The following is a 63977-nucleotide window of genomic DNA, read 5'->3' as shown; positions in this document are numbered from 1 at the left end:
TGGTATGTTTTGAACCACGTAATTGATTCGGTCTGTAGCTAAGAAGAGCTAGAACCCACTAGCTTACGTGAATCCTCCAGGCCCCCTAGGCTGTTGAAATATTTTTGGCTGAGACAGATGGAGGTGAAGATTTGGAGAATTCTGTTCACGTGCCAGGTGTGCGCTCCAACGTGGGGGGCAGCAAAGATTGGATTGTGGTGGTGAGTGAGAGATGAGATTGTACCCTTGCCTGTCCCTCGTCCAAACAAGCAGGAGAAGAGAATCAACAAGAAAGCAGGGGTCTGCAATGCAGCCTGTCATATCCGTCAACATATACAATACTTCTGCTAGCTGGGAGAATCACCTTGATGGAATCCAAAGGCTTTTTTCCCTCTCCGTTTTTCAGGTTGCCCTCTGTGAAGCTTTTCTATCTCCTCTTTGTAATGAAAAGATACGGGAACTCAGCAAAGCTGCTTTTAAAGTGGCAGTCCAGCCCACAAGAGGGGTTTGGAGTTAATCCTTGGATGAGACACCATCAGGAAATCCAACGCCTGGGAGTTGGAAAAGCACCTCAGAAGAAAACAGTGGCAAACGGCTTCCGTATGGTTGCCAAGAAAAGTAGATGGGTGCCTCCAAAAAGCCCCAGGGGTTGAGCTCAGCTTAAGAGACAGAACAGCAGCTGGCCCAGAATTATTGGAAAAGAGACCACTAGGGTATTACAGTGCAGTAGGCAAGACTGGGAGGCTGAAAAAAATACCCCAGAATCCCTGTTGGCTGGTTTTGCAATCCCCCCTTGGCCAATACCCATCAACCCAGTGGATTATGGGGTTGGGGTCTGAGAACATCTGAGGGGTCCATAGCTTGGCTACTTTTCCTGTTGCAGAGAAGTTGAAATAAGGAGATGGGGGGCCTCTGGGATCACCCGTGTTAATGTCTCCCCAGGTATTTCTAATTTCATCTATTTCCATTCATTACCCAACCATTGGCAGTGCCAGAAGCATGCTGTGTTACGGTTTAAATCCTCTTAGCTCCCCAGTGACTCCAATTACATTTTCAAATATTGATTCATCATTCTGCTTAGCAGGGGATCTAGGCAGGGGCAAGGAGGAGCAAGAAGATGCTTAGAGGAGGCGAAGAAAACCCACATGGAACATGAGTCTTCTTCTATCTCCCAGCCAGTAACCTGTGTTCCTTTGTGGAGCTCCGAAGCAGAGGAAGCTCAACCGAACACGTCTATGTCGTCAGGTCAAAAGATCAGGAATAGCGATGTGTTGTGCTGAGAATTGGGGCTTTGTGCTTCTCTCATGTCAATGTCCTGTTTTCCACCGTGCCATCATTTCTCCAGCATCTACAGCCTCCCTGGCTTCCCATAATTCTATCCCATCCCAAACATGACACCAGGAAGGATCTTCTACTAGAACTTCTGCCGACTGGAAAACGTAGGCCGCAAAGAGATGGAAAGAGGTGAAATAGGAAAACGTCTCTTCAATGTTCTGCAGTCACGCTGGCTTCTCTCACGTCCGTTAAATCCCACAGGAAGACACCAGATGGGAACGTCTCTTGGATTAGAACTCAAGCGATGGAGTGATATAGACTTGGCAGAACAAAATCCCAAGGACATCTCCATTGTCCTCGCCAACCTCCATCATCTTGCGTCAACCCAGAAAGCTCCAAAGCCCCACCTAAAAAGATGCTAAGCAGCTTTTCAAGCCCCTTGAGAACTTGGACTGAAACTTTCCTCTCCTTCGAATCAACAGCCATCGATTTTCCATCCCACGAAAAGAATATCCACTAAGAAAATGCAGCATTTTGGGCGGCTCAGCCGGATTTCTTTTAAACCCACAAGCCTGTCTAGACTTGGATATTGTAAAGTTGTGTGGGAACAGCTTGAATCTAAAAAGAAAAAACCCTGACATGTGAGATTCCCCACTCAACTTCCATGCTTTGAGTGGTGCTCATTCTCCTCCAGTATTGCTGGATGTACACTGAATAATCTTAGAGGTTAAATTAGAAAGAACAAGCTTTTCTTTCGAGCCCTGGAGCAATTTGACTTTGATAGGTTCCCTCCCATGCTGAGCGAATCGAGCTTTCACCTCTCTGATTTGATGGTGTATAGACGTGCAAGATTTAATGTGTGCATGCATGCTTTTATAGGCAGATGAAGACTAGAAAGGATGCGCAAAGACACCGCTTTCTGTTCCCTGCTGCTTGGGTGTCAGTAACAAAATCTCCTTAGAAGTTGCCATTGGCAGAGAGGAATAAATATTTATGGCTCTTCACTTTTCGCTTTAACTGGGACTGACTAGCCTTCACCTGTTAGCCTTGGCAGCTCTTCCATGCAAGGGTAATAAGCAAAGCTGCTTTGTTTCCAAATCAGTTTCAACCTCCCTAACCCTGGTTCTTTCTTCTAATCAACAGAAGCTCTTCGGGAACTCAAGAGCCCAAACAGCACTGCCACCCCCCTCATTTGCTACCAGATCATTCTAACCAGAGGCAAAACGAGACCAGAGTTTTGGCCCAGAAGCTTCTAAGGTTTCTTAAATCCTACCCACTACCCACTAGCTGACTTCACTCGGATCTCACCCGAGATTTCATTCAGCCTACCCCTTCTTAAAACAACGGTCCTCAACGGAAAGGTCCTTATCAAAATCGAAGGAGTGTGGAGTCTCTGCAAAAAAATCCTTGCTTCGTTTTGCTTTGTTTGCTGCATCTGTGTGGTCTTGGCTGGGAAGGCTCCCAAAGCTGGTAACCTTAGATTTCTGAGCCTGTTTACTGTTTTGACCTGTAGCGACTGACTTCTGGTAGAGGGCAAAGGCAAACTCTGGGGATCTGTGACTCGCCCTCTAGAACCTGTCTACAAAAGAGGCAATGATGCTTGAGTTCTGTAGCATTGCCTCCAGGGTTTCTGTTACTCCCTAACCCCTGAGAAAAACAAGGGGTGTAAGAAAAACTGGCTTTGGGTATGCATATATGTGTAGATAAATACTCTGTGTGTGCATACCACAGCCACTTTGGTGTAGTGGTTGAGGCATCCGGCTAGAAACCAGGAGTTCTAGTTCTGCCTTAGGCACGAAGCCAGCTGGGTGACCTTGGACCAGTCCCCCTCCATCTCAGTTCTAGGAAGAAGAAACTGGCAGGCTGTTAGAGAGCCAGTTTGGCGTCGTGGTTAAAGGCATGGGATTAGAAGGTTGGAGGCTGTGAGTTCTAGTCCTGCCTTAGGCACAAAGCCGGTTGGGTGACTTTGGGCCAGTCCTTCTCTCTCAGCTCCAGGAAGCAGAAGGCCAGGGCAAACCACTTCCAAAGTATCGCCAAGAAAACTGCAGGGACTTCTCCAGGCAGTTGCCAGAAGTCAAGACTAACTTGAAGGCCCAGACAGTGTGTATACAGACACATACCCCTACCCCTATTTCAGCGTCACCCCTAACCCTAGATAGGGGTACCCATCAAAGCTCTGCAAATCAGCTGAAATGGATGTACTCAGTGAAAGCATCTGCTCTTATCAGCGTTTAAGGCAGGTGGAGAGTCTTTTGGCGAGCAAGGGACAGGCCATATTGGGAGGGGGTCAAAAAGACTGGGTAAGGCCTGAAGGAATGGGTGGGGCCACTGTACATATATAGCAGGGTTGAGCTGCGGAGGAAACTATGGTGAGGGCGTTTTTGAACTTTCACTACAGTCTTCCTCCACCGCCTACCTCAACTCTACTTCAGTTTCTAGCAAACGTGGCCAGAGAGAGCTTGGAGTAGAAAAGGGGATGGTGGCCACAGGTTGTCCTAATTCTGCTTTCAGGTGCTACTTGACACTGGCTATTTTCTCTTTCATTTTTCAGTCGTGCTTATAAAGAAGCTCAGAGTGGATCTGCTGGGTCTTGCTGGTGACCCATCACCGTCACCTTGAGAGGAGGGTTTCTAACATAGTGTCTGTTTTACAGAAAGGTTGGGTTTACACAACCAGGTCGACGAAAGACCCAGCTACTGTGTTAGCCCAAGAGGCTGTAAAAAAAAAGGGGGGAAAAAACGAATTATACTTTCCCTCTTAAGAATGTAATGTGGTTCAGGGTAACAAAGCTAGGAAGGAAGGGGGGTGGGGGGGGGGAGAGAGAGACCACCACCTGGAATGACTATATTGCTGTGGGTGAAAATATGTCTCAGAAAATATTAAATTACACAAGCTTTGCTCTTCAGGGAGGTTAAGCTGGGACCCTTGAATTGTTCCTAGATATTTCCAGCTTCTCTTGGTTTTTTTTCCAAATTAGTTCATGTTTTCAGAGTAAAGCAAACGTGTAGGGATTTCGTTTCCTTTTCTTGTTCCTCCTCCAAGGAACTTGGCAACGTTGGCAATGCTGCGGATGGGAGCCCCTATCCTTCCGTGCCCTCTGATCGCGCTTCCCTCTTTGCAAAACCGCCTCACCCTGGATTCCCTGGGCGGATGACAAACTCCTTGGGGCCTTCTGCGGACGACTGCCGGGGCTTCCTTTCCAACAGCTCTGCGCAGCCATCAGCCGACCTCCAGGGTGGTATCATTTGGACGCATTGTGGACATTTTAAAGCGGTCCGCTTTGGCGGGGTTGCACCGCTAGGACGAGGGCAGTGCAGCCACCACTTAGAAAAGAGGAAAGTCAAGAATCTGACGCACTGTTGTGGAGAAGGTCGCCCTAGCAGAGTTGCTAAGAAGTGCCTGTGTTGGCTTTATCTCCTTCTGCCTCCAAATCCTTCCCCGCCCCCCTTTTGTGTTATACCTTGGGAAAGACAGCTATCTCATTATTACCATTGATGGACACTCTGGAAGCTTTCCTTTTGGGCAGGAGCTGTTGCTGCCAATTGTCTCCTGAAAAAGCCACTAATGAAGAGGGCTGTGTGTGTAGCTGTAACGTTTTCCCTCACTTTAATTCTGAAGCCTGTTGACTGTCACTCAGGCCCACAACGATGGCCAAGCCCAAGTTGTCAATGGTCCAGATGTGCGCCGCTGAACTCCAACTTTGTTTCCAAGGAGGGTACCCAGGGGCACGGTCTGGCATGCCAAGAGAGGTCTTTCCAGCATTTGCATGGCCTCAGGAGGTGAGCTTAAAAAAGCACACAGGCTGTGCTGCTCTCTGCCAGCTGTGGCATTAGTGTTTGGGCTTGGGAAGCCAGAAGATTAACGTGGCAGGAGAGGTGGACGTAAGCCATCATTAGCCAAGGAAGCTGCCTGATTTGAAAATGGAAAGGAGAAAGGGCAGCTTCGCTTCCTGGAGTGGCAGAAGAAAGAACCAAGCTTCAGCTGGACCCTGCAATGGTATGTGGGAAAGACTTTGGGAGACGGGACAAAGAGACGCTGCCAAGGGAGTGGTCCGATAAGAGAGGGCCTGGCCCACAGCTGCATAATGGGGGGAGAAAGAGACTCAGAAGGGACCCTCCCTAGTTTCTCGGGCTGTAAAGGAGACGGCAGGAGACTTGTACTTTCAGACTTGCAAGATTGATGTCAGCCTTACCAGACAGACCAGACAGAAAACACGACCAGATAAGCTAATTCTACTTTATTGTAAGGCTACATTAACAGAATCTTATTTTGTTGTTGTTGTTAATGCAGTGCTTTTGCCCCTAAGGCTTCTATTATTCTATTCTTAGTATGAGTGGGAGTTGGTTCTATAAAAGCTATAAAAAGTAGCAGCACCCAAGGGAAAGGGATGGGGAAGGAGGAGGAAAACTGCAAGGGCTCTGACTTTCCAGTTCTGAACCTCCCCGGTTAACCATCTTACGGATGGCTCCAATAGCCAGATGGATAGCACCAGTCACCAGGCAGCTTTGCTCCAGCTGCTGAACAAATCAGCTTCCCCCTCTCTGCCTCTGCTCACGCAATTGCTGCCGGCCGTAGCCCCAGTGAGGCCAGCCTGTTTTAGGATGCAGTGAAATTGATTCCCATTCGCTTTCATCTCAATGTCATTGGCCTTTCGTAGAAACATTTCCAAAGGGAGTATTGATTAATTCAGACTGCTGGCAAGCTGAAGCTCAGGGGCTCAGACAAAACAGGCAGGGGCTTTTTGCAAGGAGAAGGAGAAAGAGAAGAAGCCGTAGGCTGGGGGGAGATTCCATTTATTGCCCTCGCCAAGACTGATTTCCCTGAACACACTTTGAATGATGCGATGCAGAGAGAGAATCTTTGACCTTTATTTCCGGGGTAAGGCAAGCCCTTGTTTAAGGTATCACATGGAGACCTGCCCCCTTAATAGAGCTGAAGATGGATCTTTGCTCCTGCACGCATTTCTGTGTTAATTGCATGGGTGCCGTGTGACTTTGGAAGTTGGGCACGTGGAGTTTGCAGGTGAGATGGGAGGCCTTTGTGAAAAGGGATAGACTTTTTGAGTTGCAGAACTCCTGGTGACTTCAGGGAAATAGCCAAGTCGTTTTCTTAGTAACAATAAGGAACGAGTTCATCGTTGCCTTCTAGGGTCAGATCTACATGGCACTGTCCAATCAATCATCAGGAGTTCAGCGCAACTAGAAGGAATTTGATTGATTGATTATTTGCCATCAAGTTGTTTTTGACTCCTAAGTGACCACGTAAATGAATGATGGTAGGTGGGTAGGTAGGTCGGTAGATAGATAGGTAAGTTGATAGATAGATGGAATTTACAGCTTATTATGCTACTCGCAGAGTGTGGGTTTAGAGCAGACTGCCATTCTTCCCTTCTATGACATCTCCTTTGCTCTTGCTAATCTTTCTTTCACCTTCCTCTCCCTTTTGGCCCTTCCCAACTAGAAGAGGAATGATTCCTTTTCACAGAGGTCTAAGTCTCTGATTTCCAGGGGGCTTTCAAAATGGATTTGAGGGCCACCTGTGACCCCAGGGTGACAAACTTCTCTTCCTTATGCACCGCTCTCCAAAGACCCGCTGGCTTCATTTACTCCAACCCTCTGCCTTTGAAGACCATGGGGAAACTTCTCCAACACCCCAAACGCTGAAACAGGGCCTTCTCATTCACAATGTATCCTGTTTACTAGTTTGAAGACTGTCCCTGGGCCCAATTCAAAGAACTGGCTTGAACCTGGAAAGCATTGGAGGGTTGGAAAACTGAGCTCTGAAAGATCACCTCTTTTGTGATATGCTTCCCCAAATGCTCAAGTTGTCATGCTTTCCATGCTGAGAGATGTTGTCTGGCCAGGGCTAATAAGGCTATTTTTATTTATTTGTCACATTCATATAGCCATCTCACACAAAGCGACTCTGGATGGCTATTCTCAGCTGTTGACTACCATCACAAAACATCCTCCCCTAAGAGGTCTACTCAACTTCCTCACTGCAAACATCTGCATGGCAATTTCTGTGTTCTTGCAGGCTTTTAAAACACTCAATGAATTTATGTTGCCATGGTGTGCTTCCAAGTGATGCTGTGAGATTATTTTAGATCTCTTGTTTTGTCTGAAGCTTAGGTTTCTTGCACTCCACTTAAATGGACACGTTGTGCCACTGGAGTGTGGAAGAAACAAAAAAGCAGTGGATTATTGAATTGTCCTCATGTTCTTATGCTTGAAACACCTTGCCCTTAATGATAGATTAACAGATTGAATGAAGAAGGAAGAGGCCGTGTGGTGAAATAGTTAAGGGGTTGGATTTAGAGTGGTCAAGTCCACCTTCAGCCATGGAAACTCACTCAGTGCCTTTTGGACAATCCCTTCTCTTAGTCCAAACCTCTCTCCCAAGGATAAAGTCAAAAAAACTCCATGTACGCCACCTTGAGCTGTGAGAGCAAGGTGGAATTTAACAGCAATGCATTATCATTCACTCCTCTCTTCCTCCTCAAATATACCATGAACTCTTCACGGATTGCTGTCCATAGTATTTTGTATTTATGTCACTGTTTTGTCAGTAAGACAAATCATGGCCACGTTGGAAGATATCCAGCTATCGCTTGCAAATACAAGGTGATCTAGATGAAATGTTACTCAAGGGTTTATCCATACGTAAATTCTCAGGTGCCTGCATGTCTCTTTCTTGAGTTTTCAAGGCATCAGTTGTGTTGGACTACAGATGGGAAGACCCAAATTTTAATTTGTCCTCAGCTATGGAAGCTCAGTGGATGTCAACCCCTCTTTCTCAGCCTGACCTATCTCACACAGCTGTTGTGGTGGGGAAAAATGGGTTATGAGCGTGTTTGTTAGCCCTTCGAGGTAGTCTAGACAAGAAGCACAAGTAAGAATACTAGCCATATCCTTATTGTAGGGTTACATTAACAGAATCTTGCAAGTTTGAAAGCATTTCTCCCCTCCTTTACTTTTACTCTCCGGAAAACTAGGGAAGGTCCCTTCTGACACGCTTCCCACGTTCCCTCTGCTTCTGAGGGCTGACGTATCTTTTGCATGACAGTTGTCTAGGCTGCGGCTCTTCCTCCTGTCTCCCAAGGTCAGTCCCACATACCATTGCATCGTTATAGCACCTCCTCTTGGAGGAAAGGCAGGAATGCAAAACTAATAAGTACATTTTAAAAATGCTGGGAATTCTGGGGCCTGATTTTGCTCCAGAGGGTTCCCCCCCCCCCAGGGTTTATAACTCACAAATAAATAAAGGGAAATGCAAAACAAAAATAATAAATCTCCAGACCATCTTGGGAACAGAATGGAAAGCAACGTTCTGGAATTTCACTCCCTGCACGGCTCCGGAGTCAGCAGATGAAGGGGTTTTGGGGTATGTGTGTGTGTGTCTGTGTGTGCGCGTCTGCTGGGAGCTGGCGGTGACTAAACTATGATGAGGTCTTTCCTCCAGCTAAGGAGAGACTCAGAGCTAGCTGAACAGCAAAAAAATAAATGCGTATGAGGAACATCTCTCTCCATTTCACAAAACACTGGAATTGTGGAAGGGAGGGAATAGGGCATCTCAACCCTTCTTTCTTTCCTGATGATTTCTCTTCTTTCGGATCAAAAGGCTTGGAGCGGGACTAATGGGCTCAAACTGTGGGACGTACAGGGCCTGTTCAGCCCATACTGTGATTTCCACGGGCTCAAGGAAATGTTTTCATCACTGGATCTGCTTCCTGGAGAATCTTACCACTGCTTAAATAAAATGAGTAGCGTTCACACAACGTGCTGTGATTGGCTTCATTGGGGTTTACTGGGTAAGTAATTATCGGCAGAGTTCACGCAAACACTGTAAGACACAAACCGCGGTTTGCAAGCTACAGCCGTCTGGATTCAACTCTTGCGCTAAACCACAAACAAGCAAATTGTATCATCAATGGGTGCGATGTGTGGAAAGGCTGTCCCTAGAGTCGTGATCTGAAAACCAAATTCTCATTATGTAAATACTACGTTGTTTTTTTAAATGCTTTTTGCGGGGGTGGTTTGTTTAAACCCCTGCCATGGGGAACCTGACTATGACCATGAAAAAGAGGAATTTTACTCATTTTTCCCAGTCATGCATTCCCAAAGAGAGTCGTCTCACTCACATCCAGTAATTTGTTACTTAATTTTGTCTGATATGCTTGGTTGGGGGATTTAAATTGTGCCCAGGAGGTACAATTATTTAGTAAGCTGTCTTTGTGCATTTAAGATATCACGTGGCTGGGTGCCTGAGAGAAAGGAAAAGATGGTTCTCCTGAATGGAGAGTATTGAATTGGTGAAACCTTTCGGGAATCATTCGCCCCAAAATCACGCCCCTCCCTGCAAACTGCTGTCAGATAGCAATTTTTGCCCAGACAAAAGAAGGAAATTGAATAACCACATTATCTGTTGGGGGGGGGGGGGGTTGTTTAATTTGACTGAGCCCCAATAGATGGCAGCACCTAGCCAACCCAGCTGATCTTGGAAAGCGGAGCGGAATCAAATCTAGTTAGGGCTTGGATGGGAGACCACAGGGGAATCCAAGGACCGTAGGCTAGACGGGAAGCAAAATGAGAAATTGCACAGCAGCAACAATGCATGTCTGTGATGTGGCAAAGAAAACTTCATGGATGTCCACCAAGCCACCGGAGTAGAGCTTAACGTGGCAGGATGTGATCCAAATTTAATTTTAATTGCAAATTTCATGAAATTGAGTTTATCCTGGTCCCTGCTTGGGGAGCCCAAGCTGTGATGGGCATTTGGGTGGGTCAATAAGTGGGAACGAACATGGCAAGCCTGAAAGGTCAGGGTGATGATTCCCGATGATTCCCGTAACTTCCAAACCCATCCCCTCTCTGTGCACAGCCGGCCTTTTCCTCCGAGCCGATCCAGGAAAACTTTTTCCCTCTTTGAACCACCTTTGTCTGTGTAGGAAGCAACTCTTTTCTTCCAGATGACTGCTGAGTTGCTATGGTTATCTCAGGGGAACTGAGCGAAACCTACAGAAAGGTGATTTGGTACTGAACCCCAGGTTTTGACAGCCTGAGGTTTTGCTCCTAGCAGGGGAACGATCAAAGCTGATGGATGAAGCAGTTGAAGCGCAGATGGATTTTTCAGCTTCTTTGATTTAAGCCGTGGCTCGCGTGGCACATTGATCCGGGCGCGCGTGGGGAAGGAAGAGGATGAGTGGGGCTGGGAGAGATCAATCTGGCCCCCACCAAAAGGTAGAAAAAAGCCTGTGATCTTGATCGAGCCTCTGATAGGAACAAATGAGAATGTCCAGCTGTTTTAATCCTACCCTGGTGTTCACATTGGCAACGCCGGCTAATTGCAAGATGGTGAGCGAAAACGGTTCCGTGATCCCGGAACGGCGTTTTGTTGAAAAAGCCCTCCTACAGCACGAAGCCACGAAACAGGGTTTACATGCCCCCCAGCCCACTAAGTCCAAATGAAGCGTGACCCATGCCACCCAGTTGGGGTTTCTGTGCTCCCCCAGTTCTGTTTGGCAAACGCTGCCCCACATCACACAGATGGGGATGTACAAGGACCAAGCCAAAGGGGACTTCTGAAGAGGCGGGGGAGAAACTTGTCCTCTTCTGCCCACCTGCAGAGAAGACGAGGATGGCAAAACACGCCTCCTTCTCCTTCCCCTGCTCGCTCCAGTGCGCTTCTTCCAAATGGCAAGGCCGGGAACCGAATGTGACGTGCCCAAACCCTCCCCGGTAATCTGATTAGCAAGGCGATCACGCTCGGCTCTCGCCGTAAATAGGGCCATTTGTTATAAGCCGTGCAGAGCTCGCAGCTGCCAACCGATCTTCACCTGAAAGCGCCGGGGGGCTGCGGATCGCGTGGCGCACCCCAGATTTTTTGCTCCATCAGGTTTTTGCTCCATCGGGGGCTGGGAAGCTTCAGCCCGTGCATTTAGTCTTTAGTCATTCTCATGGGGCGTAGGCAGATTTTCCTTCTCCTACCGTAGCCGGGCTGACGGGCTCCCGCTTAGCACGGCCTTTACACAGTAAGCGAGGTGGATGGCGAAGCGTTTCGCGCCGCTCCTGTTCACGGGGCTTCGGCCACGATGGGAAATAACGCGGTTCAGCACCCCATCGACCCAGCTCTTTCTCTTTTTCGCTGAGCAGGCAGGATTTCAACGGAGAAAGCTTTGGCATTACTGGGGACGCGGCACCGAAGATCAGCTTTTTTTGTGGGGGGAATGGGAAGAAGCCAGGATTCCTGGCCGGAAGGGGCCATCCTGGTCCCAAGGTTTGCTCACTGCAGGCGCTTAAAAAGGGAAGCATCTGAAAGAGGTAGCTACGATCCACGGCCAGGCTATGCTAATCGTTCAAATTGTATTTAACGGTGTAGATTTAACTCTGCTTTCGTTTAAATAAAAGGCTCGAGTTAAAGATACTTCAAGCTGAATTTCATTTCTCACGGTAAAGACAATGAAGGCAGGATATGGCTGTTATGCCAGCAGTTTGATGGTTGAACGTTTTTAAAATCTATTTGGACAATAATAATAATGCATTAAACTTGTTCATTTTATTTTGCTGATTATTCTAATCTATCTATAATTTTATTGCTCATTCTATTTTTTTTAATATATGCACGTGTGCGGGCGGGCATGCATGCTTTGTTTTGTGGACAGGCCCAGGAGAAAGCAAACCAGTCAGCAATTTTACTTATTTTAATAAATAAACTTAAAAGAAAGAAAGAAAGAAAGAAAATGTTTCGCGCAGCGCCATCCGGGCGGGGCTGATTCGCAGACGCCAGCCAGAAAACCGCGCCTGCGCAGTGAAGGTTTTCAAGACCAACGGGGGAAGAGCGGAGCGGGTCACGTGACGGCAAAAACCATAGAGATGGGAGGCGAGGTGGAATGAAACCCTAGAAGGAGTCCCTGACTCAACTGAATCCGTTTCTCCCCGGCTTTAAAGCCCAACGACAAAGATCCGTGTACTTGCTCCAGCTACTCCTCCCCTGGAAGGCATCGCTGGGCGGGCCCATCCACCCGCTCTAGAGCGGCGCCCTCCTGCGCGTCCTCCGGCCCCCTCCGCGCTTCCGGCTAGCCCACCAATAAAACGACGGAGGGACCGGAAGGGGCGGGGTTTTGCGCGGGCAACGCCCCTCCCGGAACCTGCTGTCACGGCCGCCGTGCGCCGCTCTCGATCGAGTCGCCGCCGTCATGGCCAGCCAGTCGCAGGGCATCCAGCAGCTGCTGCAGGCCGAGAAGCGCGCCGCCGAGAAGGTGGCCGAGGCCCGCAAGCGTGAGTAGCCTGCGGAGGGGTGAAGCGGAGCGCCTTCCGAGAGGCTTAGACCACACCTCCCATCCTCCCCAGCTCTTAGGGGAGCGGAGGCCCAGCGCCACCACATGTCCCATTATCCTGCCTGGGAATGGCCGTCCGTAGCCTCCCCAGAGGTCTGGCGCTGCCTTTTCGGTCCCCCTGCGAGGAGATGGGGTGGGGGGGTTAGACTGCACCTCCCATCGTCCCCAGCTCTTGGGGAAGGGGAGGCCCAGCGCCACCACACGTCCCATCATCCTGCCTGGCCGTCCATAGCCGCCCCAGAGGTCTTCCATCCCCCTGCGAGGGAGCTGGGATGGGGTGGGGGGGTTGGACTACACCTCCCATCCTCCCCAGCGCGCAGGGCAGTGCCAGGCCCCTGGGACGGTCCCTTTGGGCTGCCTTGCCCCAAGCGGGGTCCAAAAGAGGGGCTGCATAGATGGATCCGTGACTTTCGCTGCCCCGCTTTTTACGTGTCTGGGGTTTAATTGGGTTATTAATGGATTTGGGGGTTTGCCGTGGGTTTGGCGCTTGGCTCCTTGGCTGCGTTCTTTGCTTGCTTTTGATCAGGGGAGCTGCCCGGAGCCCCACGCCCAGGAGACGGGCGGCTCTGCACGTTGACCGAATGAATTTCGGCCTCCGAGCGATTCTGTTACTACCGAGTTTGAGGTACACTGTTCAGATGTGGCGCTACATGGGGGTGACAGGAGGAACTTGCCCCAAACTGGCTTTTCTCACAGAGGAAAACAGGCTGGGGGAGTGACGGGGCTCGCCATCGACTCATCTGGAGGGTGCCTCTTTCGGGGAAGTCCCTAAGAAAGTCTATTTCTTCGTTAACTTTATCCGGCTGCCATGGGCAGCTTGTAATGAAAACCAGTAAGCAAAACGATAAGTAACAGAAATAGCCGCCGAGAAGCCAACCCCACCACGAGGCTAATCCTCACCCCATGGACCATAAGCAAGAAACGGGCTCACCCACACGTTTCCTCCTTCCTTTCACATGTTTCTAGTTTGTCGTTACCACGTTTGAAAGGTTTTAAGAGCTCCTTTCGCTGGGGAAACTCCCCTGGCGTGGCTGTTGCCATTGCTGTAAAATAGCCTTCTTCCCGTGTGATTTCTCCTCTAAAGGCTTTCCTGCAAACCCCCTTAACGCTGGTTGAGCTCTGCGGAGTTTGAAGCCCAGCCTGTCCAGAGGAAAGGTTGCTGGGGTATATTGAGTATTTTGATCGAAACCAAAGTCTTGAAAGATCTCCCCGACCTGTTGCCTACTAGAGATCTTGGACTGCATTATTCATTATTGAGGGGACTTCAGTGCAAGGAAATTGGGAGTCTGAGACACGTCCTGGATTCTGTTTGAAAATAAATCTGCTCTCTTCTGGATTCTGTTGCGTAACTTGCTTGTGTAAAACCGGTTTTAGTTTGCAGACTTCCTGCAGGCTGCATAGTGTCAGTAGCGTACAGATAGTCCCCCAAGACCTACAGTGCATCATTTTAGCTTGATTAAAGCTGGATTGTGAAGGTTGTGGAGAGTTGGTGTATTTTTAAGCACCTTACCCTGATGTCGGTATTGGGGATTCAGCTTATCTAAAACTGCGGTTTTTTAAATTGTATTTTCAGTGTCCTCTGTTTCTATGCCTTTTTAATATAGCAGTCTCTAAGATCTTCACCTGAAGTGACTTCAAGAAAGGAACTTACTCTGTAAGAACAATGTTCTTACTCTGCTAAGAACAATGGAGCCATATCATGTGCTGGAAATAATGCATTACGAGGAAAATGTCTGACTAATGTGCATGTTCATAAATCCCTAGTTCTGATTAAGAAACTACCTAGAGTCAGCTATGAGTGTTCACAAACTGAGTGGTCTCCACAAATCACACCAGGCTCAGTGTTTCAAGTTCTGTGGCCTAACTTTTCTGGAAAAAACCGACTTCAATATTTACATGATGAATTTTGACCTGACTCCAGTTAGTATCCTGGAATTGGTTTTCTGGGCCAATAGTAATTCCTATACTGTCTTCGGAGATTTATCCCACATAACACTTCTTACGCTGCATGTTATAGCAATCCTACCTTGCTTGTGCCAAGTGGGTAACACAAACAGATATTATGAGCTCCTGGTGGTACCTGTAAGCATAGTGCCAAGTATCTGGATTATGGTAATAGTCTCCTTGAAGTCCGGCTCAACTTTACTTTATAAACACATCCATGTTGTTCTCTTTGCCACCACCTTCCTTTCAGTTTCTCAGCCTGGTCCACAGCCTTAGTAGCCTTCCATCCCATTTAAAAAGATGGTGTACTTTGCTGCTCTGAGAACTATATGTGGGATGCATATAGCTGCAAGATGGTTTCTTTGTGGACCTTGGCTTGCAATTGCACATTTTTAAGGGTGGTTTTTCATGAGCTGCTTGGGCTGGGTGCTCTGTCCATCCAACACATGAAAAGAGGAGCTGTGTTTCCTATTTAAGGGCTCCGTGATTGACCTTTTAGAAGGCCCATTAATGATTCCAGTCTGGGTTACGTCTAGAGTATGATGTACTGTGTGAAATCTCACAACAGCCGTTTGGTATTTGAACATTTTGTGTTTTCTGCTTTCAAAACTAGGGAAGAATCGGCGACTAAAGCAGGCGAAAGAAGAAGCTCAGGCTGAGATTGAACAGTATCGCCTGCAGAGGGAGAAAGACTTTAAAGCAAAAGAAGCCGCGGTGTGTTAAATTCTATGCTGGCTAATCTCTCTGCCTTCCTGTCTCTTTCTGTACCAGAATGGGGTTAGGGTTTGGGTTAGCTAGAGGATCTTCATGAAAACAAGGACATTCTACCAACTGCTCAATAACTCTATGAAAAAATGTATGGTAAATCTGGATTGGTCAGGCAAGGTTGAGAATTTGCTTGATGTTGACACATCATTTCTACTGCAGTTGCCAGAAAGGGAAGTTGGTCTTGTGTTTGGTCACCTGACCTCTTCCTTTTGAACAGACAGAAACCCAGTCAGGGATCTTCAGTGCTAATTTGGCTTCGGTCGTTTGGGCAAGCCGGGGAGAAATCATCATGACGTGACTGGGTTGAAAAAAGCAGCAAAGCCCAGATGGTTTGTGCTGGCTGAAACTCTGCTGGGCTGTGTCACGCTGAGGCATTCAAGGTTCTTGGAGGTGCGAAACTTACTTTTTTAAACAGGCCCCTTTGTTTTTGTCTCCATTTATCTCAGGCGCTCGGCTCCCATGGCATTTCTACCACTGAGGTGGAACAGGGAACCCAGGAGAAGATGGCCATTCTTCAGGATAACTTCCAGAAGAACCGGGAGGAAGTGCTGAACAGCTTGCTAAATTTGGTCTTTGACGTCAAACCTGAAATCCATTCGAACTACCGCATCAATGGATAGATGAACATTTTGTCTTTCAGGAAGTATTAAGCAATACCAGCTGTAGCTGCAACCCTTTTATAAACGTCCATAACTTATTTCCAAGAGGTGTAGATAATCTCTTTCTTTTCTTTTTTTCCCCTTTTTCGTAAAAGCATCTTGTCTCCCCCTTTTGTAGCATTTCTGAAGTTTCTATATAGGCTGGCTCTGTGTCCCAAAAGTGCATTATAATATAGGAGTGTAGTGTAGAAGGTTATTGTGCTGAGTGTTAAAGGATCACTTTGGCCCCAAGAAGTATTTGAAAGTCAGAAAAGATATGAAGTGCCACACTATTTTCTGTATCGCTCTTAAATTGTAAACTCTATGAATTAAGTACTCTGAAAAAAAATCTGTGTCTTGCCTTCACTCAGAGTAAAAAACAGGAATGTTGTTTATAGAGTTGTGAACTGAATAGTATGTGTCTGAAAATGTTTAAGTTTTATTTAAACAATAACTGTACCCTGTGTATTCTCCTGTTGAACTTGAACAAGCCGCTGTCTTTAAGGTGCTTGAAGAAAAGTAAAGAACTGATCTGAGTTGCAAAGAAATTAAAACAATTTTTCCTCCTTTTCCCCTTGCTCAGAGACTTTGATTTATGAAACATGAACATTGCTGGCTTCAACAGGATTTGAGCCCTGTTCCGTTTTGTTGGGGTAGTAGCAAAGAAGCTCTTGATAACTTTTGGAAGATGCACTGGGTGCAAAGGGGGTAAAGCTCTGATGTATATAATGTCTGTAATTTATCAACCATTCCACCTGAAATCTTAAAAATAGGGATAGAGTGCACTACAAGTACTGATAGTGAGACAGTCTTAGCTTAAAAAAGGGGAGGTGAAGAAGAAAAAAACATTGGTACTTTTTCTTAAAGTTACTATTTTTATGACCAGCTCAACTTTGGAGTTCTTGGGGTTCTCTGAGCTTGGTTCTTTTCTTGCAAACGTTTCATTACCCGGCTAGGTCACATCTTCAGTGCTAAAATGGTCTGGGGTTTACTCTCTATTCCACAGTTCAACCCTGAGCTACACATATTCACCTCTATCAGCAGCTCAACCTTTTCCCCCCTGTGTTAGTTTTGACCAGTTCAGCTGGAAAAGATTTTGCTTCCAAAGAAAAAGGAAATGTCATTGAAAATGTCATGGGCATGGTGAATACCGGTATCCATGCCTTGAATCAGTGCCCTGGAGCATCCAACAGCTCCCGGCAGATTCTCCCTGAATCATTATGGGCTTTGCCAGAACATGGTGGTCCACCCATGCTGTGGTGTAGCCAAGGAGTTCAGCTGTAGTTTGAGAGTGGGTGAATGTGCACAAGCTAATAAGAGCAAGCTGTGTGTGCAATGCTGCTGGGAGTTCTGAAGGGGTGCCATGCATTTGAGCAGTCTTGCAACATTCTGGCTGCTCTGATCTATTTATAAACGAACTCAAAGATTACACCAGACGTCCTAAGCCTCTAGTGACCTCCTTTCATCAGAAGCCAAATCCATAAGTGCTCTGCTTCCCTAGAATATGTGATTCTCAGAACAGAACGAGTGAAATGATATAAATCCCGCACTCTTGTTTCTTGGTACTCTTTATATCTCTGATATTAATTGGGAGCGCTTTAAGAAATAGCTTAGTCAGATGTTTGCAAAACTGACATACTGTGTAAAAGCATCCTTGGCCAGCAGCTTATGAAATCTGGCGGCCTTCTGCTTGCAACTGGTGAAGCGTAGGGGTTTAAGGAAGGAAAGAATAGGAGGCCTTAAAAACTTTTAGGGAGAGAAAGGTAACAAGGTGCTTATTAAATCTTATTCTTTTGACTGATGCTATCTGAGTTGCCATGCAGGTTTGTCATCTTGAGAAAATAATTAAAAGGATTTTAAGCTATATTCTGTTGCCTCAGTGGGTGAGTGGAGAGCAAGAGATGGTTCAATATCACAGCTACATTTCAGGCCTGCAGAGCTGATTGCATTAAAAAAGAAAAGAAAGGGTTCTCCCCACTCATCCCTTTCGCTTGCATTGTCTTAATCGCAAGGAAATGTAGCTGCTTTTTCTCTTTCACCAACATTTAAGCAGATGAGAATATAGGAAAACCAGGAGTGCAATTTTCATCAGCGCAAGACCCTGTACGTGTACCTGATTTCAGCACAGGTTTTCAAAACTCTTTAGTTTCGTTCTGGGGATCGCCAGTGCAGTCTGGTCTTTTGAGGATTTCTAGATTAGGAAAGGCGAAGTAGGTTCTCCTCTGCTTTTTTCAAGGTCTCCAAAGAAATTTGCACTCCGAATCCCATTCTGCCATTGAACCTAGGAAAAGCAGAACAGGAAGGGGGGCAATGCCAACGTAGGGGCCAAGTTATACATTCAAGTGATCGTAGTGGCTTTTTAGGGTTTCTTTCCCTCCTGCCAAGTGACCTGTTTTTGTGTTGTTGAAGAGGTGCAGTGAGCTCCTCTACTTGCTTAAGAACCTTAAATGCCCCCTTTGCTGGACCGGATCAAAGACCCGTCAAATCCAACACTTTCTTTCCCACCATATTCTTTGGGGAAGACCGAATGCAAGGACTAACACAGCAGCTCACTCAGAACTGGCTGAGGGTCATGCTGTCAACCCCAGGGTGCAGGCAAAGGTTTCCAAACAGCTTGCAGGATGCAAACAATTATTCCCCTCTGGCTGAGCGGGAATATTAGAACATAAAAAGAACTCCACTGGATCATATCAAAGGTTGGCCTACTGCACTGTGCTGTTTCCCGGGATGCCAAGATATTTTGGGAAAGACAGAAGGAAGAGCATCAGGGCAATGGCACCCTCTCACACATGTTCTCCAGGCAGGTGGTAAACTATTTTGAATTCTGGAAGTAAAATGAGGACAGCCTAAGCCATTCATAGCCTCCTCTTTTGTTTCTTGAAGCTGGCAGTTGCAATTCAGTCATGCTCTTCTGTTTGAAACGGTGAGCCCAGTGTGTTGGGGGCTATGGCTGCTGCGCTTAACAAGACGTTTTGGGTCTGCACACTTGTACTCCTTTCTGGAGGAGAGAAGTTCAATCTGGATGTCAGCTGCGGGTGCTTGATATGTTTTGAACAGAGCTGATAGCTTGCCAAAAGAATAATTCTAGCTAGTCCAAGCAGGGAAGGACTCTGCCAGCAAGTGTTAACAGATTCATTTCCAAAGATCCAGGGATGAGTAGTGTGGCTTACAGCAGTACCCCACCCACAAGAGGCCTCTAGAAAACCCCCAAAACAGTACGAACAGAAGAAACGTTTAAAAATAAAACTGACAGGAGGGAGCTCCGAAAGACAGTGGGTATGCAATGCTGATGAACTATTTCATGCGTGGCAGGTCAGGAAGTCACTCTGGCCTGATGGAAAGCAAGTGTCTGTCTAAAGTCTGTCACTTTAGTTTGAAAAAACATGCAGTATCACAATGGGCTATGGGTATTCACAATATTCACAATGCACATTGTTTTTTGGGCCGTTCTGGGTGGCTGGTGAGCCAGGAAAAAAGCATGTGGGTGCAGGATGCAAAAGACTTCCAATTCCATTTAATTTAAATATAGCTAGATTCAAATGAAGTACAGTCGATACAACCACTTCTAAGGCACTGATTTCTCCTCTCTGCTACGTTAAACATAGTAAGGAAGGTCTATGGAGGCTGAAGCCAAGGATTTCTCAGGGGAAAGATTCACCTGCGTCTCTGGAACATCCAGTTTGGTGACGATCATGTGGTTGGACATACATTGTGTTCATCACAGGTGGATCGTTGCTGTGATGTTCACAAGTGATTTTTGGAGAAGATCAAAGCAGAGGAGCTGGGCAGGACATCCTCCCCGCACGCCTGTAGTCGGGCGTGTTGGAAGTCTTGAGTCTAGCTGGGATTGCCAACTTCATTTCCAGCCTGTTCTCATCAGTGCTGCATTTATGCAGAAGATAGCCAGCCAACCAGACACATGACTGCATTTTGCAATTGCTGGAATTGCAAAAAAAAAAAAAAAAGAGAGAGAGAGAGAGAGGCAGAACAAGAAGAAAAGTATTGCAGTTTGCCATCCAGAGCTGCTTTTAACGAATTTCATTGAAGCTGGTACGTTCACTTCCTCCAAATATATCCTCTGTGTGTGTGTGTGTGAGAGAGAGAGAGAGAGAGAGAGCTCTTCTGTAGAAAGAAAACATGCTACGCTTCAGCTTTGTGTGCTCCTGAAAAAGGCAGTGGGGATTTGTAATGGAATGCCTTCAAGAAGCATAAGGAGGCTTGTAAGTCCTTTTCCTTCTACATACCCAACCCTAAGTTATTAATTTTATTGATTCTTTAGAATTGCTGCTGGTTAGAAAATTGGCTCACGCACTAGAGATATGGATTGCTTTAATAACGAAAGGGATTCCCCCCCGCCCCTTGCCCTTTGCTTCCAGTATCTGTTTGTTCTAGAGGTCAGGGCACGCTTTCCAGGACCTCACATTAACTCTAGCTGAGTAATGGGGCAGGACAAATTCAGAACTTACAAGAGCAGGCTGGGAATGCTAGGCTGGAATTTTAAAAGGTCCTTTTGTGATCCACCAGAACGAGAGGCGGAAGCCCCCCTCTCCAGAATGGACAGGAGGGAGTCCCTGGTTCCCAGCAGCATGGTCTCAGCATCTTTTGACATCTTCGAAACAAGATCAGCTGCCATGTAAAGATCTCTTCTCCCACCCTGTAAGACATTAAATCCAGAGTTGAAATGTTTCCTGAAGGCACCATGGAGAAGAATACAAGAATAGCTTTTGGGAGTCCAGATGTTAGCAACCACTCTGAGCAGCTAGCTCCAGTCCGTGTGGCCAGAAATGAAGGATGCTGGGAGTTGTAGTCCTACAGGACAAGAATGGGCCCATCCTGAGTTTGGGAGCTTGCCATTGTGCATAGTTTCACAATGCTTTACGTTGGCTTACAGACATTGTAGCTTCTAAACTCCATTGTACAGGAAGAATAAGCTATCCGGGTTCCACAGCTGTTCCTATGCACTAAGGGTCTGCAAAGCTCTGCCTTTGACAGATCATCTGCTGGGTGGCATTCCTGCTCTAAAAGCCACCCTTTTGAAACTTCAATTTTACAGGGGTCTTTTTTTCTATGATGGTGTAAGTCTTGGGTATCCTTCACATTTCAATTCCACTTTAAATGCTCTACAAGGCTTCTTGTTGACTCTGGGAAGTCCATAAAAACAAAACAGCATGACTAGGTGAAATGTGTATGGATATATATGCAAGCATAGACACCAGAATTCGTGCCTCTTTTTTGTAACAATGGATTCACCTTCTTTTCACAGCCTGACATTAAGGCACATTATGGGGGAAAGGTTGGCCTGAGTAATCTTAAAACATGAGTCATGAGAAGCAAACGGTATCCTTCATTCTTGACTGGAACTGATAGGACCCAAGAGTTTTGCAACTGTGTTGAATCCTTGATAGGACAAAACAGTTTTGCAACTATGGTGAATCCTCAGGCACATTGGAAGTAAAGCAGTGACCAATGTAGTTAACTCCCATTTGATGGATGCTTCCTGCATTCTTTTAAAAAATCCCTATAATATTCTGGAAATCCATATTTTGTCCACATTTGTTAGAAATATTAGCCTGAAGCTTTGACGACACTGGAAACAGGTCAATTACCTTTGGATTCCCAGGTGGTATCATGTAAATATTAGATGCAAGGGAGCTACAATGGAAGAGGGCAATTCCTATTCTGTCTTTGTGGGGTTTTTGGGTGCCCTCATGGACCATTTTGAGACACAGAACAGGAAGGCTCTATTTAGATTCTTTTATTAATTCTGGTAGCTTAGTGTTTGTACACTTAGATGTGTTGGAAAAAGCTAACGTTAATAAAAGACCTGGCAGAGTTGGAAAGAATTTTTATAACCCAGCTTCTGAAAGCAGAACAGAAGAAACCACAGCTGTGGAAAAGCTTTGGATTTTTCCAGGGTTGGTTTGTAGGACCTGTTCTGCGTAGATCAGAGGTGCCCAGCCCCACCCAGATTGCTTGTGAGAACATAGGAATTGCTTCAGGGAATGACTCAATTGAGTTATGAGAGAAAGAAAGAACGGGAGCACGCTGGAAGAGGTTCAGGATGGAACTCCCCAAAAGACCTTGCTGGACTTCTGAGTACCATCTGATGACCTTTTGATCTTTACCTTCAATTGTCTATCTTCTCTTGGACTCTACATGGAGGAAATGACATGATAAAATGCTTTATTTCTCTCCCACTAAGGATATTCAAGGAGGAAAGACAGACATTGACAGCTGAAGTTCTTGTTGTATGAATTACACAGTAGGACATCTATTCAACATGATTTGTTGCAGAAACCAAGTCACAGAAAGTGAAGAGGAAGGACTACCGTTCAGCATCACTTACTGTTGGAATCAAGGAGAGGACCACTCCGATTTCTGGAGGAATGGTAAAATAAGCCATCGGGCACAGTTGGTGACCAGTAACAGGAAACTTGTAGCAATAATAATTTTGACCCCTATTTGGCTTTTCTTTTAATAATTTAACAATATATTTTAATGAAGAGCAGTTTTAGTGCCTTATGAGCAGAAAGATTAAATGAAAATCATTATCATCTTAAGAGCTTGTGTTAAGATAAGGATGGAAATATTCATATTATCGTGATTAGATCCTCTGTGATTACTTTCTTATGTGCAATTTTATGTGTTTATCTGACATTTCATGCTTTCGTGAGTTCTCTGTGATATCAGCAGACTATCAATGTCAATATTATGGAGTGTATGGACAAAATCTCCTGTTTTGAAAAAACAGATCTTAGACAGCAGAGCTACAAGAAATGATTGTCAGAAACTTTGCAGTCAGATGGCTCTTTCCCAGCTTTCTTAAATAGACCCCCTCCAGTTGTTTTGGCATACGATGACAGGTGTTTAGGGATGATAAGCCATCCGAAATATTCTTGAGAAACCGGTGTTGGGGAGGGGGGACTGGGGCAGATTATGTTGATCCAGAAGGGCTAACTCATAGCACATTTCAAGCCATCGTAAGGGCGAAAGGTTTGGCAGATGGGATTTTTTAATTTGGCTTTCTCAGAAATCAAGAGGCAGTGCACAGAGAATTGCCAGCTTGAAAACCCAGCCTGTACAGCTGTTGTATGATGGGGATATGGAAGACTGAAAAGCACCAGAACTCACTGCCACGGCAGACAGAGCGGGCCTGGGTAGACTCTTGGTCTGACTCTACACATAAGACATCAAAATATTCAATAAAGTTGGACTCCGGCAGCACCTCTCTTTCAGGAAATCCATTTCTATGAAAACAGTACACCGTTCGACCGCATTGATTAAGCTAGGAAAGGCTTAATGGTAATAGTCATTGGCTGAGTTAGGTAGCTAAAATGAGGTGGGGGAGTTTGTAGCTCATTGTGTTGTGGGAATTCAGCCACTGTCATAGCAGGTTGTGTAAACCTGGTCATCGTGTTAAGCTAGAATCTGGCTGTGGTCTAGCTAGCGTGTGTCATGCGAACACAGGAACGGGGCTTTCTAGATAATACTGGGCTAAACCCTTGAATGGTTTACTTTGAAACAGGCTACTTCCAAGCCTTTTGTTAAATCAGCCACAAGGACTAGAATCTTAGTTCTTTTAGAACAAGGGCCAAGGCTAGCATATTCTTGTCAAGGAGAAGATCCCATCTCAACCCACGGCATTGCTAGGCTGTATAAAAATTATACGTAAATGTGTCAAATTGTTCCAGACAAGATGTTGTTTTTTATCTAGCGATTTCAGTGTCAGAGTCAATGCAACCTGACAGACAAGTGGATATTTTTTTAAAAAATATATATATTTGTGTATTCTTGCACTGTACTCAGCTTAAACAGATATAAGTAAGTAGACCTTGATCTGAGATATTTTCCGGAGACTTACCGGTGCGCACAGTACTGTACGTGCTTTATTGCAACATGTTAACCAAGTTTCCCAACAGCGTGACTTAATGAACTACATTAAGCTTACTCCCTATCATTCTGAATAGGTGGATGTTCTGTCTTCCAAATTTTATCTATTAATCCTCTTTTTCAAATTTGTCATGCTGAAAAGGCATCTGGAATCCTGATCTTAATAGATGCTGGCTTTCACCTGAGACACAGGAGTGGGTAACTGGGAGTGCCAGTGCTTGTGAAGAAATTTGAAGTTATGCTTCTGTCTGGAGCACAGGATACAGGGTTGCCCATCACACTAAGCCATGGCTTACTTGATAAGCCAGAATTACCTTGATGAATATATTGCACTAAGCCAAAAGGTGGTGTGCTTGGGTTTTGTCTTAGTAGGTTGTGTGAACCCAGGTGTCATGCTTTCTAAGCCATGGTTTATGGCTTACTGTGGATTGTGGAATTGGTTGACTGTAGTTTAACAGGCCAGGTTTCAACAGTTCATTTTCCAAAGGGTTGCATTGCAGACCTCCTAAATGGACAAGTTCTTATGGTGCTGACGGCTCACAAGCCTTGTGGATCTCCTCCTTTCAACATGAATTTTTGGGAAGACAAACTGAAGACTTTGGGAATAGAGGTGAGGCTCTCGATCTTGTTGAAACCCGCAGAGCAAAAGCGGTGCTTTTAATAGATTCCTGTTAGAGGCAATGCCATGTATTTATCTCCTGCATGCATGTACCTACATGTGTTGTTGTATGTAGGAGAAAGTACGTATATAAATAGTATACATAGGTGTTAACAGTTTGGGATCCACCAACTCCCAGTGAACAGTTACACATATATAAAAGCAAAATCTGCTTCAAACTAAGCTTGAATTGCTGATGACTCCATGCATTCTTCTTGTCAGCAATGAGAGTGTAGTTTTTCAACCCTCTCTCTCATCCAACTGACAGTTGTGTAACATACTGGGTGTTTCTGCTCAAGTATTAACCAGTTCTACTCCTGCTTAGCTTTTTTGATCAGCCAAGTTTGGTTAGATGCTGCCACCTAGCTAGGCCCTTTTTAATAGTCTGCAGTGAAAGAATTAACTCCAGTTAATCTTACTCCTAGTTTAAGCTTTGAATCATTGGATCAAGTCGCTGGAAAGGATCTTGGTGGCCATCTTGTTCATGTCTCTTCTGAATGTAGTGACAGACCCACCGATGGATAGTTGCTCGGCCTATGTTTAAATGCCTCCAGGGAAGAGAAACTCACCATCACCTGGAGCTGCCTCTTCTGCTATTAAGCAGTTCTTCTCCCAAGTACATTCCCCCTGATGTTTAGCCCAAATCTCCTTTGCCAGTTCCACACGTGAGTCTGGTGTTGTGTGGTTATCCCAAACAGGTGACCGCTGAGCAATGGGAAACTTTGATTCAACAAGCCGTGCTGGAGCCAGAAATGAGAACCTACATATCGTATAACTCCAGAGGGCTAAGGACAGCCCTTGCTGCAGTAAGAGTCCCATATAACAAAGGGGGTAATTGGGGTGTGCGATGTTCTGTTGGTGACACAGGGTTATATGGCATGGGTTACGACCTTACCAAGAAGGGGGTTGAAGTTATGAAAAACCTCATATATGGGGACATGACATAATGTAACATCAGTATCTCTCTCTTCTGAGAGCTTAAGAGAAGGTGGACTGTATACCTCAGTGATTCTCAAGCATCTTGCTCTCAGGACCCCTTTACATTCTTCAAAACGATTGAGAACCCCAAAGAGCTTTGCTTCGTGTGGGCTACATCTATTGATAATGACTGCATTAGAAATGACAGCTGGGACATTTTGTAATATTTCTTTATTTGACTTTCTGGACCCCCTGCAAAGATCTCAGCGGTCCCCAGACCATGCTTTAAGAACCGCTGGTATACACCATTCTGATAGATCCCTTTCTGCCGTGATGCTAAGCACCAGAACTAATGTACTGTATATAGTTATCTAAAATGCAACAGTCCATGAGTTCAATTCCTGTTAGAGGGTTTGAACGCTGTAGAAAAGATCTGGCTATGTATGTCTAAGGTGTCCCCATAAGGAGGAAGCTGGTTATGGACTACCTCCTGGCGGTCAATATATTGGAAATACCACACAGGACCACATCCAAATATCTCTACCATGAGAATTTAAAGAAAGGTGGACTGCGTATATGGTTCTGATAGACCTTATCAAGGAAATTGATCAAGTGGGGCAAAGGTCTCTGAAGCTTGCTTTCCAAACCTCTGGAAAGACAGACTAGGTGGCAGTTAGGTCCCCCAAATTAGACCTACTACATAGCATTTCAGTGAGAAGGAATCTTTCAATCTCCCTGTGAGATTCCCCAGCCGCTCAAATGCCTAGTTCTCCTTGGACAAGTTTAGGATCCCACCCCCTGTTCTACATTTCCCCCCATGAAGATTGGTTTCTGTTTCTTTTCTATTCTTCTCTTCCCTTTCTTGGCACTTGAAGTCCTGCACCTATTACCCTTTTCTATGGGATTGGTGTCCTTTTTACACTCAAAGAATGAGCATAAGTCAGGGTCCCCAATCTAGAGCTTTCAGATGTGTTAGGTTGCTGTCTTCATCCTTCTCAGCCAGCCCTAGCACATCTGGGGGACACCAGATTGAGAAGAACTGGCAAAGGATGTAGAACTCAACGCAGCGTTCTTGGGTACTAAAATGGTTTTCTATCTAACTGCTACTAGGCAGAGCCTTGATTAGCCTTAACAAGTTATTTTCATCAGCATATCTTCTGATACAGCCCAGTTGGGACAGGGAGAAAGTGCTTAATCTGCTTTCCCTAAAGCCTAAATGCCTTTAATTTTGCAGGCTGAAGTAAATTTTCCCTGCCCTTATCTAGTACCTTGCTTCTTTCTTAGCTTCTGATCAGGTTGCTCTACCAAATTCAGTGACTGAACTAGCCATGTATAATTATAATTATTATTGCAAAAACTATTGTTGTTGTTGTTGAGGAAAGAACTGCTGACTGGGTCTCTTTCATTTCAGATTGTCTATGTGACTCTCTGGGTCAATCTTTATTCCATCCTGCAAATCTTTTCTGTAGGACAGTCTTGGAAAGTTGGTATTTTGATTACTCTGGTTGCCCTGGTGGTTGCTGTGATCATCCAAGTCATAATTTGCCACTATCAAAGAAAGGTAAGAAGTGACTGGATCATATTCGATTGCCAATTCCATGATGGATGAACATCTCTTGTACCTCCCCACCCCCCCGACCATGCTCCTTCAGTTTGATGGAGAAAAGAAATTGCTTTTGAGAGAGAGATATATTCATTCATTCATTCATTCATTCATTCATTCATTCATTCATTCATTCATTCATTCATTCATTCCTAAAGAAGAACATTTCATTGAAATTCCAGTAGTCAGCCGCAGGATTCTTTCATCTTTTTCAGTGAAAAGATGATAGAGGAACGTATATGCAAATAAATTGTCTTTCATGGTGCAATTGTCTCTCCCATGATCTGCTACCTCCTTAGCTTCCCACAATTCTGCATCCTGAAAGAACTCTACCCATGGAGCTTTTTTTCTTTTTTCTTTCCAGATTAGCAAGGGAGAACAGTCAGGGAGTTCTGTAGAATAATAGAAAGAAAGGAGAAAAAAGAGAGAAAGAGAGAGAAAAAACCAAACATTACCACCCTTTATCTTCTTGCCACAGAAAAGTAAGCTAAAATTATCCAGAATGTAATTCCAAAGAATTCTAAAAATACTTTGAGTTAAAAAAAAACAAAGGTCTCTTTCACAAGGAAAAAAAAAAATCCTGGGAAAATGAGAAACATGCTGGATTTCCTTAATGATTCATGACTCATTTAGATGGTACTGCTCATTATTGTAGTAGTAGCTGATTTTTTGGGGTGGGGTCCTTCTTGGTTTCCTCAAGGCCTCTGATGTAGCACTTGACGTCTTCTACAGACCACAGGATGACACACTGTTGGGGAGATTTGGTGAGCGGCAGATGGAAAGGATCAAGATGTAGCAAGTTGATAGAGAGTTTTGGCAGGGGTCCGAAGTGTGGAAAGATGGGGGAGGGGGAATGCATGGAGATGCTTCCTTTACTCTCAGAAGCTGATGTCAATATTTATGATGTTACACTGGTCAGGCATTGTGTCAGTCATACATGAATCTCGGCTTGTTTTTGGGTTGCTTTGATTTCTATGGTACTGGGTTTGGACCATAATCAAGGAAGATGATCATGATGTTGTCTTCTTGATGTCAACTTTGGCTCCTTTATCGGGGCAACTCTTAGAGGCCTGGATGAAAATTCGCCTAGGGTTGAAATCACTATCTCTTGGACTGTTCTGCTCTTTTATTATGGATACAGGGCAGGTCCCTCAACTGTGGATCTAGGCAGTTACGCTAAGGCAGGATTGGGCCGTTTGGGGAAGTCACGGAACACATTTGGCTTCCAAACCCTATTTTTATGGGATTTTTTAGTATTGTTTTAATTCTGGATGTTTTATGTGTTTTAGATATATTTATAGTTTTAATGCTTTTTGTAAGTCGCCCAGAGTCCCCTATTGTGGGGGAGATGGGCGGAGGAGAAATCCGACAAATAAATAAATAAAATTTTATTTCTTGCCTACAAATCTACTCTTGATTCAATTGTGCTGTCATTTAAACTGATTTCAAATTAAAAGTAATCAACTTTAGGTCATCTTTTCTTTTTCTGACCAGGGCTGTAAAACAACGATTTATACCTGTAAAAGTGATTTATTTGGTTTAGTTTAAAATACGTATGTGATTATTATTGGTCTTTTGTATGCTTAAGGGAAGAGATCTTTTAGGTTTCATTCTGCAGAAAAAATTTAGAAGTTAAAATGCAAAATAGATGTATTTGTTTAAGCTTAAAATATGTAGTTTATTATTACTGGCGTTCTTAATGCTTTTGCTGATTTGATTGTTGAATATTTTTCATAATTCAGTTATTGTTTAGGGATGAGAAAGGGGATGAAGAGGCCTTTTTCCCCCCAGTAATATTAGAAAAGGTGTTAACTTGCTGTTAATGCATATACTTGTTTATGGGGGGCGGGGGGGGGGAAGTCATCTTTTATATTTCTTTCTCTTTTCTCTTTCTTTTTGTTTGTAGGTCTCTTAGTTTTGTATTGGTGTGTGTATATATATATATCTTTAATATATATTAATATATCTTTTATATATATATAAAATAAAAACTTTAGGTCATTGGATGGCTCCGCATGCTTTTGACAATTTCCCTTCTGTCTAATTAAAAATCAGATAGCAACTTTTCGAGAAGCCTGTGGCACTTACTCAATACTTGTGCCGTCACCTGTCCTGAATCCATCATTTACTTTCTGTCCTGACCAAGAGGCTGGCCTAGATATGCCTTGTCAGATTGGGTACTACCCAGATGTTGAGACTTCAGCTCTTGGAGGTCATCCAGGCTGATCGAAGTTGGAGTATATGACTTCCAAAGTCATCGTTCTTTAGAAAGAAGTGGGTTGTTTTGAAGTAGAAACTGGGTGGCCATCCATCCAGAAGGTTGCAGTCATGTTCATTCCCCAAGATGGATGTCCTCCAAATGCCTTCCATCTCTTAAAATCCTCCTGCTTTTGTAGAGACAGCTGAATACCTCTTGTCTTCCTCCTTTTCCTTCTCATTTGCCAGATGAATGTGAATACTGATATGAGGCTAATGGCTGCCAACGAAGCCTTCATGAAATTTGGATTCTTGGTGGGGTTGACAGATATTTTGGACAAGAACTGTGCTGTCCCACAGGTATGTTTTCTGAAAGGGGCAACTTCCTAGTCTGAGTAGAGTACAGTGTAGAAGTGTGGCAATACTGTCACTGAAGATATTCTGCCCTCCTTAAGGTTTACTATGTAAAGCTGAAATGGGAGGACTTCAGATATTACTCAATTTCACATCACAACAGGCTCAAGAAGGGAAATTGTAGCTCAGCAACATCTTGAGGTCCACAGATTTCTCATTCCTTTCAAAATGCTCTCATGCTTACCCTCACAGTGACTGCAATGAAGAGAAAACTCCAGCCTCCTTGTGAGTAAATCACAATGCAGGAAATGAGTGTTTGTAGACTCAGTGCCTGCTGAGCATAAAGACTACTCTGTTGAAAGAGAAGAGGTGAGATCACCTCTACTGGTCCTTGGCCAGGAATATTTTTTGCAAATTTCTTCAATTGTTCCATCTCCATGAAATATTGTAGTATTACCTGCTGATTCCTAGTTAGTGGTGTTAATGGGACCTTCCAGTCCTGGTACACCATTATCCTCTCCAAGGAGAAGGAGAAGAAGAGGAGTATGAAGAGAGGAAGATTGGAAAAGTAGGATGAGGGAGGTGCTAGAGATTGGCAAGAAGAAAACTGAAGAGTAGAAAACTCCTGGACTAGCCTTATCAGGCCTGTACAAACAAACTCCCCCACACTTCTATGCTGCTTGGCCTTGAATGAACTTACTCCCAAGTACAGAACACAATTGATTCCTCAAGCTGGAAAGTCAGGATGGAGAAAGGGAACCAGTAAGGAGCTGAGGCTGGAGGGTCTATCAAAACTGTCCATGAGCGAGCCAGAGAACACGCCTCAATCTGCTCCTGCCAGACACAGTTTACATCCTTGGTCAGGCATTTTATTTTGAATATTCCTTTGAGTTCCCAGTCTGGACTGCTTAGACTCCAAAGAGTTTGTTCTGCTTTCCAAAACCTTGTCCTTGAATGCTCAAGGGACTTGGGAGAATCAACTTCAGTAGGTTCTCTACACCTTTGGAGAGGCCAGAGTTTGCTTTCAGTTACACACTAGTCAGCTCCCCACCTCTCCGTCTACAAGGGTCACTGCCACAGTAGAGTTGGAGCAGAATGATGGAACCATAGAATTTAAAAGTGCCATGGATCTTCTCCACACACCCCTGTGCTGTTTGCCTGGTGTAGGAAGTACAAGCAGGTAGAACTTCAGTTATAACCTCATAGTTTGTATTAGTTTTTATCTTCCTCTTAAAAACTTTTAATAAAATTATATGCATATATGTATGTATGTTATAACCTCATTAGTGATTTGTAGTGTCACCCAACCATCACTGGGATAACCAGCCTGTCCTTATAACTGACACAGGGGCACAGAATGAGGCTATCAGAGATGCAAGAAATCCCTAATGAGGATTGGCCTTGGCCAGATGGTGAATGCATCTCACCGTCAAACCACTGTCATTGTGAGGACTTTCTTCTCCTGACTAATTTTAAATGTGCTGCTATAAAATTTCCGCCTGCTGGTTCTCCTCCTGCCCACTGGGGCAGTTTTTCTCTCCATTTTGAAGTGTTTCTTCTTCCACCTTTTTTAGAAAGAGATTTTATGAATGAAGGTGGGGAGGTGGGATTGAAACTGGACCTCCTTTGTTGTTGTTGTTTAGTCGTTAAGTCGTGTCCGACTCTTCGTGACCCCATGAACCATATTGCGCCAGGCCTTCCTGTCCTTCACTGCCTCCCTGAGTTTGCTCAGTTTCATGCTCATTGCTTCAGTGATGCTATCTAACCATCTCATCCTCTGCCGTCCTCTTCTCCTTTTGCCTTCAATCTTTCCCAGCATCAGGGTCTTCTCCAAAGAGATCTCTCTTCGCATTAGGTGGCCAAAATATCTGAGCTTGAGCTTCATTATCGATCCTTCCAATGAGCAATTAGGGTTGATTTCCTTTAAGATTGACTGGTTTGACCTCCTAGCAGTCCAGGGGACTCTCAAGAGTCTTCTCCAGCACCACAGTTCAAAGGCATCAATTCTTCGGCGCTCCGCCTTCTTTATGGTCCAGCTCTCACAGCCATACATTACTACTGGAAAAACCATAGCTTTGACTATGCGGATCTTTGTCGGCAAGGTGACGTCTCTGCTTTTTAATATGCTATCTAGGCTTGCCATAGCTTTCCTCCCAAGGAGCAAGCGTCTTTTAATTTCATGGCTGCAGTCTCCGTCTGCGGTGATCTTGGAGCCCAAATAAATGAAGTCTGTTACTGCTTCCATTTCTACCCCTTCTATTTGCCAGGAATTGATGGGTCCAGATGCCATGATCTTAGTTTTTTTAATGTTGAGTTTCAAGCCAGCTTTTGCACTCTCCTCTTTCACCCTCATCAAGAGGCTCTTTAGTTCTTCTTCACTTTCTGCCATTAGGGTGGTATCGTCCGCATATCTGAGGTTGTTGATGATTCTCCCTGCAATCTTAATTCCGGCTTGTGATTCTTCCAGCCTGGCATTTCTCATGATGTACTCTGCATATAGGTTAAATAAGCAGGGTGACAGTATACAGCCTTGTCGTACTCCTTTCCCTATTTTGAACCAATCAGTTGTTCCATGACCGGTTCTAACTGTTGCTTCTTGGCCCGCATACAGATTTCTCAGGAGACAGGTAAGGTGGTCTGGTATTCCCATCTTTTTAAGAATTTGCCACAGTTTGTTGTGATCCACACAATCAAAGGCTTTTGCATAGTCAATGAAGCAGAAGTAGATATTTTTCTGGAACTCTCGTGCTTTCTCCATGATCCAGCGAATGTTGGCGATTTGATCTCTAGTTCCTCTGCCTCTTCGAAACCCAGCTTGTACATCCGGTAGTTCTCGGTTCATGTATTGCTGAAGCCTAGCTTGTAGGATTTTGAGCATAACCTTGCTAGCATGTGAAATGAGTGCAATTGTGCAATAGTTTGAGCATTCTTTGGCGTTGCCCTTCTTTGGAATTGGAACGTAAACTGACCTTTTCCAATCCCGTGGCCACTGTTGCGTTTTCCAAACTTGCTGGCATATTGAGTGCAGCACTTTAACACCATCATCTTTTAGTATTTTAAATAACTCAGCTGGAATACTGTCATCTCCACTAGCTTTGTTGTTAGCAATGCTTCCTAAGGCCCACTTGACTTCACTCTCTAGGATGTCTGGCTCAAGGTCAGTGATCACACCAGCGTGGACATCAGGGACATTAAGATCTTTCTTGTATAGTTCTTCTGTGTATTCTTGCCACCTCTTCTTAATCTCTTCTGCTTCTGTTAGGTCCCTGCCTTTTTGTCCTTTATCATGCCCATCTTTGCACTAAACGTTCCTTTCATATCTCCAATTTTCTTGAAGAGATCTCTAGTCTTCCCCATTCTATTGTTTTCCTCAATTTCTTTGCATTGTTCATTTAAGAAGGCCTTCTTATCTCTCCTTGCTATTCTCTGGAAATCTGCATTCAGTTGCTTATATCTTTCCCTTTCACCCTTGCTTTTCGCATTCCTTCTTTCCACAGCTATTTGTAAAGCCTCATCAGACAGCCATTTTGCTTTCTTGCATTTCTTTTTCTTTGGGATGGTTTTAGTTGCTGCCTCCTGTACAATGTTACGGACCTCCGTCCATAGTTCTTCAGGCACTCTGTCTACCAAATCTAATCCTCTAAATCTATTCATCACCTTCACTGTGTACTCACAAGGAATATGATCTAAGTCGTACCTGAGTGGTCTAGTGGTTTTCCCTACATTCTTCAATTTAAGCCTAAATTTTGCAGTAAGAAGCTCATGATCTGAGCCACAGTCAGCTCCTGGTCTTGTTTTTGCTGTCTGTATAGAGCTTCTCCATCTTTGGCTGCAAAGTATATAATCAATCTGGTTTCGGTATTGACCATCTGGTGATGTCCATGTGTAGAGTTGTCTCTTGTGTTGTTGGAAAAGAGTGTTTGCTGTGACCAGCTTGTTCTCTTGACAGAACTCTATTAGCCTTTGCCCTGCTTCATTTTGTACTCCAAGGCCAAACTTGCCTGTTATTCCGATTACTCCTTGACTTCCTACTTTAGCATTCCAATCCCCTATGATGAAAAGGACATCTTTTTTTGGTGCTAGTTCTAGAAGGTGTTGTAGGTCTTCATAGAAGCGGTCAACTTCAGCTTCTTCAGCATCAGTGGTTGGGGCATAGACTTGGATGACTGTGATATTGAATGGTTTGCCTTGGATACGCACTGAGATCATTCTGTCGTTTTTGAGGTTGTACCCCATTACTGCCTTTCCCACTCTCTTATTCACTATGAGTGCAACTCCATTTCTTCTAAGGGTTTCTTGCCCACAGTAGTAGATATAATGGTCACCCGAATCAAATTCACCCATTCCCGTCCATTTCAGTTCGCTGATTCCCAAGATGTCGATGTTCAATCTTGTCATCTCATGTTTGACCACATCCAGCTTGCCTTGGTTCATAGATCTTACATTCCAGGTACCTATACAATATTGTTCTTTGCAGCATCGGACCTTCTTTTCGCTTCCAGATACATCCACAGCTGAACGTCCTTTCGGCTTTGGCCCAGCCGCTTCACTCTTTCTGGAGCTACTTGGAATTGCCCTCCACTCTTCCCCAGTAGCATATTGGACACCTTCCGACCTGAGGGGCTCATCTTCCGGCATCATATCTTTTAGCTTTTTAACATTGTCCATGGGGTTTTCTTGGCAAGGATCCTGGAGTGGGTTGCCATTTCCTTCTCCAGCGGACCACATTTTGTCAGAACTCTCTGTCATGACCTGTCCGTCTTGGGTGGCCCTGCATGGTATAGCTCATGGCTTCACTGAGTTACGCAAGCCCCTTCGCCACGACAAGGCAGTGATCCATGAAGGGGTGGACCTCCTTACTTATGGTCTAAAAGCCAGGCATTCAAGTCCCTTATTTCTTTAGTCATCTAGTAAGGAGCTGATGTATTCCATCCATGATTCATTTGGCTCTTTGCCTCGGCAAGGAAAGATTAGTCAGAGGTCAGTGATTTGATAAACAAAAATTAATGGGCATCTCAGATTTTCTGTGTTTTCCAGCTGGAATGGGAGTTTTCTCAGACAAGGACTGTGCTGAAGGAACAGCTTGTGGTCTGTATCAACAAACAAACTTCTGTATGTGATATTAAGTTAATGTATACACTCCCTACTTCATATCCTTGATTTTCCTGTGTCTATCCTATGAAATGTTACAATTTTCCCACAAGCATTCTGGTTTCTGAAGATAAGACTTCAGGCTTTTGAGAGTCATAAGCAGATGTGAAGTTCTAGATGTGCATCATAAATGATGCAGCATAAGCATCTGTTAAAAATAAAACAAATGCTGCAAATTTACTATAAAGAATATTTTATAAGGGAAGAGGCAGGAGATTTTCCAGGGGCTTTCCTGATTATCTCCCTCCCTTCTCCTCTCCTTCAGTTATGGTTTGTCCACTTCAATGTTGAACTTTGCCTCCAGACTTTGACCGACTCTCTGGCAACACTGAAGAGAAGTCAGGAGGTAAGTTATGTGGTTGCTTTCTCCCTTCAAACAAGTGGACTCTAAGGTGCAGGAGGAAAAAAGCACACTTCAAATGCCTTTCTGCACAGTTGACTGAGTGTGAAAAACAGCTGGATGCCTTGTTGCAACAGATCAAAAGCCTACCATTCTCCTTCCTAGAATATTTATCTTGAAACTTCCAGGAAATGCAAAAAGTGAAAATGACATCTGAAGCCCTCTTCTCATGTTTCTGTCCCACTATGGCATTAAACAGCATGCTGCCTCTGATCCTGAAGTCTCTGTGTCAGCCCTTTGAGGTAGACCAGGTCCAGAAAGGGGAACCAGTTTGGTGTAGTGGTTAAAGGCACCAGGTTAGAAACCAGGAGACTGTGAGTTCTAGTCCTGCCTTAGGCATGAAGCCAGCTGAGTGACTTTGGGCCAATCCATCTCAGTTCTAGGAAGAAGGCAAGGGCAACACACTTCTGACAAACTTGCCAAGAAAACTGCAAGGACTAGTCCAAGCAGTCACCAGGAGTCAACACTGACTCAAAGGCACACACCCACAGAGGAAAAAAAACAATCTAGAAAGAGATACACAAGAACTCTACTTTATTGTTACAGGGTATAATAACTGAATCTTGAAAGCCTGATAGGAGTTCCCTCTCTCCCCTCTTACACTGAAGAGAATCAAGTTGGGGTAATCTTGAGTTTTTCCCTCACCCTCTCCTGCCCATCCTGCATAAGTTGATGCTTTCATAAGTCACTGAATTCCTTCTTCAAGACCACCTCCATATTCCTCCACAATCTAGTGAAACTCAGTTCTCCAAATCCTGATCCTTAAAGGACATGTAGGCTCCAGGTCAAGGTATTGTCTGCTTAGCCCAATCTTTTCAATGTTGATGAGCAGCATCTTTTCATCATCTCATGGTGGCATGGGAGATACCTGAGATCTGGAAACTTCTGCATTGTTATGCATCTGCCTGCTCTGTATCGTCTACTAAAATAATTTTAAGGATCTCCCCTTCTGCCTTACATACCTAGATGAGGCTTGGTTAGCTTAGCGACCCCAGCATGCTGGCTAGCTCTTGGGGCAGGGGGCAGACATGCTGTGGAAGAGTCCTAGAAAAGGGCACTGCTGGTATGGCTGAAACCTCAGCAAGAGCAGACTACTAAAAACAGGCAGTCACTGATAGAGAGGCATTGACTCTGTACCCGTGTCACCACCTCACAAGTAGCTTTGTGGTAGCCCCTTCCCTCCCATTCATGAGCATGCCGAATCAGAAGATCCATTCTTTGACCCACTCCTTTGGGCTTGCTAACCACATGTTGCTTTCTTTGAGCCATTGCTCTCTTTCCCCTCTGGTTCCCAGTCCGCTCTGAAGCACAATCTGGATCACATCTGCATTGTAGTCGAGACCGCTGTCCTGCCAGGTTGTGAAAGCCAACCGAGAGACCCTTTGGAAGAATCCTCACTGTTGCCTGAGAGAAGGAAGGGCAGCAAGAATTTCTTGACGCGCCGAGAACTCGTCCATCTTGTCCCAGACAGAGCACCCGAGGTAAGGATTCCTATCCAAGAGGGCTTTTCTTCCCTACTCCTTTGCTTGGAATCCCAGCCAAGGGATTAGCCAAGAAAGAGCCTGCCAAAGTAGCTATGCCTCTGGAAGAAACACTTTCCTCCATTTCCATTATGCCAGAACCTGCAGCCTTCAAACTCTGCTTCACTGAGATTCATCAAGGAGGAGCTCCCAGGGAGTGCATGTGACCTGTCACCCAGAACTGGGTGTGAGGGATTATTTCTAAAGCCCTGTGCTGCAATGAATATCATTATGACTCAGCTGAATCCTCTTCTAAGACACCCTTGTACTGAAAATAGTATTTGTTTTATACTCCTTAAAACCCACCCTGATCCCACAGGAATCTGAGTGATGTGCAACACTGAACCAAAAGGAAAAAATACACATAATCATGATGATAACAGTAATAATAATAATAATAATAATAATAATAATAATAATAATACCTAAATCCAAATCAACATCAACAACAGAACTGCATAAGGGAGATAAAAAAAAAACTGGATAGGACTCCAGGCAGTTGGTTAACTGAGACCGAAAGCACATTGGAATAAAAAATGCTTTAACTGACTTATAGAACTGCAGTAAGGTCTGTGATGTATAAATGTGGGGGCCACACATGGAATGAACTGAATGTGCTGCTTCAAACGTTGATGTAGTTGCCCTTTCCTTTATGGAGCATTTCCATTTCATCTTGCTTTGTCTTGGGAGAACGCCAATCCCTTGTGAATGCTTGCAGCCTCCCTCTTGTGCTCCTGTCCTGGTAGGGAGGACCGTGAGTGGAAACTCCAGGATGGACGCCTAATCTACCTTCAGACGTTGTTCTGCCCACCTACAGAAGCTATCATGGGTCAGTTGGACCTTATTCTAGCCTTTGGGATGAGACAGGGTCATGCCTTGCAGTGTTGCCGCTTTGTCCTCGAATGCTCTACTGCTGGCCCACCTAAAGGATTGTCTGGTTGGGAAAAGGACCAATCCCATTTTGAGGATCTTTAGCTTAAATAAACGATTGTCGTTATTTTCTGAGGGCATGCTTTCAGTATTCCCAATAGGCTCTTGAGTACCCAAATTCGACCCACCCTCTCTGTCTAGTCATTGCACTGGCAGGGTCAAGTTGTTGAAGTAGGACCAGAAGTAGACCTTCAGTTGGAGGCCTTCAACCACGGAAGCTCTCTGGATGACTGTGAGCTGACCTTGTGGTAATAGTAGAAAAATTGGTGGAGGGTGTGCTACAGTATTTACCTTTTCTACAATTCCTGGATTATACATCTGATAAATGAATGGGATTAAACTCTTAACTTAGATCTGCAGTTATGTGCAAGAATAGGGATTTGATTCATTTGGGGGTGATGGATTGAACCTGAGACTTTTCTCATGCCAAACTCATGTTCAGCCCCCAAGGCTTTGCGCTGGGCCAGCACAGAATTCATCAACTAATATTGACTCCTTACCTTGTTTCAGATAATTGCCCAGCAGCTCTTGACGATCTTCAGCAGCTATTATGTCAGGCTCTTAGTTAGTGGCCAACTTCCAAAGGTCCCTGCAGGGCAGCACAAAACCCTTGGCGATGAACCTTGCCTCTGCCAGTTTGTTGAGTCTACACTGCTGGGGAAGGAACTCTCTGGATTCCAACAGAGGTGAACATTATGTAGCAACCAAAGGTCTCAAAAATCACAGATTGAAGAACCAGAATCTGAACTCTGAGGGAACCAAGAATGATTTGTATTGTTCTCCATACCACAGAAGCGGCCCTAGAAATATTCTGGGAAATGTCTGTGCCTTGTTCTAAGGAGCAACTACATTGGACCAATGGTATATTTGGGTCAGGATCTGCCTATGACTTCTAAGAAGAGTTCTGTCACATTATATATTGTTTTGCTGGTCTCTTGATTGAATTTCAATGCATTGTTGGCTGCCCAGAATTGTGAGAATGAGATGGCAGCCATATTGTGATGGAATGGAATTATGAAGGCCAGGCTCAGGGAGATAAGCATTTTCTTAGCTCGCCAGAACAGTGTGGGAGGAACAAGAGGACGAGACTGGCACCTCTCTGAGGAATTCACACTGTTATGGCTGGAGGACTTTGGGAACTGGGATTTTAGTCTGGGAAGATTCTTGCTAGAGGTTGTAGCTAATAAACATAGCTGGACTGAATTTGCATGGTCTCTTGGAGGTCCTTGGGCTAGGCCTGACATCAATCTTCCCAGTGTTTATTTCCCTGAGCCTGGCCTTCATAATTCCATTCCATCACATAAATACATAAATGGTTTAAATAAATAGAAAAGGCAGCAATTTCCAGGAATTGGGAAACATCTTTTCTAGCTGGATTCTGGAAACTCAAGCCACAGTGTTATGGACTGAACTTCAGAGGTGTTTAGATCTTATGTGCCTACTTCAGAGAAAACCTCTTACATCTACCATTCTTACCTAGAAGACATGTGGGGCAATTCATGGTTGATGAATCAGATTCTAGGAAAGAGTGGATTGCTAGACTGCATTCTCACTTCTTTACTCTAATAGCTCAGCTATGCGAAGTCATCCTGGTATATAGTCTCACTGTGATAGTGTGGGACCATGCAAGTTGTGTAGGATTTAGTGTAGGTAATGCTCCTTTCCGTTCAAGTCATTTTTCTCAGCTTTTTAACGACTTCTACAAAGCATTTGGGGGCGTGATTTTCGCAAGGATAGAAAAATACATGTTTGAATGTCCCAGTCTGTTTCAGATTCAGGAACACACTACCCCTCAATTCCCTTGATTTTTCTAGAGTGGAACATACACCAAGTTATTTCTGAGGCAAAGGAGCAAGATCCCATGAAAGCCATGAGGAACAAAATGGTTAGTCTTAAATGTATTACAAGACTCCTTATTGGGTTTGCTGCAAGAGACAGGCACAGTGACCCCCCCCCCGCCCCCCAAACTGCTCCAGGTTGCAGAATGATTTTTATTTTCAGCAAATTGGTCATGGTATGTTCAAGAGGAGGGAACTATTTTTTAATCCTTTTCCTTTGATGGTCCCTTTTCTAGGTAGCTGCTATTGTCTCTGGGTGAAGAAATACACATTGGATCAACCAACTACATTTTATTAAATGAATATATTTCCTTTTGATTTAATTTCAGGATTGGGTAATTTCAAAGGTTATCTCTGCTGGCACCACAGGCACAGGGTAATCAAACATGTTCACCTCCGCTTCACGGAGTTTTTAAACCTGTTTTCATGTGTTGTCTGTGATGGCCAAGTAGAAGGATGAAAGAATCTTACATCTTCTCAGGTAGATACAGGACCAGACATCATTCCAGAGGAACTGTGTGGTCCTTTATTGGCCTCATGCCCCCATGGGCTGGCCCTGGATGGAACTGTTGCATTCTGTGGGCAACTTTGCCATCTGAGGTGTTCTTCGTCATCCACCCACAGGGTTACCTGCAAGAAAATTAAAATTTTAGGAAGGATAAGAGACCATTTTTAAGACTTGAAAAACAGATGTTGAGTACTTGGGAGGGAATGTCCTAAAAATACAAAACATCTGTGCTGTTTTGGGTCCATGAAACTTTCTATTTTTTTGTCTCTTAATCCCTTCTCAAATTTCCATTGTTTATTTCCCTCTCTGCTGTGACACCTTCCTGCCTCCTCTACTTTCTCTTATTTCAGGAAATACTTAATATTCCTCGCTATTACCAGCCTTTTAGAAATGTGCAGATGTTAGGCATTTTGGTCCCCCTTGGCTTGGTTCATGAATTGTGCTTTGGCATTTCCTTAATATAAATTAATGGATGGGATGGGAATATTTAAAAAATGCTATTATTGCCTTTGCCTCTGATGTGAACTCATTTGGAGGTGGTTGTGTTTTTTTTCCCCATTGTTGCCATATTTATGTGTTTGCTTTTCATTTTTGAAAATGTGACTTAGGAGAGTAGTATGCATTGAATGGGTGATGAAACTTCCTTTTTCTTTTCTTTTAGATTTTAGGGAAATGGGAGAGTGGAAAAGAAAAAAACCCTAAAACTGTCCTGTTTCTCTTCAACATGGTCCACTAATACATTCTTGGTTAGCTATCTTCTCCCTTCCTTGACCACTCAGAAACTGAAAAGTCTCCCAATCTTTCTTCACCTTCTTATTTTTACAAAGACCTTTCAGAAAATCTGTGATACTCTGTTCTTCCTAAATAGATGCCAGTGTCTCTGAAAATGCTTAACTAGATACCATAAGCTTGTGCTTATGGACTTAAGGGGTAGAATATAAGGACATATCCTGGATTTTCAGAAGAACTGTATGGTTATGTGGCTTCCAAGTGACCGGAAAACTCTTGAATGTTGGAGCATAGCTAGAGAAGAGGAAAGACTAATGAAGTTATTGATGAGAGAGCACATGAGAAAAAGAGAAGGCCATTGATGTCTTGTAAGACTCTGACCTGGCAATGGCTGTTGGATAAGTGATGATAATACATTCGGACAGTATGGTAATTGAAAACAGAACTGTTATTTGTCAAGAGAAGGAAGAGAGGAGGAAGTGCATCTCCATAGAGACTTGCATCTGTTCAACCAAGCATTGCATTGTTTCCCAACCATGTTCTGTGAGTGACTCAGTGCTTTGTTTTTTCTCCTTGTCAAGAAGCTCTGGCTTTTCAATGCCCCATTTCAGCTGGTTCCCTAGAGTCAAGTGACCTGTTTTCTGAAAATTAAGGCAAAAAGAAGGAAATCTTGGCCCCTGCAACTTCCTTGAGTCCAGGCAAAGATTCTACCTATTGCTTTGATGCAAAATACATTCCTCTTGATATTTCTTCTTCCACGGATGAGAAGAGAATATCAGTGATTTTTTCTTTTTAAATGGGAGAGATGCAAAGTTCTTGTGTGCATGTCCCTTTGAGTCATTTCTGACTCCCGGCAACTGCCTGGACTTGTCCCTGCAGTTTTCTTGGCAAGATTTCAGAAGTGGCTTGCCCTTGCCTTCTTCCTCCTAGGGCTGAGAGAGAGGAACTGGCTCAAGGTTGCCCAACTGGCTCTGTGCCTAAGGCGGGTCAAGAACTCATGGTCTCCTGGGTCTGATGTCTTAACCACTATACCTAACTGGCTTTCCATTTAATGATATCTCAAGGGAAAAGCAATGGCGTTTGCTTTTGGTTCCCAAATTATTAGTTGGAAAAGTAACATGCCCCCAGGGTCTCTTCCTGTTCTCTCTCTTTGATAACATGGCTGTTGCCAGCTTACAGCAGTTGAAGGATGATGGAAAGAGGATTCTAGCACAGTTAATAGACTTTTCCTTTCTTTCTGCATATAATCCCTCTGGTGGATCTTGCAGCTTCTTTGGCTTTCCATGCTTCTATTAATTCCCAAGGTAGAATTTATCCAAATGAAACTCTTTGGGGCTTTTTCAGACCAGAAAACAGAACCAGTCAGGAAGGCTGTAGAGTGTGATGGAGCAGAGTCGTGACACTGTTCTTGGCTGTCTTGTGGCAATACAGTAAGCTCAGAACTATTGCAGGAATAAATTCTAGCATGTTGAGAAGGAAGGAAGGAAGGAAGGAAGGAAGGAAGGAAGGAAGGAAGGAAGGAAGGAAGGAAGGAAGGAAGGAAGGAAGGAAGGAAGGAAGGAAGGAAGGAAGGAAGGAAGGAAGGAAGGAAGGAAGGAAGGAAGGAAGGAATTTCATAAAGAGAAGGAAGTTTGTTTTTTTTTTAAATTGGAGGACCCATTTGGCCTAGTATTAATTTTATATCTTTTTATTCCCACCCCCAGCAGAGATTTTCCAGTTTGCCTTACCTTTAGCTTGAGTTAAAGATTCAGGTTGCTCCTTATCCTTTTTACAGCAGAAGCAGCAGCAGGTTCTAATTTTTGCTGCCACATACCTGCAGGCTAGAAGCCACAGAAAGGAAAAAAGTAAGGAGAAATAGCAACACCCAGGTTCATCTAACCTGAACAAATAAAAATATATGGTAAAGATTTTGTCTGCAAGGATATGTCATGTCTACAACTCCTAGCACTTTCAGCCAACAGACCTACTAGCTCTAGGATTATGAGAGCTGGGCATTTGAATGGGTCTGTAAATTCTTCAACTAAATTAATTTCACTGGAGGAGGGCAGTCGTGGCATTCATGTTTAGAAGAGGCCAAAATAGCAGAATGCTGTTTTCAGAATGCTGTCATATATAACGTAACGTGTAAAGCAAGAGTCTAGTGCAAAAGAAAGCCTAAAAGAAGGGTTAATCACAGTGCCGAGATAATTCAACTGACATTTAATCCATTTTGCATAAAAACATCAGCTGTGCTCAGCTGGATCAGATCCAGTCCAGCAGTCTGTTCTCAAGTCTAATTGCACAAGGATGCCTCCTCAGCTTGCAACAGATGGCCTTCAGAAGCAGTCCCACGGCCATCAAGGCTAACAGCCATTGATCCCAGGACTTCCATGAATTGGCCCAACCCTTTTTTGAAGCCAGCTAAGCTGGTGGCCAGCACCACTTCTATTTCATCTGATTCTCTACAGAAATAGTGTATGCCGTGTACCAGATGGACAATCTCAGTTATTAAGAATCAGTTGATCTCTAAGATTTGGCAGAAAGTAGCTTGTGATAATAAAAAGCTGGAGGGGAGGGAGCAGAGAGCTAGCTGATCATTTTTCTTATTTATATAGGAAGTCTTTTCTGATGTATTTTAATTCATACTTATTCTATTTTAACTAATGCTTATTCTTTTTGCTGTAAACCTCCCAGGCTTGCTCTGCAGTGAGATGGGCAATGACAAATTTGAAAAATAAATAAATAAATAGATTTTTCCATGCAGAAATAGAGCGAAGTAGAATGCTTTCTCTTTAACAGTTGAGCATCCTTTGAAAAAAAATGTTACTGGGTGAGGAATCCTATCTTGATTGCTGAGCACCGAACACACAGAGGTCTCCAAATGTTATTCCAGGCAACCGCAGCTTAAAGGATTAGCTAAAGCAATAATTGAGAAAGTCCTTCATTCGTCTGAGGTTCTGCAGATCTGCTGCTCAATAGCAGACATTCTGGGATAGGTCAAATAATTTGATCTGATCTAAGAGCTCTTTTCTTTCCTGCACTTGAGGAAGAATGCCACTCCAGTGTACAGTCTTTATCAGCTAATCTGTAGTCTATGAACCTTTGGACCTTAATATTTTGCACTTGGCCATGCTGTTTAGAGTTGATGACAACTGATCTTGAAAGCATTTGCAGGCCACCAGCTGCCTCCATGCAAATGGGAGAGGAATTGGTTAAAGATTTAAAACCAGCTTTGAGGTTAGATCCTGTTTATATTATCGTTTTGCTTGGATTTCCAGCTATATGACACACAGTGATTCATCTCCACCCATGCCAGAATGAGAAACAGAGTCCTTACTTCCCTGAACATCAGACAGCAACCCAACACAATACGTAGGAGAGGCAAGGCAAGAAAAGTAGCTCCAGAGCAAGAAAAATTAGTAATGTAAATACTTGTGGATGGGTGTATGTAGGGGTGGGGGTGAATCCTAGAGTTGGAAGGGCTCGTTGAATCCCACCCCCTGTGCTCTGGGGAGGAAACCAAATTAAAGCATCCTGTCCAGCAAAAGGATTTAATCACCACCCTCAGTTATGAGGAAAAGCCCCCTTGAGACTGAAAGTTGACTTTAAGTAAAGTTGCTCTTGCTTACCACTGGAGATAACTCAGGCCATGTTTCTAAGGGTGGGAGAAGGGGTTCCCCAGTCCTCCCAATTGCGGGTTCACTGTGTGCCTCCTTCTCCTCTCTTCTCCTCTTCGAGGTCCCCAGCACCTTTGCACCAAGGACTTGCTACGACTGATTTCCTTCTGCAAAAGTCTATGCAACTTTCCCTCCGGGGTGTTGCCCAGAAACTCAGTCACGTGGGTGTCATAGTGGCAAGTAGGAAAGCTGCTTTGTGACTCAGGCAGTTGTTCTGTTTGCTTCACAATAGTGCAAGAAGAGGAAATGGATCAGATATCTCTGAACTTCAATGCACTAGAGTGGAAAGTTCAGTGCTCATAAAGCCATTACAAACAGGTATTTGTTTTGTTCTGCATTGCTTGAGGGGATAAGAGTTCCTGCAGCAGTTTTAAAAACAACTCACCACCATCTCAACCCTAGCTTATTTTCTATGTAGCTGGAGTCTCCCTTATCCCCTTTCCCAAGGCAAGGGAGACATAGTCTCCCTGGAGCCACGTTGAATCCTGAGTGTGTCTACGTGAGAGGCAGAATGTAGCTTTATAATTTTGTTTGAGTCCAACTGAATAGACCCCCCGTGTAAGTGCTCTGAGAAGCTTGCAGGGAGGTGGGAAATACAACCCAAGTGTGAGAGTTGGAGCCGGAAATCCAGGACAGGCTACAAGTAGAATGAACAGTGCTGTAATGAAGAGCCAATTGAAGGGGCAACGTGAGGCCTACAAGCAGTCCTTCTGCTTAACTTTTAGGCCATACAGAGAAATACCCTTGCATCCCTAGCTTGTTAGAAACCTTCAAATCTCTCTCTTTCTGTAGTGGCTTGGTTCTGAAATAGAGTATCTTATCTAGTCAGCTCCAGATTTCCTGGAAGGGCCCTCTCTCTGTCACTTTCTGAGGGTAGATCTGCATATCCTGAAGAAGGGATCCAATCACAAATGCATTGCAGGTCTATTCTAGTACTTCCAGCTTCCGAAGAGATGGAGTGGTAGTCATCAACGTCAGGATAATGCTTCATTTATTTTTTTCCCCCCAGTCTGCAGGTGCTGGGGAGGGTTTTTGGAAGAATAGAGGGTTGGGTGGCATTTTGTCTGGATGTGGAATTTGCAAACAAAGTCAGAGTTGTCTGACTGCGCATAAAGGTGAGGGATGTGTGTACATAAACCCCACATGACATAAATCTATACCTTCCTCTCATCATGACCTGTACATTTCCACCCTAGCAAAGTCTATTTGCTTTGCTCCTGGACTGTCCCTTGGGTTTGAGAACCACAGCCAACTTTCTCCCCACCCTTCTTCGTCACTTTGGACCAAAAAAAAAAAAGTATAAATGATCATCCTTTTGTTCCAGATCTCTGCTGCTGCTGAATTGCTTTTGTGAATTTGGTTTCACACAGTGCAGTCTCCAGAGACATTTGTTTATGGCAGGCAATGTTCATGGTACCCATGGGTAAAACTTGGCGTCAAGAGCTGCTAAACGTAGTGCTGATTTGCACAAGGTTTTAATCTGCCTTGAGACAGTCAAGGCAACCGTAGCGTGCCCCTACCTGGAAACACAGCAAAGAGGACAGGTTTGAAAATTCAGGAATATAACAGAGAAGAATAGGGACAGGAATAGGTCTATGACTTATTGAAAACTGCCTGTTGTAAAACCAGTCATTACCTTGTGGTGCTGAGGCTGGCCTATTTCTTGGTTCAGATTTCTACAGCACTCATTGATCTTTGTTTTTAAAGATTGTCCTATCCCACTTTACCAGTTTGCAAAAAGGTAGATAAAATCTCTGCAGAAGAGAAGAAGCTCTATCTAGTTTTTCTGCCTATGTCTTCAGATATAATTACCTCTTTTGGGAAAGCGACTGTTATCCCCAGCCTCCTAGTTCTGGTTACTCCCTTGTGATTCAGATTTGAGAGAAAATAGTGTTTGAAGTTTGGGAAACACTAGTACGTGTTTAAACACAGCAGGGTGTTTCAAGCATCGGCTGACATCATAGAATATTTTCAGTTACTAAAGTTTGCGACCAAGTGTTAAGAAAAAAAAAAAAAACCGAAATTTTGAGGGTGTCATAGAGATGTAACTGAGATGTAACACAGAGATGTATCTGAAACTGTAACTTTGCAACTGTTTCTTAAACTGGGAGAAGAACAGATGGAATGATCAACAAAATGCTTCTTAAATGCACGAGATACAGCTCTTGATTCTAAAGGTCTTTACTCAAGAGAAAGCATAGGGTCCATACTGGGAATCAGGACCCCATAAATGATAAGGAAATGTAATGCCTCTTCCACCCAATATAGGTAGTCCACTGAGATCAATTTAGGGCTAAAAGAAACCTGAAGGGACATCCCATGTTAAGTTCCCACAAAGGGTTTGGGCATTATGTATTCACACGGCATTGAATCATTGGAGGTTTCCTTCTGAAGGGGCCATTTTGAACAGGTCTGCACGCGAGTATCTTTTGCTGTATTGAGTTGTACTCCAGACCTGGAAAGCAGATCAACTTGGATAATCACGGTGGTGGCCAGAGAAATTTAACCTTGCCCTGTCCAAAAATCATGCCTGTATCTATTTCACAGACATCTTTCCTGTTGGTGTATATCTTTTGCTTAGGAGCCATCAGCCTGATATTAGCCAGAACTGTGGTCTTTTCATTCCATGGGAACAAAGAGGGACTTTGACTTCAGACTCAATTGAAGTCATCTCACTGGGAATTGAGATGGACCCGGCAAAAGTAAAGGATGTCCTGGGCTGGGAAGCGCCGCGAACCCGGAGGCAACTCCAAAGCTTCCTAGGGTTTGCGAACTTCTATAGACAGTTTATCCCGAACTTCGCCCAAATCGCCCTTCCCCTAACTGACCTGCTGAAGACCAAGGGCACTGGGAAACCCCCCAAGCCCAGCATGGCACTTGGGTGGACTGCAGAATGCCAGGGGGCATTTGAAGAGCTAAAACGGTGGTTCACAGCGGAGCCGATCCTGCGCCATCCTGACCCAGATCGGTGGTTTATAATCCAAGTAGATGCGTCAGACGTGGCAACGGGGGCAGTCCTGCTCCAGCCCAGCCCGGAGGGGGCCATCCACCCGTGCGCCTACGCCTCCCGCAAATTCACCGAGACGGAGAGAAGGTGGATGGTGTGGGAGAAAGAGGCGTACGCAGTCAAGTGGGCACTGGCCACGTGGAGGCATCTACTGGAGGGGGCAGCTGAACCGTTCGAGGTGTGGACGGACCATAAGAACCTCGAGGCCCTGAAGACCCCGCGTAAGCTATCCCCCAAACAGGCGCGGTGGTCCCAGTACTTCGGGAGGTTCAGGTTCACACTAAAACACATCCCCGGGAAGCGCAACTTCCTAGCAGATGGACTGTCTCGCATGCCCCAGCACGCCAGCCTACGGGAGGAGATCGTGGACTCCATCATCCCTGCCAGCAGACTGGCTGCAAAGGCGGTGACCCGAAGCCAGGCCAAGGGGGAGCGACGGGACGCGGCGCCTGAAGTAAGGCAAGGGTTCGCGGAGGCGGCGGAGCGGGATGCTTGGCTCAAGCAGAACCAAGACGCGCTAACCAGCCAAGAGGGGTTGTGGTGGCACGAAGGAAAGCTGTACGTGCCCGAGGGTTGCCGACGGGAGGTCATGGAAAGAGCCCACGACAGCCGGAGCGCGGGGCATTACGGCTTCGTAAAGACGCTCCACTTAATCCGGCGGCAATTTTGGTGGCCCACGCTCCGTAAGGACGTGGAGGTGTACTCGGGGGGTTGCCCGGTGTGCGCGACGGCGAAAGGGGCCAAAGGCAAACCTAGAGGGCTACTCCAGTCGGTAGCGGAACCCGACGGCCCATGGCAAGAGGTCGCCATGGACTTCATAGTAGAGCTCCCGGAGAGTAAGGGGAAGACCGCCATTTGGGTGGTTACGGACTTATTCTCTAAACAAGCGCACTTTGTAGCGTGCCGGCGAGTCCCCACGGCAGAGGGGTTGGCGAGACTGTTCGTGCAACATGTTTACCGGCTCCACGGCGCGCCCCGACGGGTCGTCAGCGATCGGGGCGGCAGCTTCATCGCGCGGTTCTGGAGGGAGTTCCTGAAGCGGGTGGGGACGAAACAAGCCCTTTCTTCCGCGGCGCATCCGCAGACGGACGGAGCCACGGAACGCCTGAACGGGGGGCTCGAACAGTACCTGCGCTGCTACGTGGGGCACCAACAGGACGATTGGGCGGAGCTACTACCATTCGCGGAAGTGGCATACAACAACGCCGTCCAGAAGAGTACCGGGTTCTCTCCGTTCAAAGTAGCAACCGGGAGAGACTTTGTCCCCATGCCGGAGTTGCCTCAGCCGGAATCCCAGATCAACTCCCTGGACGCCTGGTTTGCCCAAATCGACGCGACCCGGCGAGCGGCGCACGCGGCATTGCAAAGAGCCAAAGCCGACTACAAGAAACACGCGGACCGCAAGAGGCTCCCCGAGGAGCAGTGGAAAGTGGGGGACCAGGTGTATCTGTCAACCAAAAACCTAAAAACGCACCAGGCATCGAAAAAACTCAGCCCGAGGTTTGTGGGGCCGTTCCCCATTGCAGAGGTCATCAATCCAGTAACCGTCAGGCTGACGCTCCCGAAAAGCCTCGGAAAGATCCACCCGGTGTTTCATTGCAGCCTGCTAAAGCTGCACCAGCCGGGGAATGCCTGGCACAAGACAGAGGGAGTGCCACCACCCATCATGGTCGGGGGGGAGCAGCATTTTGAGATCAACCGGATACTGGACGCCCGGAGGCACAAGGGGCAGACCCAGCTCCTAGTGCAATGGAAACATTTTCCCAAGTCCCACAGCGAATGGGTGAGTAAAACCCACATAAGGGCACCGGACCTAGTGCGGGACTTTTACAAGAAATACCCCGGGAAGCCGAAATAGAGCCGGGGGGGGGAATTGTCTTCAGGGGGGCGGTATGTCAGGTTCGGTCAGCACGGGGCTTCAGGGAAGCACGGGGCTTCAGGGAAGCTCGCAGCCAGACCACACGGAATCCACCGGCGGTAGCTAGCGGGGAAAAGAGGAACCGAAAGCGCCGCTAATTAACGGGCCACCTGCGCCCAGCCAACCGGAAAACCGCAGCGGAAGCTTTTAACTATAAACTGATAACGGCGCGAGCCAGCAATGAACGGGGCTGCAGGCAGCGAAACAAGATCGCAACGCAGCACAGAACCCGCGGGCTTGCACGTAACGGGGAGGAACCAACCCAGCCGGAGGGGGACTGGCAATCAAGGACAATAGACCCTGACCGATCCTGCCATCATGAACAATCAAGGGGGATTATTGGGGGCCCATAATCCGCAGCTGCAATGTGATCGCGGGGCAGGAGAAAAGCGCGGGAAGGGGGGAATATAACAAGTGATGCAATTGTACCAAGCCAGTCCTGGCTTTGCTTGTGACTACTACGTTACGCATGAGTAAACCTTCTTTGTGAACCACACGTGTCACGAGAGTTTCTCTGTCGAACGGGGCAAACCTTACATAAAGCCAGGACTCACCGTTAGCGCTACCCGGTACCACCGCGGAGCGTTTCCTTTTCCAATACAGGCATGACCAGCGACGAGGAATCCGTGGGTCAGTTGGAGCACGAGGAACCCAGGCTCGAGGAGGGACGGTCGGAGCCACCCGGTAGCGACGGGACAGCGGCCAGGACCGGGCGCCCTCCAGCCGAGCGGTGGTCGATGGGCGTGAACCAAGGGCCAGACGGTTCAGGCGTCACGATGACCCGAGGTTCAGGGTCCCGGAACCGCGAGTGGGACGAGAAGTTCGCCCGACTAGAGGAGAGAGTCGAGCGGCGCCTAGACGCCATGGAGGCGATGCTCCAGACCCTGCTACAGAGAGTGGGACCACCTGCGGTGAGCGAGGGGGCGAGCAACAGGGGTGGCGGTCCGGCACCTCAGCCGGCACCGCCCACGATGCCCCGGTCGGCGGACCGACGGGCGGCAGACGCCCTGAGACTTTGAGGTATCACTGGGAAGTTCTCAGGGGACCCTGAACAGCTGCCGCACTTTTTGACGCACGTTAGGGGGTTCATGCAGAGGGGTGGTCACCTATTCGCTAGGGACAAGGATAGAGTATCCTACGTGGCCGAGCTGCTAGATGGTCAAGCAGCTAGCTGGGTGATCGGACTATACGATGCCAACGCGGCGGAACTACGGAGTTTCCCGGACTTCATGCAGGCGCTCCGGGACAGATTCGAGGACACATTGAGCGCCAAGCAGGCGGAGGACGACATCCTACAGTTCAGACAGCGGGGCAAGTCGGTATCAGAGTACGCCCTGGAGTTCCAGAGATTGGCAGAGAAGCTCACGGACTGGCCGGAGTCCCTGAGGGTGAAGTATTTTAAGAGGGGGCTCAATCCAGAGATCCTGGAGTGGGCACTGGGGCGGGACGACCCGTCCACAGTGAAGGATTGGATCTGGCTGGCCGGAACGGCGGAATCGGCGTGGCGGCAGATCCAACAGAGCGCGAGGCGATGGGACCAGACGAGGGACCAGCCGAGGGAGAGAACCCCCGAGGAAAGGCGGAGCAGTCGGCGGCAGTCCACTGGGGGGCGAGAGGCGACCAGAGCCCCGAACCTGTGCTTCCGGTGCGGAGGCAGAGGCCACCGAGCGGCGCAGTGCCCGACGGAGCGGGAAGGAGCCTCACCATGGCCTGAAGTCAAGCCCCCGCGTGCGACCGGGAAAAGGGCCGGCGACCGACCGTGGAAGGGGGCAGTGGCGGCGGTGACCGAGAAAGGACGCGGGGGGTGGTCGACCCCGGAGACGGCGTTCTCTGGAGAGGACTCGGAGCCGGCGGGAAACGAGGCGCGCTTGCACTGAACGGCGTCCCAGTGCGAGCAGGGGAGTCGAGGCGCGTGGACCCAATAGGAGATGAGGACTGTCCTCCGTTCCGGGTGAGAATACACATCCGGGGGGTGAGATCCGGAGGGGAGGCACAGCTGCGGGCGCTACTGGATTCAGGCTGCACCCACTGCTTGATGCACCCAGCTGTGGTCTCGGGGCTCGGACTACAGCTGAGGCGCCTCCGGGAGCCCATTGCATTCAGCCAGCTAGACGGCACGCTGGCAGGGGGGGGGCCAGCTCAGTATTACACCGAGCCGGTCCAGATGACGATCGGGAGTCACCGGGAAGAACTGAGATTTGTGGTGGTCCCGGTGGCCGACTACGCGGTGGTACTCGGCTTGGCGTGGCTGCGACGACGGAACCCACGGGTCGACTGGACGGCGGAGGCAGTGCGGTTCGGGGTCGACAGGCCGGCGAAGTGCGAAAGCCGAGGGGACCGAGCCGTAGAGACGGGGGCGGCCGCAACCACAGACGGGCAAGTGGAGGGTCCGGGACACCGGGAGACGGGGCGAGAGCAGACGGAGCCTGAGACCCGGCCGGCAACAGCAGCAGCAGCAGCGCCAGCGCTGGGACCCCGGAGACCCGCAACGATCCCGAGGCGTGGGGAGGCAGCGGCGACTGGCGAGACAACCGCAAAGAGAGAGGCCGGGCCCGGGGAACCCACGACGGGCGGCGGAATCCCGAGGCAGTATCGAGACCTGGCGGCGGCGTTCGGGGAGAAGGAGTCCGACCAGCTCCCACCACACCGGCCCAGTGATTGCGCCATCGAGTTAGAGCCAGGGGCGACCCTGCCTAAGCCGAAAATGTACTCCCTGTCAAGGAGAGAGATGGGGGCTCTGCGGGAGTTCATAGACAAGAACCTGGCGCGGGGATTCATCCAACCCGCGAAGTCACCATTAGCGGCCCCGGTACTATTCCAGGAGAAGAAGGATGGCTCGCTTCGAATGTGCGTGGACTACCGGGGGCTGAACGCAATCAGCACGGAGTACAAATACCCCCTCCCCCTGATGAAGGACTTGATGTTGCATCTCTCTAAGGGGAGGGTGTTCACAAAACTGGACTTGCGCGAAGCTTACTTCAGAGTCAGGATCCGCGCAAAAGATGAGTGGAAGACGGTGTTCAACACGCCGCTCGGAAGCTACCAGTTTTCCGTGATGCCGTTCGGATTAAAAGGGGCCCCGGGGGTATTTATGCAGCTAATAAATGAGGTGCTGCACGACCTACTCTATCGGGGCGTCCTGGTCTACCTGGACAACATCCTCATCTACACCGAAACCCTGGCGGAGCACGTGAGCCTGGTGCGCACGGTGCTCCAGAGACTGCTGAAGGCACAGCTGTACGCGAAGCTATCGAAATGCGAGTTCCATCGAGAGCCACTAGACTACCTCGGCTACCGAATATCCAGCCGGGGAATTGAGATGGACCCGGCGAAAGTAAAGGATGTCCTGGGCTGGGAAGCGCCGCGAACCCGGAGGCAACTCCAAAGCTTCCTAGGGTTTGCGAACTTCTATAGACAGTTTATCCCGAACTTCGCCCAAATCGCCCTTCCCCTAACCGACCTGCTGAAGACCAAGGGCACTGGGAAACCCCCCAAGCCCAGCATGGCACTTGCGTGGACTGCAGAATGCCAGGGGGCGTTTGAAGAGCTAAAACGGCGGTTCACAGCGGAGCCGATCCTGCGCCATCCTGACCCAGATCGGCGGTTTATAATCCAAGTAGATGCGTCAGACGTGGCAACGGGGGCAGTCCTGCTCCAGCCCAGCCCGGAGGGGGCCATCCACCCATGCGCCTACGCCTCCCGCAAATTCACCGAGACGGAGAGAAGGTGGATGGTGTGGGAGAAAGAGGCGTACGCAGTCAAGTGGGCACTGGCCACGTGGAGGCATCTACTGGAGGGGGCAGCTGAACCGTTCGAGGTGTGGACGGACCATAAGAACCTCGAGGCCCTGAAGACCCCGCGTAAGCTATCCCCCAAACAGGCGCGGTGGTCCCAGTACTTCGGGAGGTTCAGGTTCACACTAAAACACATCCCCGGGAAGCGCAACTTCCTAGCAGATGGACTGTCTCACATGCCCCAGCACGCCAGCCTACGGGAGGAGATCGTGGACTCCATCATCCCTGCCAGCAGACTGGCTGCAAAGGCGGTGACCCGAAGCCAGGCCAAGGGGGAGCGACGGGACGCGGCACCTGAAGTAAGGCAAGGGTTCGCGGAGGCAGCGGAGCGGGACGCTTGGCTCAAGCAGAACCAAGACGCGCTAACCAGCCAAGAGGGGTTGTGGTGGCACGAAGGAAAGCTGTACGTGCCCGAGGGTTGCCGACGGGAGGTCATGGAAAAAGCCCACGACAGCCGGAGCGCGGGGCATTACGGCTTCGTAAAGACGCTCCACTTAATCCGGCGGCAATTTTGGTGGCCCACGCTCCGTAAGGACGTGGAGGCGTACTCGGGGGGTTGCCCGGTGTGCGCGACGGCGAAAGGGGCCAAAGGCAAACCTAGAGGGCTACTCCAGTCGGTAGCGGAACCCGACGGCCCATGGCAAGAGGTCGCCATGGACTTCATAGTAGAGCTCCCGGAGAGTAAGGGGAAGACCGCCATTTGGGTGGTTACGGACTTATTCTCTAAACAAGCGCACTTTGTAGCGTGCCGGCGAGTCCCCACGGCAGAGGGGTTGGCGAGACTGTTCGTGCAACATGTTTACCGGCTCCACGGCGCGCCCCGACGGGTCGTCAGCGATCGGGGCGGCAGCTTCATCGCGCGGTTCTGGAGGGAGTTCCTGAAGCGGGTGGGGACGAAACAAGCCCTTTCTTCCGCGGCGCATCCGCAGACGGACGGAGCCACGGAACGCCTGAACGGGGGGCTCAAACAGTACCTGCGCTGCTACGTGGGGCACCAACAGGACGATTGGGCGGAGCTACTACCATTCGCGGAAGTGGCATACAACAACGCCGTCCAGAAGAGTACCGGGTTCTCTCCGTTCAAAGTAGCAACCGGGAGAGACTTTGTCCCCATGCCGGAGTTGCCTCAGCCGGAATCCCAGATCAACTCCCTGGACGCCTGGTTTGCCCAAATCGACGCGACCCGGCGAGCGGCGCACGCGGCATTGCAAAGAGCCAAAGCCGACTACAAGAAACACGCGGACCGCAAGAGGCTCCCCGAGGAGCAGTGGAAAGTGGGGGACCAGGTGTATCTGTCAACCAAAAACCTAAAAACGCACCAGGCATCGAAAAAACTCAGCCTGAGGTTTGTGGGGCCGTTCCCCATTGCAGAGTCATCAATCCAGTAACCGTCAGGCTGACGCTCCCGAAAAGCCTCGGAAAGATCCACCCGGTGTTTCATTGCAGCCTGCTAAAGCTGCACCAGCCGGGGAATGCCTGGCACAAGACAGAGGGAGTGCCACCACCCATCATGGTCGGGGGGGAGCAGCATTTCGAGATCAACCGGATACTGGACGCCCGGAGGCACAAGGGGCAGACCCAGCTCCTAGTGCAATGGAAACATTTTCCCAAGTCCCACAGCGAATGGGTGAGTAAAACCCACATAAGGGCACCGGACCTAGTGCGGGACTTTTACAAGAAATACCCCGGGAAGCCGAAATAGAGCCGGGGGGGGGGAATTGTCTTCAGGGGGGCGGTATGTCAGGTTCGGTCAGCACGGGGCTTCAGGGAAGCTCGCAGCCAGACCACACGGAATCCACCGGCGGTAGCTAGCGGGGAAAAGAGGAACCGAAAGCGCCGCTAATTAACGGGCCACCTGCGCCCAGCCAACCGGAAAACCGCAGCGGAAGCTTTTAACTATAAACTGATAACGGCGCGAGCCAGCAATGAACGGGGCCGCAGGCAGCGAAACAAGATCGCAACGCAGCACAGAACCCGCGGGCTTGCACGTAACGGGGAGGAACCAACCCAGCCGGAGGGGGACTGGCAATCAAGGACAATAGACCCTGACCGATCCTGCCATCATGAACAATCAAGGGGGATTATTGGGGGCCCATAATCCGCAGCTGCAACGTGATCGCGGGGCGGGAAAAAAGCGTGGGAAGGGGGGAATATAACAAGTGATGCAATTGTACCAAGCCAGTCCTGGCTTTGCTTGTGACTACTACGTTACGCATGAGTAAACCTTCTTTGTGAACCACACGTGTCACGAGAGTTTCTCTGTCGAACGGGGCAAACCTTACACAAAGGTCATCCTAGTTGTCCATCACCATCTGAAAGGTCCAGCCTGATTCAGTGTTTTGAAGCACTGACATGCTTTCATTTGACTCAGTATACCCTCTCCTGTTTGAACCTCCCAAGTGAAACTTCACACAGGTTTAGGAGGTATAGGAGAGCAGGCCTTCACAGCACTTGGGATATATTTCTGGAGCAGTATGCCCTGATTTTAGTGTCTTTCCTGCACCTGACAAAACCCTCACTTTTTGCTCCTTGTGCCAAGGGAAGCCCAATAATTCATTTTAATCTCTGTGCCTTCATTTCTGTTGTTTTCAGAGGCTGCCTTGGAGCCGCTTTTTAAATAAACTGTATGTATTTGTTTTACAAGACTTTTTTTGTTCCTTATCTGCTGCCTGGAAACCACATTGGGGTGACTAACACATTTTGGATGGAAGTGGGGAATATAGAGTAGTTGATTGTGTGGTGTGAGTTCTAAAGGGTGCATTTTTGGAATAATTTAAAAACATTAGGAAAGTGTTGGGTAACGTATCTGTTCCGTCTGTGTCATGAGCAAATTGGATAAGCTTCCTTGATCACTTCACATCAGTATGGTCTTTCCATAGTTTGTGTTCTCTTAAAGGACAGAGATGGCTTCTTTCTTTCTTAGGACAATTTGAATCCAACCCTATCTTCAAAAGAGGGAGAGAGAGAGAAGACCCAGGCCAGCAAGTATGAGGCTAATACTGAGCAAGACTCAGGAAGAAATGATTAAGAAGTCCATTTATGAGCATTTAGAGAAAAAATGGATTAGTTGACAAGTCATGCCAAACCATCCTGATCTTTTATTTTTTTTAATAACATGGCAAAGCATTCAGCAAGGTCTTCCATGACATCCTGATAGAGAAGATAGCAAAATGTGCACTGGACCATACTGTTGGCATATCATAGTGCCCCATTGTAGTCCCTGAACTGTTCAACGTCTTTAGAAATGACTTGGATAACAGAATGGAAAACATGCTGGTTATGAAATATTTGGATGGCACATATAGGGAGGATAGCAAACATTTTAGAGGACACTAGCAAGATTCAGGATGTAACAAGCTGGAACAACGGGCCAACCGTAGCAAGATGAATTTCAACAGGGACAAATGCAAAGTCCATATTTGGATAGGAGAAATCAAAGGCTTGGATATAGGATGGGGGGCATCATAGTGGGTAACAATGCTTGTGAAAACACACATGCTGTACACACACTGGAGATGTTGGTGGATGCCAAACTATATAGCAGTGTGAGCATCTATAAGGGCAATCTTAGTGTGCATCAAAAGAAAAAATTCGGTCAAGATCAAGAGAATCATAATTCCTTTCTATTCTGTGCTGGTCAAACCTAGTAACTCAGGATGATTACTTGCTATTCCAACCTTTGGAGCTAATGGTGAAGAGAAGTTTTTTCACTGGTGGAGCAAGTCACAGTCTCTAGGTCTTCAATTAAGATATGTTGCAGTTTTCTGTCTAGGTGTTCTAATTTACATCAAAACCTTGGTACAGATTCTGTCCTCTCACCAGGACTGCTCTATCTTCCTCAAAATGTCCTATGGGGATTTGAAAATGCAAGTGGAATTATTCTGAATTGCAAAATAGAAGGCAGAATGGATTTCCATATTTTCTGAATCATGGAAGGTATCCTCCATGTGTTTTTTATTGATGAACATGCAACAAAGTCACATTGCAAAGCTTTTGTATTGAATATTAAAAGAAAAAAGCTCTAAACCTCTTGGCTGACACTAGATGGAGGTGTTACTCAGAAACATTTGGACGTTGTTCAAGCCTCATATAGGCAGGAAGCTAGAAAGAATATTTACATGCTACCACTTTATCCTTTCCCATGAACGTGTCATAATTTTCAGTTTTAATCTTCTATTTTCTACATTTATTTTAGTTTATTTAACTGCAGCTAAATGGCATCAACACCTGAATACTGCATGAGGGCTTTCTTGTGACAGAGATTGAGATCATGTCATCAATCACCTTCAGTCACCCTCAGGATTTTAAAGATGTGTTTGGGGTTGATTCTGTGCTTCATAGTGAACGGTGACAGCTGCTGTATTTTTTCAAGCTGAGGTTAGAATATCAGGGAACCTGTTAGTTGGTAATGTAACTTTGTATAGATCTCACCAGCCTTGCATACCCTGAAGGTTTCAAACCATGTCAATAGTGGTGATAGGAGTTAATAAGAAACCCAGCTTCTCTTCCTCCTAATCTGTTTTATTATCCCATAACACCATCTGTGCAAAAATACTATTAAAGTCCTACTGTCTGGACAAATCAGATCTTCTAACATGGGTTTGACAAGACAGCCTTGAATAACAGATCATTTAGCTGAAAGTTTTGTCAAATAATTATACCGGGGAGTTTTCCCACTTAATAGAAAGAATGTTCTATATATGCTTGGTAAACATTAACCAAGGGTGTAACTAGCTTAGTATATATGTTGCATAATCACTCTGTAGCTTTACACATAATAAATCTACTTGGATATGACATTACTTTCTCAGCCAGATTTCCTGTAATTCCTGCAGAAATGTGTCTGAAAGAAAAATTAAACAAATCTATGTCATATTCAGGAAACAGAGGACTTCAGGTGACATAACCCAGCTTGAAGATTCACTTGCGGTCTGGCCAAGATAAGGAGGATCAAATTTATTTCAGGGTGGCAAAATCAAAACGGGCTTTGAGGAATTGTAAAAGATGATCTCCAAGCTGAATGACTAAACCTCAAGATGGGAAATACAGTTCAGTACAAAAAAGCAACCCAACGGGATAACTGTAAATAGAGTCAATTCCACCCTTAGAATCCTATTAAGAAAGGAACTGAAATAAAACTACCCATTCAGTGCTCCTCATATATGAACTGGGGTTTGCTAGGGGGTAGCACCTAGCCAACCTTGGCTGATCTCAAAAAACCAAGGTTGGACCTGGTTAATAATTCGATAGGAAAACAACAGGAAATCCAGGGTTGTTAGAATGTACTTTTAAAAAAAGTGTGCAGCTACTCTCTCCTTAAACGTTTTATAACACTTTAATGTTACTCCATCTGACCCTGGCTGTCATCACTTCAATAATATCAGTTCAATTCACTTCACGTTTATTGCAGTCATTGACCAGTTTTATACAAATCTAAAGTTATAAAGCGCCAAGGAAATTAAGAAAAGAAAATATAAAACAGATACATTACGGGTGTAAAAAGCTTTCCTTCCATAATGTCCTAAACTTCCTGTAATATCGTAGGGGCAATTACAGTCGTGTGAAAAAGAAAGTATGCCCTCTTTGAGTTCTATGGTTTTATGTATCAGGACATAATAAAATCTGGTCCTTAGCAGTTCTCAAAAGTAGGTAAATACAACCTCAGATGAACAACAACACATGGCATATTGCACCAGGTCATCATTTATTTTACAAAAAGAAAGCCAAATTGGAGAAGGCATGTGTGAAAAAAGTACACCCTTACTGCTTCCATAGGTATAAAGAGGCTAAGTAGCAGCCGGGTGCTGCTAATCAAATGCCCTTGATCAATTGATCATCAGCAAGTGTGACTACCTCTATAAAAGCCGAAGTGTTAGGAGTTTGCTGGTCTTGAGCATTGAGGTGTGTGTTAACACAATGCCAAAGAGTAAAGACATCAGCAGTGGTCTTAGAGAAGCAATTGTTGCTGCCCATCAACCTGGGAAGGGTTATAAGGCCATTTCCAAACCATTTAAAGTCCATCATTCTACAGTGAGGAAGATTGTTCACAAGTGGAAAACATTCAAGACAGTTGCCAATCTTCCCAGGAGTGGACGTCCCAGCAAATTCACCCCAAGGTCAGACTGTGCGATGCTCAGAGAAATTGCAAAAAAACCAAGAGTTACATCTCAGACTCTACAGGCCTCAGCATGTTAAATGTTAAAGTTCATGACAGTACGATTAGAAAAAGACTGAACAATTATGGTTTGTTTGGAAGGGTTGCCAGGAGAAAGCCTCTTCTCTCTAAAAAGAACATGGCAGCCCGGCTTAGGTTTGCAAAGTTGCATCTGAATAAATCACAAGACTTCTGGAACACTGTCCTTTGGACAGACAAGACCCAAGTGGAGATGTCTGGCCATAATGCACAGCGCCACGTTTGGTGAAAACCAAACACAGCATATCAGCACAAACATCTCATACCAGCTGTCAAACATGGTGGTGGAGGGGTGATGATTTGGGCTTGTTTTGCAGCCACAGGACCTGGGCACCTTGCAGTCATTGAGTCAACCATGAACTCCTCTGTATACCAAAGTATTCTAGAGTCAAATGTGACTCTAGAATACTCTAGCCATCTGTCCGACAGCTAAAGCTTGGCCGACATTGGGTCATGCAATAGGACGATGATCCCGAGCACACCACCAAATCTACAACAGATTGGCTAAAAAAGAAAATAATCAAGATGTTGCAATGGCCCAGTCAAAATCTAGACCTCAACCCGATTGAAATGCTGTGGTGGGACCTCAAGAGAGCTGTGCATAAACAAATGCCCGCAAACCTCCATGAACTGAAGCAATGTTGTAAAGAAGAGTGGGCCAAAATTGTGATGTGATGTGAGAGACTGATAAAGTCATACAGAAAAGGATTACTTCAAGTTATTGCTGCTAAAGGTGGTTCTACAAGCTACTGAATCATAAGGTGTACTAAGTTTTTCATATATGGCTTCTCCATTTTGGCTTTCTTTTTGTAAAGTAAACAATGACATGGTGTAATATGTCATGTTCATCTGAGGTTGAATTTATCTACTTTTGAGAACTGCTAAGGACCAGATGATTTTTATTATGTCCTGATACGTAAAACCATAGAACTCAGAGAGGGTGTACTTTCTTTTTCACACGACTGTAAATCCCCAACCCTATAGTTGAGATCTCTGGAAGATTTATTACACTTAAGAAACGTGAATGAATGACTCTTTATGAACCTATGATATGATGTTCTGTTTGCTGAATCTCCAGCCTTGCAGATTTCTCTAGCACAGAGAAGGAGAAGAAAAATGATTGGGAGGTTAAAGCAGCTTTTCTGTTGTTCTCTATTACAGCTCTGAGGCTTTTTAGTTTAGGGCAAAGTAATATAAACCAAGATATATAAAGGCATATAAATCAATGTATTGTGTAGATAGATTTTTCTCCTTACATCAGTAGAAGTTGGGATCCTCCAGATTTTGGGGGGGGGGGGGGGAATCAAAATATATACTGTGGGATTCACTGCCATCAGCTTTGTCACTGTTTTTAAAGGAAGACCAGACAAATTTAATATTGGTTTGTAGAAGCAGCAATGGAAGTACATAATCACTCTTCTGTTTCTCCTGTGAGCTTCTGAAAGACATCTGGTTGGCTTTTATGCAACACAGAATGTTAAAATCCCAAGAATATCCTTGGTATTCCAAGGTCAGGGCTTTTCTTCCAGAAATCTTGAGAAATGACATCAAGTTGCCATGTGTTAGCCAGATTAATAAATTCACACTTACAAATGCTGAGCACTTCTAAGGAAGTTACATGCCAAGGTTCGATAAGGAAACGTATTTGTAGACCTGACTCAGATTATTCTTATAACCGCTGAACAGGCTGATCTACCAGGTATGTAACTCAAACCCATAATGCTCTGCATTGCAGATAGGGAGCAATGGTTCTTTCTAGTCCCTGTTTTTTTTTTTTAATCTTCTCTGATCTGTGAAATATACATTTTTAAAGCTTTGGGCAGCTGGGAAATTTCATAGGATGCAAAGCATCTCTTGAGAACAAATTCTGTGTCAAAATCTGCCTTCCAATATGCTGGGCATGTTCTGTTCACTCTAAAGGAATTCCTTGTTTCTGTCTGTTAGTTTTTCCTAATTGGTTCCTGAGTAGGTATTGGACCTCTGGTTAGATTTCTTTGGCTTCTGTGGGCGCTCGGCGCTCCTGTGCTGGGAGATGTGGTTCCATGCAGATGGACTGCAACAAAGGTTGGCAGTTTGGTGCCCGCCAACATCCACCCCTACCAGATAAGCCATTGACAAATTCTTACATTTGTCCAGAATTTTTGGAGACCATCCGTTGGGCCTGTCTCTGCACCACTCGCTACATTTCCCAACCTGAAAATTTCAGAAAGAGACCAGGGAAGGGAATCAGAACCATGGATTGTGGCTTCCAACACACGGAAGTTTACTAGCAGGAACTGCTGTTATGCAGGGGTCATCAGGTCTGATAGTTTCCTACCATTTTCTTTTGCTTTCTTTGAGCATCGGTGGCCAAACCCTGGGAGGACGGGGAAGCTTCCCAGCTTTCTAGGGGTCAAGCTGGAAAATTCTTGTTTTACATTCTTGTTTCCCAACTGTATCTTTTAGGAGAGATGACCTGTTCTACATCTTCGCCTCTCCAGATTTCGAGCAATGTTTTAAGACTCTTCTTTCCACCAAAATGGCATCCAGTGTAGTGTAATTTGGCTATGCCCTAAAAATGCCCAAAGTTGCCACTGGTTCTTCTTGGTTCCTTGAGTGAACTTTGCCAGACCTTTCCTTCTAATGGGAATGAAGGTACTTATTGATAGTGGGTTGAAGTGTACTGCTTCTCAATTTTGTCAGGATTTTCATTCTCATGGGAAAGGATTCATCCCGTTATCTTTACAACAATAACAAATAATATTTTGACTACAGAGATCATGTGAAAAACACCTGTTATTGTGTGTTGTGTATTGTGCTATTTACTGCCACCTATTGGTGTGTGTATGCTAGTTACTCAGTGGGGGTGGCATAGAGCTATAATACAAGGAGAGGAAAATGTTCAGCCTCTCTGAGTAGTTGTTAGTTGTTTTAGTGTTAGCCACTATGTAAGTTTTATGGGCTACGTAGTTGTAACAAAGTACCAAGTAGTGTACCTCTTCTCTAAGAGTTTGTAGCTAGAGATTTTGTTAAGCTTGTGTTGCTAATAAGTCTTGGATGCTACATTACATGAGAAGATGTATTTTTCTTTATATTTTGTATGATATTTGCATTTTATGGAATTTTGCATTTTTATCAATAAACACCAATTAGTATATATTTTCTGACTGGATTTCTTTGGGAAACAAGAAATGGACATTGCATTGTGTTTGCTGTCATGGCTAATATTTTCCTGGAGTTTTTGCTGCGCTCTGCACAAACAGGAGTGTTTGTGATTATCTCTCTGCCCGACAAATTTCCCCCCCAGTTTTACTTCTTTTATAAAAGCAGTCTGGGGATTTCTTTCTGTTTCATTCTCCAGGAATGTGGATGAAGTTTGTGAAGTTTTTTTGATGTTTTAGGACAGGTTTTCTTGATATGTCTCTTTTTTGGGTCAATCATCATACAGTTACTCTGCAGCTTTTCTGGTTGACTTCACTTCCGAATCTGTAACATTATATCCTTCCTGAGGATCATCTCAAGCAAAGTGTGAGAAGTCAGAGAAGCTTAAAACTTGTAAGTCAGGACCTCACACTTTTCAGACACATCCTAGTTAAGGGAAGAGTTTTGAACCTGACCTATGCATGGGAATATCAATGTAGCTTTTCCCTTCTTTCCAAAAATCAGATACAAATTGACAAGGTATTATGATTTTCATCTTGCATAGGGATTAGTTATTTGAATAGTCTCCAGAATCCATTTCCACTAGGGGAGCTTTGAAGATCCTTCTTCGAAGACATTTCAGACAGCTGTAAAGCAGTTTGTTTCCCCTGCCTTCCCCCTGAGAAATGTGTCATTGAATAGTTGGAAGATTTAGTTATAACATTGGCTGTGTGATTTCCCCCCCCCAAATTCTAATGACTTGTTTTATTGTTAAAGCAGGCTGTATATATTGCTGGCTACTGTTGCACTGTGCTTTATGTGGAATGCTTCTTTGACAGGTGATACCCTAAAAGGAGCATGTAAAAAAGGACAATCACACCTGTTTAGTGCGGAATAAGCTGCAGCTGTAGTTTGAAACAGATGAGACTCTGCAGGAGGCAGCTTAGTTAAGCCTGCACACATCTTTTTGCTTGCTTGCAAAGTTTATTAGAGTAAATGAGGTTAACCACTGGGTAAACTTTTGCAGTCCTGCAGTAATTGCAACAGAAATGCAAATAAGGACAAGGATGAAAATCAATCCACAGGATTCCGGAGGAAAAACAAACAGAGGGACATTCCCAGAAATGGTTTTAGTAGGACTGGTTCATTTGCAATGCAAATTTTACTTTTCTTTTGATGCTTTTCTTTGTTGGAAAGGGAATGTAAAAGCTGCACTGTGTGGATGGAAACTGCTCCTGAAGAAGACAGAAAAATACTCAGAAGAGAAACCAGTATTAATCCCAGGAAGAGGGGGAAAAAATTGGTTTTGACACCCATATATTGAAATTTTGAAGGCATGGAGGCATGTTATGAAGATACAGCAAGTTTCTTGAAAACTCAGGCTATGTATGTAATACATTTTCTGCCATCCCAAGGTTTGGGATACAAAATAATGGATGTACATTCTAGGAAGATAAACTCCAAGTGAATGGGAAGAAAAACTCCCAGCTGTGAGAGAAGTTCAACAAGGTAATCAGCTGTCATGGAACTAATGCCTCAGAAAAGTGGTGGCCTTTCATTTGGACAGTCATCCATTGGAGATCTTTGACTGGGATTCAAAGCTGTGATAGACTCAAGAGCTCTTTCCAGCTTCTTGGGATTCTACATTGGAGATG

At 45.8% G+C, this 63977-nt stretch overlaps 2 protein-coding genes and 1 long non-coding RNA gene across 3 annotated transcripts; 2 read left to right on the top strand and 1 right to left on the bottom strand.

Moving 5' to 3' along the window:
* The first annotated feature begins 12369 nt into the window (after nucleotides 1–12369).
* On the top strand, nucleotides 12370–16509 carry ATP6V1G1 (ATPase H+ transporting V1 subunit G1). Its single transcript, XM_007444640.3, has 3 exons — nucleotides 12370–12530; nucleotides 15147–15247; nucleotides 15748–16509. The coding sequence occupies exons 1-3, from the start codon at nucleotides 12449–12451 to the stop codon at nucleotides 15919–15921; spliced, it is 357 nt and encodes a 118-aa protein (XP_007444702.1). The 5' UTR covers nucleotides 12370–12448; the 3' UTR covers nucleotides 15922–16509.
* A 3381-nt stretch (nucleotides 16510–19890) lies between these two features.
* On the top strand, nucleotides 19891–38708 carry TMEM268 (transmembrane protein 268). The gene is made up of 9 exons (XM_088146954.1): nucleotides 19891–19989; nucleotides 22142–22328; nucleotides 24330–24439; nucleotides 25186–25293; nucleotides 26817–26966; nucleotides 29454–29564; nucleotides 34975–35055; nucleotides 36405–36590; nucleotides 38070–38708. Exons 2-9 carry the CDS (start codon nucleotides 22190–22192, stop codon nucleotides 38247–38249), a joined length of 1065 nt encoding a protein of 354 aa, XP_088003080.1. The 5' UTR covers nucleotides 19891–19989; nucleotides 22142–22189; the 3' UTR covers nucleotides 38250–38708.
* A 965-nt stretch (nucleotides 38709–39673) lies between these two features.
* On the bottom strand, nucleotides 39674–44418 carry LOC103057398 (uncharacterized). Its single transcript, XR_456825.4, has 3 exons — nucleotides 44243–44418; nucleotides 42362–42454; nucleotides 39674–40027 (listed from the first exon to the last, which is right to left on the bottom strand). It is a non-coding gene; the product is annotated as an uncharacterized LOC103057398 (long non-coding RNA).
* Between the last annotated feature and the right edge of the window lie 19559 nt (nucleotides 44419–63977).

Source organism: Python bivittatus, unplaced genomic scaffold (genome assembly GCF_059951505.1).
Source record: "Python bivittatus isolate LINGU-HERP-01145 unplaced genomic scaffold, Pbiv_v1 ctg000160_np1212, whole genome shotgun sequence".
Taxonomy (NCBI): domain Eukaryota; kingdom Metazoa; phylum Chordata; class Lepidosauria; order Squamata; family Pythonidae; genus Python; species Python bivittatus.
Note: the sequence above shows the minus strand (reverse complement) of the source record. Positions and strands in the feature narration are given on the sequence as shown.

Excerpts from the sequence above, each read along its gene's own strand:
- TMEM268 (XM_088146954.1), top strand. The coding sequence starts at position 22,190 with ATGAATTACACAGTAGGACATCTATTCAACATGATTTGTTGCAGAAAC. Across the intron at positions 22,329-24,329 it reads CTCCGATTTCTGGAGGAATG|ACCTCCTAAATGGACAAGTT; the intron begins GTAAAATAAGCC and ends GTTGCATTGCAG. Across the intron at positions 26,967-29,453 it reads TTTGCCACTATCAAAGAAAG|ATGAATGTGAATACTGATAT; the intron begins GTAAGAAGTGAC and ends CTCATTTGCCAG.
- ATP6V1G1 (XM_007444640.3), top strand. The coding sequence starts at position 12,449 with ATGGCCAGCCAGTCGCAGGGCATCCAGCAGCTGCTGCAGGCCGAGAAG. Across the intron at positions 12,531-15,146 it reads GGTGGCCGAGGCCCGCAAGC|GGAAGAATCGGCGACTAAAG; the intron begins GTGAGTAGCCTG and ends TTTCAAAACTAG. Across the intron at positions 15,248-15,747 it reads TTAAAGCAAAAGAAGCCGCG|GCGCTCGGCTCCCATGGCAT; the intron begins GTGTGTTAAATT and ends CATTTATCTCAG.